Source organism: Liolophura sinensis, chromosome 13 (assembly GCF_032854445.1).
Source record: "Liolophura sinensis isolate JHLJ2023 chromosome 13, CUHK_Ljap_v2, whole genome shotgun sequence".
Taxonomy (NCBI): Eukaryota; Metazoa; Mollusca; class Polyplacophora; order Chitonida; family Chitonidae; genus Liolophura; species Liolophura sinensis.
Genome location: NC_088307.1, coordinates 6,315 through 67,303, shown reverse-complemented (window position 1 = coordinate 67,303; position 60,989 = coordinate 6,315). Strand labels below are relative to the sequence as shown.

Sequence of the window (60,989 nt, the reverse complement as noted above, 5' to 3'; positions counted from 1 at the left end):
TTTCATTTCTGTTGTAACTGGTTATTTATTTGGTTGGTGCTTACTGCGGGAATTGGTGATTTTAGTTTAAGTTCGATGGTGTCCTCTTAAGCTGATACAGTTTCATTATAACAACACTCTTCCGTTTTTATTATTTTTGTCCAATATTTGCAGCAGACGGGAATACTGAATGTTTACATTATTATTTCAAGAATGAAACAACAAACAATTGATATTCTACTATATAATGTTTGCAAATAAATCATTTCTGTTTTTGAAGATAATTTTAGGTTGTTTAAAAGAACAGAAATATCATTGTGTATTAATATATTTAAATAACGAAACGAAAACTAATAGTTTCAAATTCCATTCAGTAATCTTTGGCTGTCAAGAAAAATCGACATTTCAGATTCTGTTAACACAAATTAAAGCCGGTGAAACGTGGTAGTGAAGATACTATGCCATCAGCGTGAGGGCCTTTATTGCTCTATTTAGGGTGCATTTATGCCGCCAAAGTGCTGCAGTCACTGAAGCATCATGCCGAAAACACCAGTCATGACACCTTACCCATTCACATTATTATGACACCAGGCCAACCAGCCCTGTTTCCTTGTTTTAACTTCTCCGTGCTAAGCCCGAAACGAGGCAACAATAAGTACATTTTTTTGTACTTTCTTATGACCCCGTCCGGGTTTGATCCCGAGTCTCCCGACTTTGAGGCTGACGATCTGACCACTTGTTGCCCAAAGTGGTCCCGATGACCTTGCTCAGCTTCAGAACAAACATATAAACCACATGACACGTGACGGCAAGACAGGAAAGGCTCTGTAACATACATAGGACCACTTCACTTTTCTGTATGTTTACACGTGCTCGCTCTTCAGAGTTCTATAATCCTGTTCAGGTACCCATTCCAATGAGACAAACTGAAAATCAAATAGGAACTATTCAGGAACCCATTCCAATTAGACAGACTGAAAATCAAATAGGACTTATTCAGGAACGCATTCCAATTAGACAGACTGAAAATCAAATAGGACTTATTCAGGAACCCATTCCAATTAGACAGACTGAAAATCAGATAGGAACTATTCATGAACCCATTCCAATTAGACAGACTGAAAATCAAATAGGACTTATTCAGGAACCCATTCCAATTAGACAGACTGAAAATCAAATAGGAACTATTCAGGAACCCATTCCAATTAGACAGACTGAAAATCAGATAGGAACTATTCATGAACCCATTCCAATTAGACAGACTGAAAATCAAATAGGACTTATTTAAGAACGCATTCCAATTAGACAGGCTGAAAATGAAATAGGACATTCAGGAACCCATTCCAATTAGACAGACTGAAAATCAAATAGGACTTATTCAAGAACGCATTCCAATTAGACAGGCTGAAAATGAAATAGGACATTCAGGAACCCATTACAATGAGGCAAACTGAAAATCAAATAGGAACTATTCAGGAACCCATTCCAATTAGACAGACTGAAAATCAAATAGGACTTATTCAAGAACGCATTCCAATTAGACGGACTGAAAATGAAATAGGACTTATTCAGGAACCCATTACAATTAGACAGACTGAAAATCAAATAGGACTTATTCAGGAACCCATTACAATGAGGCAAACTGAAAATCAAATAGGAAGACACACTCATATTATATTACCATTCATGTATATAACGGAAATCAGCATAGTCATTTCGTCGAGTATTGTCTTCGTCATTACAATAAAATAAGAAAATTCCGCGTATTACAAAACCTCGTGGCAAAAATGTCACGTGATCCATGTGCGTCATGCATCGCGTAAACTATTCCGTGAATACGTTTTCTGAGGTCGCCAATAACAAACAGGGGAGAAGACCCGTTATACAGGCATGAAAAAATGAGAAGAAATTTCGGGAAGTAGTTTCACCCAAATACTCAGTGTCAGTGCGAAATAGACAGTGTGTTACATTCAAATAATACCTTCCTTTCGTGATGTTTCCGTCATTGTTTGGTTGGGTTTTGTATGTAATGATTGTGCATTGAACGAAAATTGTGATTATGTTTGGAGTTGTGCTTTCATTTATTATTCTTTTAATATTACTTCGCGAAATGTTATCGAATGCGCTTGCGCTGTTTTGAGGATCGTAACGATAAATGCCACATACCGGTCCGCATAGCTAGATTGCCTGTAGAAGCGTAAGTAGCGAAAGGATTTACATGTGGTAAAATGGTCTGCATCCATGTATTTTACAGTTCCTAATTATATTTAGGCCTACCTTGTGGCTATCGAGCGCTTAGGTAGTCGCCAAAACGGTGGAAATAGCTGCGGTAATGGGGAAGTTATCAGACGGTCTTTCCAACTGGTCTCCTCCACCGCGTGAATGCCAACAACCTTATTGTATAAAGTTTGTCATGGAATTTTGTGAATTGGCCTAGCGATTATTAACAAGGAACGTCGGTTGACGGCTGGTATACGAATGTCATTTGTAATGTGATGAACATTTGGATACAATTCTGAAAAAGATCAGAAAAATGGCTAGTATATTAGCTAGTTGTGAGTGTGCGTGTTTTGTTTTTTTTTTTTGTTTTTTTTTTTTTAACTCATTTTGAAATTGCTCAACCCTTTTGTTTCGGAGCGTTGGCCAATCGGTGTGCAACCTGATTGTTGGACTTTGCGGGTATTCTGTCCAGTAGGCGATCTGCGTGATGGTCCCAAGTCATTATGCAATTGAAGTTTTACCAGTACCAACAGTTGCTAAAATGTACATGTACAATAAAAGTGTTGGGACGATTTGATAGTTAAAGCCTGGGAACTAATTTCCCTGAATTAATTCTTATCGCGAACTAGCATTGTTTGTAATAGGCTTATTCTTACTTCAAAAGCCTTTATTTTTTTACGCTTATGCGTGTGGCCATTATCTTGACAATCTCGCAGTTCGAAAGTGAAACAAACTTGTTCAAGATGGTGGATATCCCTGGAACTCGAGATGACTTGCACTTTTTACGTTTTCTCTGACAATGCTGTATCTGAATAAGATACACTTAAATGAATTATCACGGTGATAGATGATGATTTGTTTTAAAAACCGAGAAAAACTGCTGTGCTGTCTTCTTTTACGGGCCAGAGCGATGCGTGTCTCAGAATCAAGTTTCAAGATGGCGGACTGGGATGTTTTTTCATTTAGTTTGAAGCCAGGTTATTCTGTGGAGGACCAATATCTGTAATGTGATGGCTCACGTTCCTTTTTCACAACTATAGGTTTAGTATTCTGATGATTACCATTGTAAAAATATCAAATCTTGGTCTTCTACCAAGATTAATTCCTGGTAAACATTTTTTTTTGTTTCCCTTCCGAATCTTCTCTAGGAGTTATCTCCCTTGATGAAAGTGTGCGAACCACAGGTAGAAAGCGGTGAACCGTTGCTAAGAAACAAAAATCGTGAATGAGACTTAGACTAACAAACTAAAACATTCTACGTTTTTATTCATAGAGCCTCTTTAAATACTCAACATTTTTATTTCAGCCTATCTTGATACGTTTTGGCATCTATAAATATAATTAGCCTTTTTTATGTTCTTGCTTACACAAATTTTTTTCTTACTGTTGTAGGGTTGGAGAATTATTAATCTATTGCCCGGCCCTCCATTGCCCGGCCCTCCATTGCCCGGTCCTCCATTGCCCGGCCCTCCATTGCCCCGCCCTCCATTGGCCGGCCCTCCATTGCCCGGCCCTCCATTGCCCGATCCTCCATTGCCCGGTCCCCCATTGTCCGATCCTCCATTGCACGGCCCTCCATTGCCCGGGACTCCATTGCCCGGCCCTCCATAGGCCAGTCCTCCTTTGCCCGGCGCAAAAATCGTGAATGAGACTTAGACTAACAAACTAAAAAATTCTACGTTTTTATTCATAGAGCCTCTTTAAATAATCAACATTTTTATTTCAGCCTATCTTATTACGTTTTGGCGTCTATAAATATAATTAGCCTTTTTTATGTTCTTGCTTAAACAAATTTTTTTCTTACTGTTGTAGGGTTGGAGAATTATTAATGTATTGCCCAGTCCTATATTGCCCGGTCCTCCATTGCCCGGTCCTCCATTGCCCGGTCCTCCATTGCCCGGCCCTCCATTGCCCGATCCTCCATTGCCCGGCCCTCCATTGCCCGATCCTCCATTGCCCGGTCCCCCATTGTCCGATCCTCCATTGCACGGCCCTCCATTGCCCGGGACTCCATTGCCCGGCCCTCCATAGCCCAGTCCTCCATTGCCCGGTCCTCCATTGCCCGGCCCTCCATTGCCCCGCCCTCCATTGCCCCGCTCTCCATTGCCCGATCCTCCATTGCCCGGTCCTCCATTGCCCGGTCCCCCATTGCCCGATCCTCCATTGCACGGTCCTCCATTGCCCGGCCCTCCATTGGTCAGTCCTCCATTGCCCGGCCCTCCATTGCCCGGTCCTCCATTGCCCGACCCTCCATTGCTCGGTCTTCCATTGCCCGGCCCTCCATTGCCCGGCCCTCCATTGGCCAGTCCTCTATTGCCCGGCGCAAAAATCGTGAATGAGACTTAGACTAACAAACTAAAACATTCTACGTTTTTATTCATAGAGCCTCTTTAAATAGTAAATATTTTTATTTCAGCCTATCTTATTACGTTTTGGCATCTATAAATGTAATTAGCCTTTTTTATGTTCTTGCCTACACAAATTTTTTCTTACTGTTGTAGGGTTGTAGAATTATTAATATAGTGCCCGGTCCTCCATTGCCCGGCCCTCCATTGCCCGGTCCTCCATTGCCCGGCCCTCCATTGCCCGGTCCTCCATTGGCCGGTCCTCCATTGCCCGGCCTTCCACTGCCCGGGACCCCATTGCCCTGCCCTCCATTGCCCGGTCCTCCATTGCCCGGCCCTCCATTGGCCAGTCCTCCGTTGCCCGGCCCTCCGTTGCCTGGTCCTCCATTGCCCGGTCCTCCATTTCCCGATCCTCCATTGGCTAGTCCTCCATTGCCCGGTCCTCCATTACCCGGCTCTCCATATTCTTCATGATCTCCATTTCGAAATCAACAGCTCTATACATGTCAATTGTATTTATTTGCTTAGAGCACGCCTGGAGACATATAATAACTGTGTTCGTGTGGTGGTCAAAGCGCAGATGAAAGAGCGTCAAACTCCTAATCTGCGCAGAAGTTGAGTGACTCAGTGCTGCTCTGACATTAGGTGCGACTTGCTCGTGCAAGCCATTGGGTTCTGATCCTTCACTAAGGATGAACTCTGGGATATATTTTGTGGTGGTAGCGATTACTAGTACCGGTATCAGACTTTATTAATGCGTCGGCCTTTGCATGTGTTTAGCTATGTCTGTCACTACGTCAGCTCTGGCATCTCTTCCTGGCAGGGATAAATCGACCATCGGCCAACAAGAGTGCACCGAATAGCTTCAGGAAGAATTTTTGCCAGGAACTAGGTCGAATTTGTAGTTAAAAGGCCAGATCAGGCCGGATCTAGAAATACCCACAGCTGAGCGCTCCAACATAGTACAATAGTGGAGAACAGCACAGCACAACTCTGCTTCGGTGGCATTGTACGGATCTTCATCCTAAACGTTGCGCGGCGTGAACGGCGGTTATTGCCCCATAGTTATTTGCTGATTTCATTCCGTCTGCTTCACCGAAGACTGAGTATGGTCATGGAGAAGTTCATTGGCACATGGGTGGAGGAAGGAAAAGAGGGCTTTGAAGAGTTCGCCAGTGCATTAAGTGAGTACGGACTTATTGTTTTGGTCATGGCGGCACTTGCATTTTCAGATTCATATATCCACCTTCGTTTAATTTTTGTTGAGTTATTGTGAAAATACCATTTCTATTAAAAGAAATATCTAAATCACCAAAAGTAGGTATCAATTCTAGAATCAACTGCTGAATTTCATCATTGTCTACATTACCGCCTCATTTAATGATCACCTCTGGAAGATACTCTGGATTTTGCTCCAGTCTCTTCTGCACTTCGCCTGGCATGAGTTTAGGTATTTTCTTTGTCTATCGTTTTTGACAGTTACAGTTAGCTTCTCCGATGCTAGCTTTAGGGATGAAGGATAATCGAAGGCTCAGATAGTCGCATACCGTTTTAAGGTATATATGTAGAAGTCGATGGTAAGTCCCGTAACACTTTGTTTACATGTAAAAGTCAGGGTCAGCGGACTGATGGTGAGTCAAGTGACGCTTTGTTTACATGTAGTAGTCAGGGTCAGCAGACCCATGGTGAGTCAGCACCAATGGTGGGACCGATGATGAATCAAAAGCACTTTATATGTTTATATGTCGAAATCAGTCAGCAATCCGATGGTGAGTCTAGTAACACTTTATTTACATGTAGAAATCAGAGTCAGATGACCCATGGTGAGTCAAGTAACACAGTGTATACCTGTAGAAGTCAGTGAGCAAACCGATGGTGAGTCAAATTAAACTTTGTTTACATGTAGAAGTCACAGTCATCAGACTGGTGAGTCAAGTTACACATTGTTTACATGTACAAGTCAGAGTCAACAGACCGATGGTGAATCGAGTGACACTTTGTTCACATGTACACGTCAGTAAGTAGACTGATGGTGAGTCAAGTAGCACTTTGTTTTTAAATGTTAATGTCAAAGTAAGCAGGCCGATGGTGAGTCATATGACACTTTGTTTTACATGGAGAAGTCAGAGTCAGCAGACCGATGGTGATTCAAGTAACACATTACTTACATGTAGAAGTCAGAGTCAGCAGGCCCATGGAGAGTCAAGTAACACTTTGTTTACATGTAGAAGTCAGAGGCCGTAGCACAATGGTGAGTCAAAAAGCATTTTGTTTACATGCAGAAGTCAGAGTCAGCAGACCGATGGTGAGTTAACGGTAGTATATCTTTGTTTTCATGTCAGAATCAGAGTCAGCAGGCTGGTGGTGAGTCAAGTAGCACTTAATCTCTTTGTAGAAGTCAGTCAGCAGACCAGTGGTGAGTCAAGTAACACTTTGTTTACATTTAGAAGTCAGATTCAGCAGACCGATGGCGAGTTAACGGTAGCAGCAGTGTGTGTGTACGTGTAGAAGTCAGAATCCGTAGACGGATTATCAGTCAATTTAAGAAACACTTTTTTTAGCGTAGAAGTTAGAGGCAGTAAACCGATGATGAGTCAATGGTAGTAACGGTTTGTTTATAATTAGAAGATATGGACTGTAGATCGATGGTTAGTTAATGATAGTAGCAATTGGTTTAAGATACCGATATATCATTGATTGTAAAGGCTACAAATATCGTCTACGTTGCTGTGGCTGGCATTCAGAAAGCAACTTTGTTTATTAATGGTCTGACACTGCCATGGAGCTACCGGTGACAGCACCTGGTGCCTACTAATGCTAACTCAGCAAAAGTTAACTACGCTTCACGGTGGGCACATACCAAACTACGTTCCCAGAACACGGAGAGTACCATTACTGTTGCAAACTGAGCTCACAACTACAGAAGCACGAAAGTGTCCACCCAAAACTGAGCTCACAACTACAGAAACACGAAATAGTCCACCCAAAACTGAGCTCACAACTACAGAAACACGAAAGTGTGCACCCAAAACTGAGCTCAAAACTTTAGTCAGATGTTGCCTGAAATGTTATTAAAAACATGTTGATTTTCACAGGCACAAAATCGACGTAGGGAAGTTACGTTGTAGGATGTAGGAAAGTTACGTTGTCGGACGTAGTGAAGTTACATTGTAGGGCGTAATTATGAGCTACTGCAGCTTACATTGATCAGCTGTTATGTTCCTTTAGAATAACGCCTGGTATCATCATTGGACACTCTATGGGGATTCGTCTAACGGTTACAGCCTCTTATCTTCCTATCGCTATCTAGGACATACTACGTGTGGGTTAAAACCCGAACTAGAACAGGGAATTAGTTGATTTACCCGTTCTCACTGCTTGTGGCTCTGTGGTGATATAAGTAGAGTAAAATAAGTAGATTTGTCCGTTCTCACTGCTTGTGGCTCTATGGTGAAAGTAAGTAGAGTAAAACAAGTAGATTTGCCCGTTCTCACTGCTTGTGGCTCTGTGGTGAAAATAAGTAGAGTAAAATAAGTAGATTTGCCCGTTCTCACTGCTTGTGGCTCTGTGGTGAAAGTAAGTAGAGTAAAATAAGTAGATTTGCCCGTTCTCACTGCTTGTGGCTCTATGGTGAAAGTAAGTAGAGTAAAATAAGTAGATTTGCCCGTTCCCACTGCTTGTGGCCCCATGGTGAAAATAAGTAGAGTAAAATAAGTAGATTTGCCCGTTCTCACTGCTTGTGGCTCTATGGTGAAAGCAAGTAGAGTAAAATAAGTAGATTTGCCCGTTCTCACTGCTTCTGGCTCTCGTGAAAATAAGTAGAGTAAAATAAGTAGATTTGCCCGTTCTCACTGCTTGTGGCTCTATGGTGAAAGTAAGTAGAGTAAAATAAGTAGATTTGCCCGTTCTCACTGCTTCTGGCTCTCGTGAAAATAAGTAGAGTAAAATAAGTAGATCTTCCCGTTCTCACTGCTTGTAGCTCCATGGTGAAAATAAGCGGTCGACGATGCTTGTGTGGCCGGTTAAGCATTACAACATTTTTGGAAGACCACCCCTCCACGTGCATAGCTGCATTCCACATACGAAGAAAGTAACGACAGTAGCTTGTCAAAAGCCTGTGGTATACGCCGGTCACTCCTATTTCCGCCACTCGTAAAGCTGAACGCCATCGTATAAGTGAAATATTCGTGGGTATACCGTTAAGCAACAATCAAATTATATAGTAATTAAAATTGGCGACACCAGGATTAGGCACACCGTCACTGGGCACACCGTCATTGGGCACACCGTCATTGGGCACACTGTCATTGGGCACACCGTCATTAGGCACACCGTCATTAGGCACACCGTCATTGGGCACACCGTCATTGGGCACACCGTCATTAGGCACACCGTCATTAGGCACACCGTCATTGGGCACACTGTCATTGGGCACACCGTCATTAGGCACACCGTCATTAGGCACTCCGTCACTAGGCACACCGTCATTGGGCACACCGCAAGTCGACTGACCGCTTCATATTTAAAATGTAAATGACAAAGAAATTAACACAATAAACCATCACTCAAAATGCAGCATACAGAATGGTTGCATATTTCATCGACGTGTTATTTTCTCTCTGAATACTACAGGAAAATTGAATTGTTGAACATTGCCCCTCAACAAGTATCTTCTAAGGAAACTCTAATGTGTCTCTAACACAATTTTTTCTGAATTCAAGCGCAATTCTATTCTGTGGTCCGTTCAGAAATAATATTTCTGCAGTATTGGCCCTTGTCAAACGTTGCTTCTAATCGTATTAGCTTTCACATGTATTAACGGTATGACTAACTTGTAGAGTTATGTCTAATGCTTTACATTTAAGTAATATTTAATGTGTCTTTGTTTTTGGTCGTTAGTTAATTTTCAATATCCATAAATAATAACTAAACTAAGAATCTGTTGAGCGAACATGTTATTCAGGTCGGTGTCTTTCGAAACAAATGCAGAAACTTTCCTTATTCTTTTAACATCAACCATCAGTCATACTGTAGTCATAAACGTTTACATTATATATCCACATTAGCCACTGATTACGGCCGATGGCCTTAGTAAAAGACAATGCACTGATGTTCACAACAATTTATTAGACGTTAGTGATCTAGAATAACTGAGAATGCTGTTTTGTAGTCATATTAAGGAACAATAACATGAAAACAATAATGAACAGGCCTCGCTGATGTTTTATCCATCATCAGAATTGACGGAAATCGAACAGGCCTACCCAGAGTTATATGCAAGGAGCATTATTAACACCCACGCTTTCCATGGCCATTAAAACTTTCTCAACTCGCATGTTAACGTTACCTGGGTTTGTTCTAAGAAGTGTGCTTAAGGCAAGAATGGGGCGTCATCCGAAAACCTCGAATCTGATTCGTCAGTCAGTGGTGGTTATAATTTTGCTTCGTGGAGAACTGAACTGCGAAACAAGTAACAGATTAAACGTGACCCTTGGCAACAATGACTAAATGAGCCTCATTGTCGCTATATTTGTGACGGTGGTGCCATCCAATGCCGGAACTTTCGTCCTCACCAGGACTGACAGGGGATATATTTGTGGAGTTCATGACTATCATTTCCTCTACTACTTCCTTCCACATCACAGGAACGCACAGAGCTTCCAGCATTATCGAGTCCTGTTCCACAGTTCCTACAACACTGTGTTCCGGGGCAATTTAGTGCACTTCAGTCAACAAAATTCTAGGCTGCAGTCTCAGTCCATTCAGAACAGCTACACGTCAACGCACACATAATGTACCCGATAACTCCCCTTAACTCCTGCTACTTATTTCTGTCGAATGCTATCGAAATGGTAGCATTTTTGATCGTAAAGAGCGGCTGTGACATTAATCTGATGAAGGGTTCAAGTACTGTACCATTTAATATCGCCTTTAACAAGCCATCAGCGATCACTTGTCTAAAACAATGTTTGGGCGGACTAAACCGTTTCTTATCATTTCTCTACTATCTGATATGCTTTGTAAACTATTCTAGCACATACACTGGCTAATTAGAATTTCCTTGATAGAAACAACATTTCTCGCAAATCTACAGTTACCTTTAGCAGACTAAGAGGGTAGAATAAGACTGAACAAGTCAGTTCTTTGGCCCTGGCCTTGCGGAGATCCAGTCTATGGGGGATATCCAGGTCGTCAATCACGAAGTCTGGATACTCATGCCTTGTTTAAGTGGATGCATGTGTAGCCGCAAACGTCACATACCATTACTTCCCATATCGAGAAGCAGGTAGAAGCAAGATATCTTTGTAGTCTTTGGCAGTTCAGACGTGTGGTCTTGCTGTTTATTTGTTTCTTTACTAACCCGTACTTCTGTGCCAAGCATATCTGTAAAGTATAAAAGTTTGGAATAAAAAAAGAAATAATATGAGATTATTGCATCAAGAATGAGATTCCTGTATCAAAAAAAAAAACCTGAGAAATATGAAACTGTTGCATTAAGCATGTCTGGAAAATATGAAAGTTCTCTATGAAGGATACCTTGGTAGTATGAAAGTTTTGTATGAAAACTACTTGGGAAATTTGAAAGCTTTGTGTCAAGAATGCCTGGTCAGTGTGAACCTTTTGTACCAAAAAGCATGTGAAGAATTTCTTTCATTTGGAATTGTACGGTACCTACCCCTTCTCTCTCGGGAAAAATAATTTGACATCAAAAAATTACATCAGTAAATATTTTATAATCAGGCTGTAATGCATAGGAATTTCTTAGCATCTCATGTATTCGGTTGATGCTGTGTAAGGGAGTATATTGATTAAAAATGCAGAGATACATGTACGTATCAATGTTTGTCTGACAGAAGCCATATCTGAATTCCACAATCATCAGTCGTGCACATCGCTCTCGCTTCCTGAACGCCTGTTCTGTTCGCTTACGTGAATTCACTGTTATCAGTCGGTCAGACAGATGAGAATGATGGTAAATAGCGGTTACGTAATGTAGCTAACGCTGACTGGCGCTGAGTCATAAATTCCAGGTACCGACGAGACGGTATGCGTAAACCAGCAATTCCCAGGGCGAAGTCTATCCGGCATGCCACAAATTAAAACAATATCAACCACAACAGACAGCGTGACACATAACCATGACCTTGTGTAATACACAGTGACTTCAGCTTATTATTCCCATGTCGGGCCTCCCCAATACGTGACGGTGATGAGAATTTCAGTGACTTCAATAACTGGAACTGCTGTCAGTTGTTCCCATTTGAGATTTCACGTGTATTCTGACTCTCTTTGTAATACTCTTAGATTAGCTTCTGTTATTGCAAGCATGCCCACTATTTGCTGGTAGCCATTCTAAAAATGGCAGCATTGCATTATTCGACAAACTGCATTTTTTAATAAAAGGTCTGAAGACTGTAATACTGCCTTACTACTATTCCACCGTACTCTCACACTGCTGCACTGCCATACTGCCTTGACGCCAAACTTACTCTCATATTGGCGTACTGACTTACTGCCGCGCCGCCATTTTACGGTACTGCCATATTGCCACGCTGTGGTATTACGGTGTACTAAGTAATTGACGTGCTGTCATACTATCATACTGTCCTACCACCATACTGCCGCACTACAAAATTGCATTATCACCATTCTGCCTGTCTGATGTACTTTCATATTGCCATACTGCCCTACCACCTTACTACCCTGCTCCAGTACTGCCTTACTGCCTTACTGCTGTACATTCATACAGGCTAAACTGCCTTTCTGACGTTCTGCTGTATCGCCTCACTGACTTACTGTAATACTGCCATACTGTCATGCTGACATATTGCCCTACCGCTATACTGCCATACCGCTATACTCCTATTCTGCTGTACTACCAAACTGCTATACGGCTATACTGCCATGCTATTCTACTGCCATACTGTCAAATTACCATAATGAAATTACTGTCATGCCGCTGCACTGAAATTTGGTCATACTGCTATACTGCCACACTACTATACTGCTATACCGCTATACTTCATATTACTAAACTGTCATACCGCTACACTGCCACACCGCTATACTGCTATGCTCCTATACTACCATACTGCCATACCGCTATACTACCATGCTGCTATACTGCCATACCGCTATACTGCCATACCACTATACTGCCATACGGCCATACTGCCATACAGCTATTCTGCCATGCTCCTATACTGCCATACTGCCATACCGCTATATTGCCATTCTACCAAACTGCCATACCGCTATACTGCCATGCTGCTATACTGACATACCGCTATACTGCCATACCACTATACTGCCATACGGCCATACCGTTATACTGCCATACTACCATACTGCCATACCGCTATACTGCCATACCGCTATACTGCCATACTACTAAACTGCTACACCGCTATACTGCTTTGCTGCCATACTGCCATACCGCTATACTGCTATGCTACCAAACTGCTACACTACCAAACTGCTATACCGCTATACTCCCATACAGCTATTCTGCCATACTCCTATACTGCCATACTACCAAACTGTCATACCGCTATACCACCGTGCTGACATATCTCTATACTCCCATACGACGATAGCATAATACTGCCTTAATGCTACACCGATATGCTGTCATACCGCTATACTGCCATACTGCCATACGACCATACCGCCATACTGTCATACTGCCATACCGCTGCAATATTGTGATACTGCCTTACTGCTATGCTATCATACCGCTATACCGTCATACTGCCATATTGTCATACCGCTACGTAGCCTTGCTCTTATATTGTGATACTGCCTTACTGCTACACCGATATGCTGTCATACCGCTATACCGTAATACCGTCGTACTGCCATGCCGCTATACTACCATACTGCCATACCGCTACAGAGCCTTGCTGTCATATTGTGCTACTGGCGCAGTGTCATTCCAAAGAGTGCATATAGTCTGGTGTCACTGTACTCCTATGAAAACAGTCAACAGGGCTGTAGATCATCGCCACCATCTCACTGATTGCTATTGATAATCTCGTGATTATCGTGGGATGAGTCACAGCTGTTTCAACAACTCGGTCACACTATAGCTAGCAGGATTCTGGCCCAAAGTGGCCCTCTAATTCTGCTTGCTCGGAGAAAGTTTGAGAAGTAAGGAGGAAATCAGAGATGAAGAAGGCTGTAGATTACATGCCGCAGCCCTCCAGTCCTCACACAGGATCAATAAATCTAGTCGTGCTCTCTCCTAATTTCTGCTCTGACCAGAAAGTATCACTGTTTTTCTTTTACTCGTAGGGACTATTAATAATAAACAGCAATTGGGATGTTGAAGACGTATAACTAGCGTTGAAGTCCTTCCCAGTGATCCACAGCCTCCCACACAAAAGCTGCCAAATAGCGTGTAAATTAGCGGAGACTTTCGCAGACTGAGAAAGTTTCTAACAAGAAGGTGTTTTATTGCCAGTAATTCTTCCTCTGGGAAATCAGCTTCTTCCGAGTCAAACTGAGAAGTTCACTCGGCCAGCATGGGTTTGTACAGCCACATGAATGACCTGCTAATGCTCTCAGCATTACTGTCTTCCCGGAGCAGGTCCTACCACAGTTCACTGTGGATTTTATTGTTTGGATGCAAATTATCTTGTAAATCCACTTGGGGGAACACATTGCGGTACATTTGTATAGATTTGACTAGATTAGTAGTGGTCTTCCAACAGTGCACATAACCAACATTATCCGTCAACAATATAGCAAAATAAGTAAATATGAACAGACCTGGTAGTCTGCTTCATAATTGTCTAATTCTGTCTAACACGGATCTAGGGGCCATATGTTCATCTGTCTAACCCGGATCTAGGGGCCATATGTTCATCTGTCTAACCCGGATCTAGGGGCCATATGTTCATCTGTCTAACCCGGATCTAGGGGTCATATGTTCATCGTTTTGAAATAAATTGCCATGGTGGACACATGAACAGACGCGATCAAAACGAAAGTGAAAGGCATGTTTTGATAACAGATAGCATTTGCACTACCCAATTTGGAAACTGATGTATTTCATTCGAAACATTACTTTCTTTCCATTATGTACTAAAAACTGTTGATTGCTTCCCTTTGCATAGGTTCGTCCTAATTTCTTATACGGTCTTAGTTGGTGGTTTGACTGAGGTTAACTGATAACCGATTTCACCAGTTACGTGTGTCCATTTGGCAAATATCACACTTAAAATATTAAAACTGTAGTTTATTATATTAAACGTAGTGTCGTGAATTGCATGTAGCTTGTGATTGTTCACCCGGAACGTTCATTTGGGTTTACGACTGTTGTACGAATGCTTGTTTTGAGGTATATATCCTCACGATCACCAATCTTATAACGATCACAATACGCAGCTGTAACAACAATCCTCAGAATGATATTGCTTCTCATTTCACGATTTACTGTGTTGGTTCTTATTTGTGATCTACATTAAGCAAATGTAAAACAAGAAACATTAATATTATTTCAGAATTTTTTTAATATCTGGTACCTTGGACACATATACTGTCATTCAACTAATGTTTCCAAAGCCATTCACCTTATATTTATGTAACCAATTAACACATGTTTATACGTCTATTTATATGACGCTTATACGCCTGTCAATTATCCCGTGTTAATTAAGCCATTTCCTGGCTCTTCCCACAATAAGGCTGGCCATAAATAATAATGTCATAAAAGTGAAATATTCTTGAGTATGGCGAAAAACAGCGATCAGGTAAATCATTAAATATTTCGCCGTTTCACTGATGTTTAGACACCCATTTACATTATTTTATACGACTATTTACCTGGCGTTTCAAAGGCCATTTACAATATACCAGGTATTTATACGGCCGAATCCCCGATATTTATATGGCTATTTACCTGGTGTTTCCTCGATATTAGGCCGTTTACCTTGGCCTTTTCCTCGATATTTATACGGTCGTTTCCCTGATGCCTTTACGGCTGTTTACCTGATGTTCATACGAATTTTTACCTCATGGTTACATAACCTGTTAACTGTTGTTTATATGGCCTTTTAGTTGATATTTATACATCTGTGTTCTTGCAGTTTTCTTAGCAATGGCCAGAATAAATGGGTATTCTGTATATGTTGTTCGCTCTGCCTGCTAGCTGACGTTTATACAGCCCTGCATCATAGATTCCTGACTAATGTTCTCGCGTGTTCGAATCCAGCTCTCGCTGTTTCTGCTTTATAGCAAACTCTTTTTCAGGTACCTGACAAACGTCAGTGGAATTATTAGAAGCAGTTTGGTTTCCTTCCCCAAAAGCCTGACCGTCGGTATATAAGCGAAAACTTCTCGGTTTTAAACCTCAAACAATCAATCAAACACTCAATCATTCAAACAATCGCAGAAGTGCAATATTTCTGTTTAACATTAGCACAAAATCTTAACAGGTAAATAAATTGAGTTACCGGTAAGGGATCCAAATTAATTTAATTCAAGGCCTATTTTGATATGTTTTAGAAGCTAAAATTTGAGACTTGTATGTATAAAAACATGTTCCCAATCATTCAGTAGTAAACGAGTGTATGCTACATTATGAACACGCTACATGCTTGAACAATAGCAGCTTACTATATTATTATACTACAGATAAATGACCAAATAGTTCAAATCAATGCTTCGAAACAGACATCCGCACACCAGCCACCAGCCCATATGCATGTTCCAGGGCAGTAATTGCAAGACTAATTCCCAAAACAACGTTTAACACAAACTACCAAAGAACTAAGAAAGTATATAAAGTACGATATTGGGACGGAATCGCGCAAAAAGAATTAGCAGTTAACAGTTTTCAGTGATGTTAGAAAGACGCATGTTTTAAACGAATGAGTGAAATCAGTATTCAAATTGCGTACCAAAGCCTTGAAAAATCTCCATCTGAGACTGTTGTTTAGATGTCAAGTGGTTTATGAGGTATTGTTCATTTTGATATTTGATATTTCTAAAAGTACCGGAAAATTTCACTCTTTTGAGCTCTGAAAATAAAATCTATAAGAGGCCCTTCTACCAGTAACACCGTATGCAAAAATATTTAAGTTTTTTTAAGTTCGATCTTTTAGATCTTTCAATCATTACAATTTATTAGGAGGTATATTCATGACAAATAATAATAAATAATTTCCGTATATCCGATTCGGCGAAAGAAATCTATCCACATCCGCTGGATAACAGATATACCTAAAAGAACATTTTTAGTACTTTTACAAGGATGGCGAACGTCTCCTCTCTCGTCGTCTGTATGACAAAGAGGTTTCAGTCACAAAAAAAATGTCCAGGATACTTCATCAAACGCCTCCACTCTAAAGTTTTTAAAATCTGAAATAACACCTTTGTTTCCAGATATGGACAACACCTTCATGCACAGTCTCTGCTGTCGGTAATTGTAATTGCACTTTACCCTGGACCAGGGGCATGTGTCCGTGGACTAGGGGCATATAACACTGGACTGGGAGCATATAACCCTGGACTAGGGGCACGTAACTTGGACTAGGAGCATATAACCCTGGATTAGGTGCATATAACCCTGGATTAGGTGCATATAATCCTAGACTAGGGGCATATAGCCTTGGACTAGGGGCTTATAACCCTGAATTAGGTGTATATAACTAGGGGCATACAACCCTGGACTAGGAGCATATAGCCTTGGACTAGGGGTATATAGCCTTGGACTTGGGGCATATGTCCTTGGAACAGGGGTATATAACGTTGGACTTGGGGCATATAACCATGGAGTAAGGGCTAAGGCTATAACCTTGGACTAGGGCCAGATTAGGGGCATATAACCTAGGATTACGAGCTTATAGCGCTCCACTAGGGTTATAACCCTGGACGAGGAGCTTATAACCTTGGACTAAGGGCATAAAACCTTGGACTAGGGGCATATAACCTTGGATTAGGGCATATAGCTATGGACTAGGAGAATAAAACCTTCGACTAGGGGCATATAACCTTGGAACAGGGGCATATTACCCTGGTATGTGGGCATATAACCTTGGACTTGGGCATACAACCTTGGAGTGAGGGCATAGGCTATATCATTGGACTATTGAACTTGGTCATTGCCATAACCTTGGACTAGCGGCACATGACCTAAGGAATCCTGGCATATAGCTTGGACTAGGGGCATATAACCTCGGACTAGGGATATATAGCCTTGGACTAGGGGCATACAGTCTTGCACTAGGGGCTTATAACCCTTGACTAGGGGGCATATAGCCTTGCGCTAGGGGCATATAGCCTTGGACTAGGGGCATTTAACCTTGGGCTAGGGACATGTAGCCTTGGACTAGGGCCATTTAACCCTGAACTAGGGGCATATAACCGTGAACTAGAGGCTTATAACCTTGGACTAGGGGCATATCACCCTGGACTAGGGGCTTATAACACTGGAATAGGGGCATATAACCCTGAACTAGAGGCTTATAACCCTGGACTGGTGGCATATAACCCTGGATTAGGGTCATATAACCCTGAGCTAAAGGCTTATTGTCGGTTAGCGCGCTAGCTCACCTTAATGACCCAGGAGTCTCTCACCAATGCGGTCGCTGTGAGTGCAGCTCATGCTGACTTCCTCTCCGGCCGTACGTAGGAAGGTCTTGCAACAACCTGCGGATGGTCGTGAGTTTCCCCCGGGCTCTGTCCGGTTTCCTCCCACCATAATGCTGGCCGCCATCGTATAAGTGAGATATTCTTGAGCATGGCGTAAAACACCAATTAAATAAATAAATTGATAAATAAATAAAGGCTTATAACCCCAGACTAGGAGCTTATAACCCTGAACTAGGGACATATAACCTTGGACTAGGAGCATAAAGCTTTGGACTAGGGGCACATAGCCTTGGGATAGGGGCATGCAGTCTTGAACTAGGGGCATATAACCTTGGACTAGAGGCATATGACCTTGGAGTAGGGGCATACAGTATTGGACTAGAGGCATATGACCTTGGAGTAGGGGCATACAGTATTGGACTACGGGCATACAACCTTGGACTAGAGGCATATGACCTTGGTATAGCCTTGGACTAGGCGCATATCACCATGGACTAGAGGCATATGACCTTGGACTAGCGGCATATAGCCTGTGGACTAGGGGCTTATAACCCTGGACTAAGGTCATATAACCCTGAGCTAAAGGCTTATGACCTCAGACAAAGAGCTTATAACCCTAGACTAGGGCATATAGTCGTGGGCTAGGAGCATATAACCCTGAATTAGGGGCATATAACCCTGAACTAGAGGCTTATAACCTTGGACTAGAGGCATATGACCTTGGTACAGTGGCATATAGCCTTGGACTAGGCGCATATCACCATGGACTAGGGACATATAGCCTTGGACTAGGGGATTATAACCCATGACTAGGGGCATATAGCTTTGGACTAGGGGCTTATAACCCTGGACTAGGGTCTTATAACCCTGGATTGGGGGCATATATTCGTGGACAAGGGGCATATAACCCTGGACTAGGGGCTTATAACCTTGGAATTGAGACATATAACCCTGGACTAGGGGCATATAACCTTTGAATTGAGACATATAGCCGTGGACTAGGGGCTTATAACCTTGGACTAGGTGCATATAGCCGTGGACTAGGGGCTTATAACCTTGGACTAGGGGCATTTAGCCGTGGACCAGGGCATATAACCTGAAAAAGGGATGTATAACCCTGGACTTGGGACATATATCCGTGAACTAAAGGCATATAGCCGTGGACTAGATTCTTATAACCTTAGACTAGGGGCATATAACATTGGACTAGAGGCGTATAACCCTGGATTAAGGGCTTATAAGGATCAATGGTTGTTGCATGGACATAGAACAGTTGCAATCAAAGCGCGACTAAGATGCCATTATTTGTATTCAGCCTGAAAATTATACACGGACTATAGGTTTGAAATTTGAATTGGATGTCATGCCTAGAATAAAATGGTAGACGGGCTTTCCGGGAACATTGAAAACCGATAATATATACACTGTTAGACGGATCTGATCAATTCGACCCAAAAATATTGGTAAAGACGCGTCCGACCAAATGACGGGGCGACCAACCATTGAAGGATCGAAATGATCTGGTATAGCGATGCGATGATTACAGTGAACTGCACATAACGTCAGAGGAACATATAGAATTTTTTAATGAACAAAATGGCAAATTTTTGGCAAACGATTCATGGTCTAGTTACATTGTGTTCAGTGTATTCTTTATTAACTGGGAAAGTTTTTATTTTACTAACCTGATGCCTGATAGTTTGCTTTAACCATCAGTGGCTATTTCTGCTTAAATCAGAGTGCGTGACGTGTAATTTACTAGACTATTTAGCAAGTATTTACAATATCAGCAATTTCTAAATTAGGCTAAATTGATATAAATTGACAGTAGGTCGGATTTCATCAGTGTGGAGTGATGACTTGCCAACTATCACACTGTCTTCTGGTTTTACGTTCGGTGCTGTAGTTTTTTTATTCAAGATTAATGACATCCGGACATTTGCCGTTTTACTCGCGCCAACACCCTCACTCGATCGCTCATACACGGCTGTGAAAACATTGAATAACATGGAAGTATAACAAAATACAAAACTGCTTCGCGGTCTCATAAGTCCAAAACCAGGTTTTGTTGATTTAAACATATATGCTGTGCACTTTGTTCTGTTGTCTTTTGTGCTATAATTTCCAGTTATTATCACCTATCAGGTACTTCTCTGATGATCGCCCAGTGTTTCTTCATTTCCCTGTAAACCCCAACACACACACACACACACACACACACACACACACACACACACACACACACACACACACACACACACACACACACACACACACACACACACACACACGCACACACACACACACACACACACACACACACACACACACACACACACACACACACACACACGTCAACCCTCACAATTTCTATCCACAAACTTTCGCTCGGTACCATGCATTACCATCACATAGAGTTTGCACCTCTGCAACTCATCAAAACTCAGCCTAGCACAACCACCATTTGTTCGCTGTTGCTGCTGGAAGTGAAACCATAACAGTCAAAATTGTCATATACTATATTGACATGTAAAATAATATTTCAGAACTGCATACTGCATCAACAGCCTAGTTTGTGGCAGTATTGTCTAATCAGTGCCCCCGCACTGTTAAATTTACGGGGAAAATCTTGGGTCTAATTGCACAAATTGCGCATGTGTAACGTAAATATTTCCCCTTAGGCGGAGATAGAGGCATGCAGTCTGACGGTTTAACACACAGCTTGTCGGGGACGGAGGGAGATGGGGGGAGGGATAGGTGGATATACTTGGGTAAGATAAGCAAACCTTAAGGTCAGTCCTGCTCCATATACACCCATTCTTACAGCGTACCAACATCTGGTTTGAATTGCCACGGCCCAAGAAGATGTAATACTAGTAGACTAAACTGGATAAGCTGAGCGCTGCAGCCGCGAACACCAGATTCCAGCACAAAGGGTGTGCTTATAATTGGCTATGATAAACTGTTCCGGTATTCAGTACAGACATAATTATAGCGTGTAACCATTGCAAATGTGACTATTGTGAATGACAAAATACAAAGAGATTATGCCGTGCAACCAATACCAAAGATAATATAACGTGTAATCAATAAACAGATATTATACTGGTTAACCAATACAAAAGATAACTACTGTGTAACCAATGCAAAAGATAATTACTGTGTAACTATTAGTATAAATAATTACTGTGTAACGAATGAAAAATATAACTATCGTGTAACCAATACAACAGATATTATACTATGTAACCAACAAAAAAGATAGTATATACTGGGTAAGCAATCCATAAGATAACTACTACTCAACCAACCCAAAGGGCAATTACTGTGCTACTGTTTACACTTAATTATACAACGTTATGTACACTGGACTATTTTTGTTTACTAAAAACATTCACCACTTTGCTATGTGAAAATGTCATGTGTGCGCGGTAATAAGCACGTGTATTTGTACACAGACAAAAAACGGTTTTCAGTCCAGCAGACTTTACTTCCAGGGATATTTTCAATTTTCATAATATACTTTGAAAAACTGTACTTACCTAGATAGGAATATTCTGAAGCATCCTGCATGTGGCGTGTGAATATCTCGCCTTGTAGCATTTGCCAGATCCTTGGTGCTATGTAATGATTTCAATCAACGTCACAAAATATTGCTGCAAACACCAGTGTGTCAATGTTACTCCACCAACTTAAAACGTCATCAATTTCTGCGTAGCCCATGGTGCTAGAGTCGTGTTTTTGCTACTGTTTAACAGTTGTAATCAATGCATAACTGAGATCAATATTTTGTTATCGACTAACATGCTATTTAAATATTGATTTCACTCGGATCATTCGCCTGGAACACTCTTTGTGTCTCTCGAACATTTTTTATTACACAACTGGTTTGAAAATTAATAATGGCATAAGACGGAAATTTGTTATTACGTAACTCGGAGACTGGTTTATTACATCACATGGCACGTTTCATTACGTTATATGACTGGGCAATTTTATTGCATTACACGGAGGGTGTTACATTGCTCGTGCATTATTACATAATTCCCATCGTTACATGTAACACCCCTCCTCTTACAACCACTGTTGCTTTTGTGCGATATGCTGATAGACATACACCCAGTCTGAAAGGAACTTGTGCTTCTACTCGCACAGACTTGTCGAATAAAATGGGTTAGGCAGTTTTAACAAATCCAGAAAACTGTCCAGAGTAAGATTAGTGGAGCTAGTGTCGGAGGTTAAGAGAAATTTTATAACTTCACATGGAGGGGACAAGACGGGGAAAAGTAGTGCAGTCCGAACAGTGTACACAAGAATATGAGTTTGGAGGACTGAAACGATGGATGTTTCTTTTCGTGAAGACAGCAATGATGACGTGCTTCAGGCGCTATATTCGGCCAGCTGATTCTTGTGACAAGATTATCCTTGACAAACTGGGAATGGAATATAATCTGGTAGAGTGAGGCCCCTCACAACTAAAACAATAAGCCTTTTTTATTCATTTATTTAATGAATTTAGTTTTACATATGGAATTAACACCATTGCTATTTAATTTGCGTGTCTGTCAAACGTTGTTAAAATTTCTCCGCAGAACTTCTAAAAAAGAGAAACCAGCATTGTTAGTATTAGTTTACTTATGTGTTAGAGAAAAAGGTTGTAAGCCTATCTACCATATGCCTGTTAGTTAGAAGAAGTATAGACCAAATGCGTAAATAACACGGGAAGAAACAATAAATAACCTTAATTGGAAAATCTCCCCATTATCTCCCTGTTATTTGTACAAGAAACAGTCAACTTTCGTTTCCAATTTCCGAACCGCGTTTAGTTTACAAATAGTTTCCTTTTAAAGATACTTGTGAGAGGGTTAGCTCTGTGCGATCTATACATAGGAAAGACAGAAACTCTAGTACATTTATATTTTAATGTAACAAACGTAAAGAATTCTGAGAAGATATGAATGAGTGGTTCAAAATTCCCTCGCATGGCCCAGTGAAATAAGCGAAACGTGTAGTTCTTTATTAAATTGATGGCACAGATACGGTCTTTGATACTCTGATACCTTTGGCTAAACTGTATATCTATCAATGTAAATTTAGAAAACAAATACCAAAAGTTTTAGCTTCACACATGCTCTTAGACAATACTGGGAGATTAAAAGGCTATGTCATTTATGTACAAGAAGAGCACTCGCTCCTGACAGATGATGAAAACAGCACACAATCTCAACCGCCATGAGATTGAACATTGGTGGAATATTGTACTGTACTTTACTGTATTGTACTGTAAACATCTCTACATTGTATATAGGCTTGTACTTTAATACGTCACCGATAGGCAAAGACGGTAGTTAATAAAAAATATTAAAAATAAAACATTCTTGAACATTCCAGGGATGACGTCTCAAGGCACGGAGATTTGTTACAACAACATCCCATACGCGTTCGATGAGATTGACATTAGTTAACCTGCATGGTCTCAATACCTTCATTTTGCGGGAAATTTCTTATCAAAATATTTTTGTGTGAAGTTGCATTGTCATGTTGTAATTGGAGATCTGGACCCAGTCAAGAACGGCATCAGCTCCGGGATAAGGATCTGGTCACGATATCCCGCTGCATTTATTTATTTATTTATTTATTTGATTGGTGTTTTGCGCCGTACTCAAGAATATTTCACTTATACGACGGCGGCCAGCATTATGGTGGGTGGAAACCGGGCACAGCCCGGGGGAAACCCACGACCATCCGCAGGTTGCTGACAGACCTTCCCACATACGGCCGGAGAGGAAGCCAGCATGAGCTGGACTTGAACTCACAGCGACCGCATTGGTGAGAGACTCCCGGGTCATTACGCTGCGCTAGCGCGCTAACCAACTGAGCCACGGAGGCCCCCGCTGCATTGAGGTTCCTACGACATACCCGCAGAAAAGTCCCCAATCCATTTGGCTACCACCACGAAATCGATCAACTTCCTGTGCGCAGCACCGGGTGTAATGTTCGCTCTTCCGTCCGCAGCGTAAAACGCGATTCGTCGGTAAACAGGCGTATCCCAGTGTCACTTGTTTAGCGCAGGTGGAATTATGTCCAGCGTAGACGTTCATTACTGTTTACCCCTGTCAGGATCAGCCCAACATAAGGACGCCGGGCTCGAAGTTGCGCAGAAAAAAGCGGTGTCGTTTGACGGTTGATGTTGCGGCCGTGAACGATTACCCAAATAATGTCGTCACAAGTGGCCGCCCTGCCCTGGGGCGATCAGATGTGGTAGCTGTCAGTTGTCAGTTGAGATGCAATGAGATGCAGTATATGGACAGTCGTAGTAGACCGGTCAGCTTGGAACATGCCCGGCTGCACACTCACGTTCAACAATTGTAAGGCGTGGCATCTCTCAAGGATTGTTAGCGTGTTTTCTCTCATCATCATCAATTCTGCACACCGTGCACAAGTGCGTTTTCACAAAAGAACGGGCTAGATGCACTGAGGGTGGTTCATCAAAAAAAAAAACATACCGGACCAATGCGTCAGGTTAAAGCTAGCTAATATAGTATTCGCCAGTATTACCCTTAGTCTTACAACTATTATAACCTGATAAAAGTTGGCGTATGCAACCCAAAGACAGTAAAAAAGGAGTGTGGTCTTACAGTTACCCGAGAAAAGGTCAGATATACAACCCAATGACAGTAATGACGGATAGCAGTCCATGGTGTATACCAGGAAAACTTGTGCGCGGCTGTAAACATTATTGACTCTACTCTAGTTGAACTCACCTTCAGCCTGTCGACAAAAAATTTACACACGACCCTTTCCGTGGAATGGCGGAATCTTCCATCGGAAGACCGAATAAGAAGATTATTTTTTATTCCTGTTATTAATTTCTATTGGAGTGAATTTTGGATAATAATTAAGCTTTACAGGCAGAACTGCGTCACAAGTCACGTTTATGCGGTGGTGATGGAGGGCCAAGGTATTTGAGTGTTCATTGATTTTTGTCTGCTATCCATTTTATCAACTTTATCACTGATATGATAGGTACTCTTATCGTATATCATCAATTATCGTATAACAAAATCGTCTTTGGTCCCTGCGAAATCAAAAAGTGGCCCACCATGCTACTGTTGACTGCGCAGGGGGCATCAAGTAACATAAAGTAACACTTGTGAAGTTTTTTTGTTTTTGTCCAGTGTACATATGGAGTTTTGGTATAAAATGTAATAGATATAGTAACACGTGCACTACCAAAGATTATCATACAGAAATCTACTTACATATATTCACTAAACACACGAAAATCATAAATTACTAAATCAACACATAAACAAGAGAACACACACAAATATTTGACATGAATGGCGTCTCATAGACAAGCACAAATACTCATTGCACAAAAACTCAGCTCACAATAAGTAGATATTGCACCGCAATTAACTGAAGAACATCACAAACATACACTCACAATACACCGTGAGAGAAATAAATCGGATAAGTGTATATCAAACATTCTGTAATTGTTTCATAAACCTCAACATATGTACAGTCTCGGCCACAATGGTTGGTGCATGGGTAATTTGCTTGAATCTTGACGAATAAACTTAAAATAAAACTTGTTTTGTACGACCCATAACTAGTTATAAAGAATTTTTGTCATCTGTATGGACTTTGACATTTATCAAATCTACTACCGATATCCCAGAGCAATTCGTAGACAGTTAGTGAATTAATTTAGATGGGACTACTCAGAATAAAGGAAATTCACTGAAAACCATGAGACAAATCAAAGCCTAAATCATTTCAAATCCAGCCGGTCTTTTACGATACAACTGATTGGCTACAATGTCAATGGTTATCTTTGCCAGCTCCAGCATCTCAGTATTTGGTGTGACCACCTCTGACGTCCATTATGGCCTGTAGACAACGTGGCATACTCGCAACAAGGTTCTCCAGCCGAACATCAGGGATATTGTCCCACTCTTCTAAAAGTGCTGTTTCCAACTGCCTTTGGAGGCTGCACATCCCTTGACCTTACTGCGCGGTCTAACTCCTCCCACATGTGCTCCATCGGGTTCAGATCCGGGGATTTAGAAGGCTGGGGTCTGACATTATGATTTTATGATTTTGCAAGAAATCGCGAACTACGCGGGCCCTATGTGGAGTGGCATTGTCGTCTTGGAACGCATAATTGTCTTGGAACTCTGCCCGAGCCCACGGTATCATGTTACCCTCAAGGATATCCCTGTAGCGCACCCCATTTACGTTTTCTCTCAACACGATAAGAGCTGATTTCCCTCTGGAGTGCATTCCTCCCCACACGTGGACGGGCCCGCCTCCTCGTGCCACTGTTTCCTGCACACAGTCATCATTGAACCTTTCTCATACCAGTCGACGAACTCACACCCTCCCATCACATTTATGGATGAGATAATTTGATACATGTCGCCAGTGACCGACTGTCAAATGTCGCCATTGTCTTGCCCATGCTAGACGTTAGAGGCGATGGCGTCGTGTTAGAAGGGGCTTCCTGAGAAGTCGTCTTGCCCTGTAGCCACGTTCAATCAACCTCCGTCGCGTCGTTCTACGGAAACTGGCACATTGGTCGCCTGGACCCATTGATCGCGTAGCCATGTCGCCGGTTTTTTCCGGTTCCGTCTAGTTATTTGCAGCAAATGACGGTCGTCACGTGCAGTCGTTCTGCGCTGCGGACCTGTACTTTTGCCCCTTGACCAGTCGTTCGGTACAAGGCTAACACTCTGGTAACAGTGTTACGCCCTACCCTGGCTCTTCTGGCAATGTCCAATTTAGAATGACCCTCTTCGTCCAAGGTCACTATCTACCATCTTGTTTTTGCACTGCAGGGACCCGGCATGCTTATAACATACCGAGAATACCGAATGACGTTTTTTGTTGTCTGGCTGTATCAAACAAACCCGTCTGCAATGCCAACTTATCTGGTCTACGAATGATAGCTCAATGGTATAGTCCCGCCAGCAGTAGACGGAACGTGTTTAATTGGGTTTGCCGCTCCTTTCAGATACAACTTATAGTGATTTGGAAAGACGACATCCAAATTAGGTTGTAGTGGATACCATTATTATGCAAATGCCATTATATTATAGGTCAACGCAATGCACCAACCATTATGGCCGAGACTGTATATCAAACACAGACTTTACACGCAAAGTGGACTTACATGCAAGTTGCATGCCAAACGCACATGGGATTCTTTTGCCAAAATCAACATCTGACTACACAGCAAGCGCACATGTCATCCTTAGATATTAAAGTGTACCCAACAAAAACCTCGTCAAAAGATCACCTACACATGATACATCAATGGACTTTGGGGATCACTTAAAGGACAAGACGTTTCCAAACCGGACTACCAATGCTTGCAGTAAACTTTAATCCAGGCTTAATTTGGAAGCTTTTCCTGGCGGACTGGGTGTTACAAAACCAAGCCAACATGGATTCGAACTCACGTTGTCACAGACAGGAAATAAGCACTGACGAGAAGAGACGCGTCCGTTTTACATGACGAAACTGGCTTGACCCAATCAATTTTCTTCATTATACCATGTTTAAAACATATTAATGTGGTTTTCGATTGGTATAGGAATTGTCTGCTTTAACATAGATTTACAAACATTATGAATAATTTTCTGAATGAAGAAATTCTATTTTCACATGGGCGATTGACGATATACGCTACATCAATGTAAAAGTGTCTCCCTACAGATCAGGTAAAAAGGAGATACGAGCTCACCTCCAGCGTCATATCGCCAGAGTCATATCGCCAGTCATACTAACATCTGTCATAATGTCGTGCTGGTGTTGAATTATATTTAGCATGTTATTACTAACAACGTATACCTCACTTAATAGCCCATAAGAAACAATCTCCATGGTAGCCTTGCTTATCACACCATATACGTGACTGCTATTTCTGAAGTTTGATAGTATTAAAACAACCGAATGAAGATGCGAAGAAGGGCCATAGTTTCAGCAGAATATGAAGTCACAAAAGGAAATTAAGGTTTGAAACGCATGTATCCTTTTGTTTGTCCGTTTTATAATAACCATATTAGCAGTTAGAAGAAACACTTTGAGCTTGTAAACTTCCAAATATTTTTTCTTAATTCCAAGCCCCGGTTCAGGGGTATGTAATATGCTAGTGTCTAAGCATTCAGCGAACAGTTGGAGTAAATCCGTTATTGACAAGACACAAGAGATAAATTGACAAATGACCGTATTTCCTGGTTATGTGTGACCATTTGCTAACTGAGCCACTGGGGTAACTAGACTGTGTTTCGCCGGTTATGTGTGGCTATTTGCTAACTACCCCACTGGCGTGACGAGACCGTATTTCCCCGGTTAAGCGTGACCATTTGTCAACTGCGCCACTGGCGTGACGAGACCGTATTTCCCCGGTTATGCCTGACCATTTGCAAACTACCCCACTGTTGTGACGAGATCGTATTTCCCAGGTAATGTGTGGCCATTTGCCAACTGCGCCACTGGCGTGACGAGACCGTAATTCCCCGGTTATGCGTGACCACCTGCCGGCTGTACCACTGGTGTGAAGAGACCGTATTTCCCCAGTTAGGTGTGACTATTTGCCAACTGCGCCACTGGCGTGACAAGACTGTATTTTCCCGGTTATGCCTGACCACTTGCAAACTACCCCACTGTTGTGACGAGATCGTATTTCCCAGGTAATGTGTGGCCATTTGCCAACTGCGCCACTGGCGTGACGAGACCGTAATTCCCCGGATATGCGAGACCACCTGCCGACTGTACCACTGGTGTGAAGAGACTGTATTTCCCCAGTTAGGTGTGACCATTTGCCAACAGCGCCACTGGCGTGACGAGACCGTATTTTCCCGGTCATGTGTGACCATTTGCCAACTGCGCCTCTGGCGTGACGAGACCGTATTTCCCCGGTTATGTGTGACCATTTATCAACTGCCACACTTCGTCTCTGCGCTGGCAATTTGTATGAGCGGCTTCTACGGAGCTTATATATGGCAATTATATGAGTAACTTCTACTGCGCTATACATGGAAATTATATAACCAACTTCAGCTGAGCTTTACATGAGCATGAAATTACATGAGCAACTTCTTCTGAGCTATACATGGAAATTATATAACCAACTTCTACTGCGTTATATATGGAAATTATGTAACCAACTTCAGCTGAGCTATACATGGAAATTACATGAGCAACTTCTACTGAATTATACATGGAAATTATATAACCAACTTCGGCTGAGCTATACATGGAAATTATATAAGCAACTTCTACTGCGCTATATATGGAAATTATATAAACAACTTCTACTGCGCTATATATGGAAATTATATAAACAACTTCAGCTGAGCTATACATGGAAATTACATAAGCAACTTCTTCTGAGCTATACATGGAAATTATATAAGCAACTTCTACTGCACTATATATGTAAATTATATAAACAACTTCAGCTGAGCTATACATGGAAATTACATGAGCAACTTCTTCTGAGCTATACATGGAAATTATATAAGCAACTTCTACTGCGCTATACATGGAAATTATATAAACAACTTCAGCTGAGCTATACATGGAAATTACATGAGCAACTTCTTCTGAGCTATACATGGAAATTATATAAGCAACTTCTACTGCGCTATACATGGAAATTATATAAACAACTTCTTCTGAGCTATACATGGAAATTACACGAGCAACTTCTTCTGAGCTATGCATTAAAATTACATGAGCAACATGAACTGGGGGCCTCCGTGACTCAGTTGGTTAGCGCGGCAACGCAGTGTAATGACCAAGAAGCCTCTCGCCAATGCCGTCGCTGTGAGTTCAGGTTCAGGTCATGTTCGCTTCCTCTCCAGCCTTACGTGGGAAGGTCCTCCAGCAACCTGCGGATTGTCGTGGGTTCACCCCCCACCCAGTTCGGGCTCTGTCCGGTTTACTACCACCATCATGCTGGCCGCCGTCGTATAAGTGAAATATTCTTGAGTACGGCGTAAAACACCAATCAAATAAATAAATAAATAAAATAAATAGATATCTAATGAACTGAACACGGCAATTATTTGAGCTACTTCTACTGAGCTATACGTGAAAGGTATATGAGCAACATCCACTGAGCTATACATGGAAATTGTTTGAGCAACAACCACTGGGCTATACATGGAAATTGTTTGAGCAACTTCTGCTGAGTTATGCAGGGAAATTTTATGAGCAACTTCTACTGCGCTATACATTGATGTTACATAAGCAGCTTCTACTGAAATGTACAGGGAAATTATTTCAGCAACTTCTACTGACCTATACATTGAAGTTATATAAGCAACATGCACAGAGCTGTACAGGGAAATTACATGAGCAACTTCCACTGAGCTATGCAGGACAATTGTTTGAGCCAATTGTAATGAGTTATACCGAGTAATTATGTGAGCAATAGATTGTACATCTTTTCGGTTTTCTTTGCAAATGATGAAAAAAATTTGGAGGGACATTATGACAGACATTGCAACACTTAGAAAGCATTATATTACATTGATTGTCAACTCTTGTCGTTTCTCCGACCCTATGATACCTTCGTCATCGAGGTGCCAATCTGGAAATCCCTTTAAACTTAAAACCTTAAACTTTAAACTAAACCTAACAAATTAAATGGAAGTGTATACCGTTACCTTCCATACAGCCCTATATGCAAGCAATGACTTACCCTGCACTCCTCGGATTTGACCCAGTGCACATTTAGAAGGTGAAGCATATCACTAAATTGACACCGGACAAGAACAGTATCTTGAGGATAGAACACTGAGTAAGGTAATGCTTACACTTTGGGCTATGTTTCTGCATAACCATAACTCCATAGAGCTCGGCTCGAGTATGTATTATGTAAAAGCTTAAAAGATTTTATAAAGGAAATGGGCATTCTCCTCCAAATAAATTATATAAGACCTTGCCTAAAATTTTCCCGTCAGTCACTTTAGGCCCGGCTTAAAGTTTTCCCCGTAAAATATTAAGCCCTTCCTGAAGTATTTCCGTAAAATTTGTCAGACCCTGCCTAATGTGTGTCCGTGAAATATATAAAAACTTGCCTAAACTTTGCCCGTAAAATATATAAACCCTGGCCAGAAGTGTTCGCGTCAGTTACATCGGGCCTGGCCACAAGTTTTCCCTTAAGTTATATCAGGTCTAGCCTAAAGTTTTCCCCTAAGTTATATCAGGCCTAGCCTAAAATTTTCCCCTAAGTTATATCAGGCCTGGCTTAAAGTTTTCCCCTAAGTTTTATCAGACCTGGCCTCAAGTTTTCCCTAAAGTTTTACAAGGCCATGCAAGCATGTTGGCCATAATTTTCATCATGTCCTGCAAACTGTTTCCCGTATAATTAAACAGAATTGCGGTATGCTCCTTCAAGTTTTTCTGTTTCAGTACTGTAGCTTTTAATGCGCTATAGTCAATGATATGGGTACATTTTCAAAAGCCAGCGTCTTGATTACATTACAGACCTGTCCCAGGAGAAACGTCAGATGTATAACACCAAAACGAGACTGCAGTACAGCAAAGACGGCAACAGCTGGTTCCTAACGGTCGGTGTGGAAGGGGCCAGTCAGGAACGTACATACAACTTCACTCCAGGCCAAGAATACGCTGCCGCAGATATTGATGGCTCCTCGATGACTGTAAGTAATAGGATGTCCTGAATAGACGGGACGCTGGTTTAGGGAGCCGCCATTATTTCATGTCTATCATAATCAACATAGCACATGTCGGTCAATACCATAAAATGTCCTGAACAGACGGGAGGCTGGTTTAGGGAACCGCCATTATTTCATGTCTATCATAATCAATATAGCACATGTCGGTCAATACCATAAAATGTCCTGAATTAAATAGTTCGGTTCTTCGCGTGATAAGGCTAAGCATAAACAAATCTACGTGTCACAGGCTCCAAAGGTCAATCTTCTTTGGTGGTGGGAGTGACGTAAGGCGAAAGGTAGAGAGCGGCGAATGCGCTGCAAGCAGTATAGATCAATGCAAGAGCCACTGCAGATAGTGCGCACCAGATGAGACGGTGAACTGGAATCCGGATGTCCGAAATACCCCCATTCCATTCCCCTACATTTCCAAAAATAAAAGAAGAGACTTGCAAGTTCGTGTCCGTGAAAATGAGTCCGGGTGTGCGCACCTGCATGTTTTGTTCAGGGTGACCTGTCCGAGTGTCAGTGGACTACTTGATTCTCTTGTTGATGTACGCATAGTGCAAAGTTTGAATTTTCCAAAAATTACGCCAGTCTACACCAGGGTATGGAAGCTGGATGAGGACCTCTCGCCCCGGACGGTGGAAATCGTGGGCGAATGGTACCGTATTCGTGCCGTGACAGCGTGATGTAGGCCTTCGTGTTAGATGAGTAGTAATCCGGAACGGAGCCGGCTGACAGAAATTGACGTGTTTGCCGGGATCATTCTTAAGCCTTAGATTATACCTTTGAAATGGGTGAACTTGTAAACTTGTAGAGATTGCCAATAAAAATTATACATGTGCAGATTTCTTAAATATTGTCTGAAAATGCTTGGAAACTTTGTATAAATGTTTTATAACATCACCGATCGAACATGCATATATAGCTTGGAACAATATCAATGAAGGTCAGAAAAATACCATAGAAAATATACATAACACTCTGAGTGTTATCCCTTGTTTAACCAGAAACGTTGTTTCTAACTTATCTATTCTAATCAGGTTTCATACAAATGCGTAAACGATGCTACACACATCGCAATGTATATGAAAATATACTACCATCACCATATGAGCGTAGCCAGCACCAAATCAAAACAAAACACTAGCAAGTTTCCAAGATGAACAGCCAGCTTTAGTAATTCTTCTTTTCAACAAACTGTGCGGGGGAAGAAAGAGTTACCATGTTCAATTAGCGCAATCAAGAATTTACCAGGAATTTAAAGTACCTCTAGAAAAATGTTTTGGAGTAAGCAGTGTTGAAGCAGTGGTTGAAATTACGCAATGAAACGTCGTTTGGTACCTCGTAAAGCGTTTACGTCAATATCAGGTTTGTTTCAATCCCTCAGTTCAGTAAGAACTTTTCATGTACTTTTAATATTTTGATTTGTGTCATTAAATTTGATTTCATAGTATGTTTTTCGAGATAGGAATTTGTTAAGTTTATTACGGTAAGTTCTATATTTATTTGCAGTATTAGCGACATTTGATTGGAATTCCAATCTATACGGTTTATGTTTTGATAAATCGACTAAGTTCATACCTGATACTTGGATTTATTATGCCACGTGCCTTTGGTTGGTATCTAGCAAGAGGAAATGATTTATCATATATTTCATGAAACGTTATGTTAAATGCATCAAGTTGTTCCTCGGCATATATAACGGATATAGGCTTCCGATGGTATAGTCCGTCAAGCCCATGCCTCCAGGCTTTGGTATCCCGATTCCTTGGCCTTGAGCAACTGTCCCGTTTACAATTAAAATATTTGACTTCTTGCAAAGCTCAATCAGCTTGTGACCCCAGTTGTTTACTGACGTGTAGATGGAAGATCGTTTAGTTTTTTATCAACTGAGCACCTAGTGTGAATTTTGCAACGTCACGGTTTCATTGTGCAAGGCTTGAAAGAATCTCGTCAATTTCGGAGATATCTTGAATACATCTCGAGGTAGAATTCCAATCACCCAATCAGAAAACAGTTACTGTCAACATACACACATCCCCGCAACAAATCTTGCCCAAATAACTCACGTGACCCATGTGACCAAAATCCAAAATCTGAAGACAGGAGTTTCGATTTTAATCCGCAAACATTGTGGATCACATTGTGGGTCCTCGTACCACCCTCGTCCTCTGTTATCAATAGCCCCCATTGTCTGCCTCGTCTGTTTCCCTGCGGTCAGTGCTTGTGCCTCACGTTGATGGTGATCATTTCTCAGTGATCAAAGTGTACTTGCGGTATACGACGCTTTTGCAGAGGAACAAACAATTCTGTTGAATAGCAGAAGGCAAAGTCACTAGGTGGTTGTGGTGACGAGAGTCGATGGAATCTTTCTTCGTAAAATATATTGTTAATGTTAAGCTTGTCTACTACCTCTTTAGTGTAGTCTTGCCTTGATTACCGCATTATTGGTGCCAGTCGACGGCTAGTATCCGCATTTTCCTGAATTCAGTCTTGTATAACATCCCTCGTGTTCCTTGTCTTTATAATTTATCTGGCGCGTATTGGTTTGGCCGTGCAGAGGTTCGTTCCAGTTCAGCTTCGTTTTCACAGTCGAGTTTTTTAGGAATAAAGTATTGATTACTGCTTCTGCTGCTTCATTTTCAGTTTTTGGGATTTCATGTAACAAAGGTTTTTAGGGCATGGAACGAGCCTCGGAATGAAGCTGATTTTGGTTGGTTCTTCATTGTTTGCAATTTTGTTCCATTATAGCACTCCCTTCTTACTTGGTGGACGGAGTCATTTATAACATTTGTGCTTGTTTCTAGTTGCTTTACGGTCAGGTCTAAAGCCTTCACACCGGTCAGGTCCAAAGCCTTCGCACCGGTCAGGTCCAAAGCCTTAACACCGGTCAGGTCCAAAGCTTTCACAAAGGTCAGGTCCAAAGCCTTCACACCTGTCAGGTCCAAAGTCTTCACACCGGTCAGATCCAAAGACTTCACACCGGTCAGGTCCAAAGCCTTCACACCGGTCTGGTCCAAAGACTTCACACTGGTTAGGTTAAAGGCCTTCATACTGGTGAGGTCCAAAGCCTACGCATCCGGTCAAGTCCAACGCCTTCACACCGGTCAGTCCGAAGCCTTCATACCAGTAAGTTGCAAAGCTTTCACAAAGGCCAGGTCCAAAGTCTTCACACCGGCCAGTCCAAAGTCTTATATACGAACTTTCGTCATATTGAAATCCCCTTTGGCGTAGAGAACGCTGGGATCCCTAATACTGCCCGCATCCTCTCCTGGAAGGAAGGTAGTGTCGAGAACACTGGGTTCTGTAATACAGCTCACGTGCTGAAAGTGGTGTAGAGTACACCGTGGTATGTAATACCGTCAACGTGTTCCCCTAGAAAGAAGGTTGTACAAAAGTCCTCGTAGTGTTCTGGGGAGAAAGTGGTTAGGGAACACTGGGATATGTAATACCTTCCACGTGCTCTTCTAGAAGGAAGGTGGTGTAGAAAACACAAGGTTATGCTATGTAGCCCTCGTGCTATCTTAGAAGGATGTTTGTGATACAGAGAACTCGTGCTGTCTTAGAAAGAAGGTGGTGTAAAAAACACTGTGTGATACAACAGTCCCCACGCTGTCAAAGAAGAAGGGTTGTGGAACGAATGCTTAGTTATTTATCCTCTGCCTTTTAAAATTTACAAAGATGAAAAAGGAGGTGAGTTTTGGCATTTATTGCTCACTTCTTCTTTGATGATGAATATTGTTCCTTGTATCTCTATGATTGATAAGACAATACATTTGAAGCAGATTTTACAGTGAAGTTTCCATCCGACCGTTTTTCAGAGTCTGATAAACATTGAAGATGATAAATTTGTGGAGAAGCATACATTCTCTAGTCTGGCCGGAGCAGAAATGGCGATTACACGAGAGGTGAAAGGGGATTACATGACCGTGGTAAGCTGTACAAGAACAATACTTACAGCCTGTAGGCTTTCGCTTAGGGAACTTACATTGTACTCAACAACTTTCTAGTAATATGACGTTACAGTGGCACCAAGCCAACCAGCACTGTTGGCTTGCTATAACATCTCCGAGCTGAGCGCTAAGCAAGGCAGTGACAAGCACCATTTTTAAAGTCTTTTGTTTGAGGCGACGCGGTATACAGCTTGTAAATGTGCCTTGTCCACTCCACGGCTGATAATGCGCGCGCTGCGGAAAGCGTCTGGAAGAATGGCGTCATTCATAAGTGAGGGACAGGCGCTGGATTTGAAGTGGTCAGCGATGAGGAAAATTCTTTTACACTCTTGTGTTGAATACATCTACAAATATCATGCGATAAAATTAAGGTTTGGATGCTCAATATATACACAAAGAACTTAATTATGCACCCACCTGGTTTACATTGTGGTGATTTTGCACACATGCGATTAAAGTTCTTCTGTATCAAACAAGTGTAAAATGTGGCTGGCTGTGAACTGTTGTGAACAAAATGATTGGAATCGTTGTGTTTTGGTGATACCACACATGCATTTCCATCATTACTGGCTTTGATATGAAACAATTGCTTGATAAGTATTGATATGGGATGAGCAGTGGTTGAAATTACTCAATAAAAGCGTTACTTGGTATCTCGTAGTCTGGATTGCATACTAAACTAAGAGATTTTATAATTATTGTAGAGCCATCCATTTAGAGCTTACTAACGCCAGTTTCATGCAGATAACTTCTGCCGTTCTGAAAAAGAACACCTTTAAAATTCAAAATGGCTAATAAATCACGTGACAGCACAAAACGTCAAATGTTGCTTCATATTTTTGTTATTAAAACTTTGGTTTGCAGTTTTAATTGCATTTTTTCGAACTGACTAAGAATAATGATCCGAACGACAGGGGGGCGGGGGTGCTCCATGGCTCAGTCCGTGGAAGGTCTTCCAGCAACCTGCGGATGATCGTGGGCGTGGGTTTCCTCCGGGCTCTGTCCAGTTTTCTCCAACCATAATCCTGGCCACCGTCGGATAAGTGAAATATTCTTGAGTAGGGCATCAAATAAATAAATAAATAAACCTAAAGATTTCAATAAACCTCCCTCTAGGATAGCGTCTACCTCTAATTAGGTATGTCATATGAAATGTATCGAGTAAAACTTTTTGGGTGTCTCCCAAAGGTTAATTCAGATGGAACAGACAAAATGTTAATGTTTCGGAAATGACGTCATCGAGACAAGCTTATCGCCCCTCTATTAGTACTCGCCCCCTTCCTGTCTAACCAAAGTTGAGAGGCTTTCGGGTACTTTTATGTGATAGAAACAACCTAATCTACATATTAAAATAGAAACCAAGCATTTCGTGTATCATTTCACGAATTCTTTACTCACATGTATACATGTGGGTGTATGGATATACTGAATGGAACGGATATACGTCACAAAGTTGGTGTGTAGGTGGAAGCGTTCGTTCATGTGGATGGGCGAAGGTGTAGTTGCGTGTGTGAGGGTGTAGATGCATGTATGCGGGTGTGTGTGTGAGGATGTAGGTGTGTGTTTGAAATTACTCAAAGTTGCGAGCGCGGGTGTGTGCCATTAATAGATACACATGTCCCTCGATAGTTTTCTATGGTATAACTTCATCAGTAATAAGTAATATTTGCGTCTAAAATATTCTAAATATTGTTTATTTTCGTTTTTCTTTTATTTTATTTAATTATAATAAACTAAACTGTTATTGTACACGGATTTGGATCGTGACTATATTGTATATATTCATTACGTTCTACGCTGTTCAAAAGAACCAATTGCTATCATACATAGTACGATTAATTCACACATATTGTTACCGAAGTCTAAATTATTTCTGTCTCTATTCTTGTATTCCAGACGTCAAACGTTGGGGGAAATGTCCTTGTTACAAGGTATAAGAGAGTTTAAACCAGTGCACTAAGGAATTTGTCAGTGTCCAGTCGTCAGCTGGGACTGTCGTTTGGAACCTCCTTTCCAAGTTGTTTGTGTCAATGAGCGCTTGACCTGTGACGTTCTTATACCAGCATGCTTAAGTGTAAGTTTTCAGTAACAACAAAATCTCTGAAGTGTCCTTGAATTTGTGTCCGAACAACTCTTCGTCCGATCTTTACATTTCCTTCAACTGAGCTAGACACATGTACGTTCTTAGACGAAGGACGGCGTTTTACTCTGCGCAATCCGGTTTCCTCTATCTATAGTCCTGACCAACGTTACCTTCGGAAAAATATGGTCTCGGGTCAATAGTCACATTTGTATTATGCATGGCTTTAAAGGTACAATTGCTCAAAGCCTCAGTTTATATCATTTAAGTAGATATGTTTAAAATAAGATCTCTCATAACAAGAATTTCGTTTCTTTGACAGTTATTGCTCCAATAACAATAGTGATGGCGTGGTCTGCTTTCTAAATGGCAAACTGAAATGGTTTTTAGATGGTGTTAATTATGTAAACAATTTTGCACATGTATTATCAGGACACCGAGTACAAATCCTGACAGTCTGTAGCATTTACAAAGCACCGATAATTGCCTCTCCTAGATTATGTAATGTCACCATCCTGTAGGTTTCCTGACCCAGTCAACTGCTTAGAGGGACTTCACATCACATTTTGTGAAGCGTGACTAAAGGAGGCCACCAGAACGTCATAACGTTCTAAAAACAAAAGGGAGAAATAAATTATTTTCACAAGAAAAGCCGTCACAGATTTATACTATAGCAGGACAGTGCTTCAAAAGCCGTTTGACAAAATGTATATTTGATAGGTCATTACGGTGTCAATCATTAGTCATCCGTACAACAGATATGTGAACGTCTTTTAGCTCCTTTTTAACTGTTTTTAACTGATGGTCAAATTTTTGGGCAGTCTGCTTGTAACTATATTTGTCTAGATGTGGAAATTTAAGGCAAATTTTACCCTTGTTAAAATTGTTAGTACCTACAATCTCCGCGAATGAATGTCATCTAATGTTAGAAAAGCAGTAACACCTCGGTTTGGAACAGACTACCATGCTACATTATTGTTGTGTCCAATGTTTGTATAAACTCATTGCGAAATAGATGTAGGTATACATGTCGTTACATATCTCAAGTCTAAGACATAATGTAATGTTTACATAAATATGCCTAAATGTGTTGTGATACGATGGTCGATGGGACCATATAGATCTATGTGTTTGGAACCTTGGCTACCTGGTGACCAATACTTGCGAGTTAATAACAGTAATGATTCATATGTAAAGCCTATATGATTAACTGCCAATAAAGAATTCAACTGTGTGTTGGTCTTCTGTGGCTTATCCTTGTTATCAACTGGACAAGTTTGCTACCAAAACATCCAAGAGAAAAGACTTGCTACACAAATACTGAAGAAAATAATATTACTACAAGCACAACCAAAAAAGACCTACGAAACTGATAACCAATAGCGAATAGAACAGAATCTCGTACATACAGTCATATAACCATGATGACACACACGCTACACCCACGAACAACAGAAAAAATGTGCCACACACAGAAACAAAAAGAAAACACTTGCAGGAAGGACTTTCTAATGACGAAGAACTTAAAGTACATGCAAAACCAAATTTAGGCAGAAACAAAAACACTTTAAACAAAGTTGATGAATTCAACCATAAACTTCGAAAAAAAAACAGCCAAAAAGACCTTGTCACATCGTAGAAAATCGTTCTACCGCGCAGAATATAAATTAAACGCAGATAAACGTAGAAAGTGAGAAAAAGACAAAAAATGAAAATGTTTTTGGTTTTGTCTTTTGTAGATAGCCAAAAGCAACTTACATCTTTAATGTTTTCATCAATGGTAAGGTTTCGGAAAAGAACTTTCACTTCTCATCGTTGGATATGTGTTGAGGAGTATGTAAAAATGAATGGTCCATTATCTGTTAAGTTCAAAATCAAAAGTATTTGTTCATACAAAGAGACACCTGGGGTCAACATGGGTAGTAAACCTGCTTCCCCTTTAAAGAGCTGGTTTGGTCCTTTTATGTGCCGATATCCCAAGTTCTAAAGAATACAAACACTAAAATATATGGCACAAAGCAGAAACCTGTTTTATTGAAAACTCAATAACAACTTTAGCACGAATTTTAAGTCTATAAATAGCTTTCTCTCTAGAAATGAGAAAAACAACAACACAAGGGCTTTGTCATCATTGAAGTCTTTATCTGCTGTAAGGGTAACACTATCGGAGAGTAAAGATGAGAAACATCCGGCTTGTTCAACTCTCAGATCAGCGATACACCTTGCACAAGATGAAACAAAAAAACACGAAGATCTGAATACTTTCAACACATATATTTGAACAAAATAGACAGAGAATACAACTGACAGTAATATACAAAAGAATACCAATAATCACAACATTATAGTCTCTTACTGATGACGGCGTCCAAATTCTGATCGAACGTTCTGGCTTCCAACGGCGAGTTAGTCCAAGTAAATATAGAATCCACATTTAGGACGATGGCAGTCCGATGAGTGACAAACTGTAGTGGGCACGGCACACTGACATCGACCATGGCATCAAGGTTTTATTGGCTATGTAACGGGAAGCAACTAATGTTGTCTTCTGTGGCCTACCCAGCTTCGTAAGTTAGGGCCCCAAGTGTCGCGAATCAGCCAAAATGCCAGGCGGCCAACTCTCCAAAAGCGGGACTCAAACATAGGTTAACAAAACAATACTGAAATTTATTAAATTAAGGTAAAGACAAGTATTCAAACATGAGGCACTATAAAAAGAACTCATGGCATTCCTCTCTACATATGTCCCTACTTCAACTTATTCATTGGAGAAAGGGGTCGTGGGATGTTGCTGTTTGCCATAAATGTCAGTTTGAGGCTATCCCCAGTCAGTTCGCCCAGGCAAGCATGGTACCTTATGTGGAGACCTGGTCAGAGGAAGCGGATTTGGACGCTATTCCCATTCACTATAGCTGAAACAATCCCTGTCCCACGTGTATAACTTGTGTATGATCACAGGTTTTATAAATTATGAAACACATTGGTCCAGTTCACTTCAGCTTCGGAGGTTCGAACCATTCCACTAACCTTAGTTACACAACGTTTCTAGTCACATTACTTAGGCACTAAACGCTGTTCCTGTCTACGAGGTACCACCAGGAGGATATCCGGGCATTCAATGGGGCTTTACTTGAACCTTCATACCGAAAGATCCATCCGGCCCTTTCAAGATCACTACTTGCTCGTCCCTGCATATGTATTCAGCGGATCCAGACGATTCTCGTTTCGGAATGTTGAGACGGCGTCGTTTCTCAGCCTCTCTTTCCTCGTCATGTATACGCACCTTACGTTTATGGCACCGCGTAGATCCCGGATTCTGGAATCTCGCATTATGTGATGCTTCACTTGATTTCTCCTTGGGTACCCGAAACCACACAGAGGACACTGAAACAGTCTGGTAGTCTTCCGGTGAACCAGTTTCCAGTGATGGAAGATGTCATTCTTTGACGTATAGAAGTGATCCCCACAGACAGGCACTGAACACACCATACCTCTCTCTTGCCATTCAGGTCTAAGATCCTGATCTAAGGTATCCAGTTCCTTTTCAGAAACTTTTATGTCTATGACATCGGCCATTTCAATTTCTGTAAGAAGATAAAAGATAGGTTCAATGAGGGCATCCACCGGCATATAGTCTTATCGACTATGGAGAATACTTGGCAGGGCTTCTAATAGCCCTATTACATCGGGCTCTACGAGTTGGGCTCACTTGCTCTCTGTTAGGAGTTAAAGGTGGTGAGCTGAAATTAATACGGTCCGATGATTCGGTGTCTTCTTGTCTACCTACTGTATCAGTTTCCATGTCCATATGACCATTAACCACTTGGAGGAGCAATACCTGAATAAGGCCTAAGATGATCTACATGGAAAACTCGATGATTTATGCCGTCCCTCGGCTTTACGACATATGTCACTGCTGTCAACTTTTCATAATTTGATACGGACCTGTCCACCCAAGACCAAATTTATCTCGGGCAGCTGGCAAGTACCAGCGCCACACAAGATCGCCTTCTTTGTACTCCCTAGCCTTAACACCTCTATCATAATACTTTTTTGATGAACTGATGCTTTCTTAAGACTTTCACCAACAAACTGTGCAGTACCTTGTTGCACATGCTGCTACCAACGAACATGCTGCACAGAACACATCTCTGTGTTGGTATTAGGTGGGTTCCCTAACATCCAATCGACGGGAAAATTCAATTCCCTCCCAAACATGAGGAAATTTGGGGAACACCCCGTGCTTTCATGTTCAGTGGCTCTGTACGTCATGAGAACGAAGGGTAAGCTATACTTACCAAATAACTGTTATTTGACCTGGAACTCATTCATGGACTACGAATTTGAGCTTTGATATAGAATTCATGCCTGCAATATCCACTGTCTGCCCGGCATCATTGAAAACTGATGACCCCTTCTCTCTTGTGTGTTACCGGCTTTATTTCCTATTTGTATAATTTCTTACATACTAACGTTGTTTTGCAAATGGATCTTGCGATTATCGACTTGGAACGCCCATTACGGACTACAAATGGTATATGAACGTCGGACATGACGCTTAGCTGGTCCTGTGCGACGTAGTATATGGTTTCTAAGTGCCTGCACACTTCACCAATAAGGTTAGATTCAAAATTCCCGCCCTTGATCTGTGTGTATTTGCTTAGGAACACCATAGCGAATGTTGAACTCTGTGACCAGTTTATCCCCTACTATAAGTGCAGTATGCTCAGACATAGGGTATGCTTCTACCCATTTCGTATATTAATCTCCAACGACCAAGACATACTGATGTCCTGCCTCTCTTAGGGCATTCAAGGATATCTAATGAAATTCTATCAAGCGATACCCTCACTTTAGATTGCTGTGGAGCAGACCGACCAGCACCTGGTCCTCTTTTTCTACGAGCACATTAATCACAGGCATGCACCGTGTGGGCTATGTCCGCTGTCATACCCGGCCAGTATAACCTCTGACGAATTGACCGAAGAGTTGGTTCTACCTAAGTGACTAGGTGTGAGGTTACAGTGTAATTCGTAAAACACTTTCGACCGTACATCAAGAGGAGCAACCGGGAGTTACCTACTTTGAGCGTACATCTTGTCGTACCAACCATAATAGAGGACACCTCTCTTTACTTCTAAAACCTCCCACAATGCCCGAAGGGTTACCATATCTCGTGGTTCTCCAGCTATCACGGACTTGGGTGGCTTCTCTACATGTTTACTCTTCAGTTGCAGAATCTTTTTCAGGCAAGGATCGTTCTCGTTCTGGATCCAACAGTTTGGTTAATAGCATCGTACGCCGCTTTGCCGTCAGATTGTGAAACTACAGGAACGTGACTGACATCTGCCTCATCCTTGAAAGGTAACTTGTCAGTACCAACACCAGACTGAATAATCTTCACAGTCTACCCTTTTTGCATTTCCTATGTGGTTGACGAGAGAGCCCATCTGTGTTAGCATGCCTGTTACCTTTACGATGTTCGATGTCGAAATCATAAGTGTCCAGGACAGAAATCCACCTAGCCACCATGCCTTCCGTCTCCTTAAAATTCCTCAGCCACCTCAAGGAGGCAAGATCAGTTCTTAGTAAGAAACTCCTACCATAAAAATAATGGCTTAAATGTTTTATAAATGTGATCACTGCCAAGAGCTCCTTGTTTGTAGTACAATACATTCGCTGATGTTTATTTAATGTTTTACTAGCGTAGGCGATTACGCCTTCCTGACCATTCTGAACCTGCGATAATACCGCCCCGATTCCTGTCGCACAAGTATCTGTATCTAGGATAAATTTTGCCTCCAGCATAGGGTAAGCCGGAATGAGGGAAGATGTTACTAATTCCGTCAAAGTTTCCAATGCCAACTGACAATCTTTGCCCCAACGAAACTTCGTCCATAATACCCCACAAGACCAAGGAAACCTCTGACTTTAGATACATTTTCTGGGACTGGCCAGTTGATCACTGCATCTACTTTAGCAGGATAGCAACTTATGCCAGACTCAGAAACCACATGACCCAAATATGCCACTTCCTTCTGAAATAGGGAACATTTTGACGGCTTTAGCTTAAGACAAGCCCCTCGAATCCTGTTAAATATCAGCGTCAATGGTATTCCTATACCATTCGTAATCCGTAAAGGGCGTTCCAAGTCGATAATCGCAAGATGCATTTGCAAAACAACGTCTAACACTACCTCCCAAAGACAAGGTGTAAGAAATTATACAAATAGGAAATAAAGCCGGTAACACACAAGAGAGCAGCGGTCATCAGTTTTCAATGATGCCGGGCAGACAGTGGATATTGCAGGCATGAATTCTATATCAAAGCTCAAATTCGTAGTCCATGAATGAGTTCCTGAAGCTGCTCAGCAACATTTCCTACCATTAGTTCAGTACTCACAGCTCTGACATATCCCACGCCAGTTTCCGGACAAAACTGTGGTTTGTACACAGGCTTATTCAGCCCTTTCACAGTTTTATACTCAACAGCATGAGCGACAACAGCTTCAAGGGCCTGTGGGTGATTAAACTTAATGTGTTCTTTCATTTCCGTACTTCCAACACCCATTATATATTGCTCCAATATATTAACCTCTCTGTACTCCAAGGGCATACTAAGGAATACTAAACAGTCTAAGCGACGCAAAGTATACCCATAATCAGTGTGTGACTCGTGACCTAAATGCACATAAGATGGGTCATTTCCCTTTCCTTGGGGTCAAACCGTTTAACCAATACGGACTTCAGTTCCTGATAATTCTCTACACATTCTTTGGACAAGTCACCCAGGAGTTTTTGAGCATCTCCTCTTAGACACATGGCCAACTGCTGTGTCATTTCATTGGATTCCCATCCATTCCACCTTGCAACCTTCTCAAAATGCATAATGTAATCCTTCGACGCCACCGACTGGCCATCAAATTTAGCAGGCTCTTTCTCCCGTCTTTGCAGTTTAAAGAAGGAACTAGGAAGTTGTAAATTAGGGTGCGGCGTACTGCTCTTTGGGGCCAACTTAACCCCTAACGGACTATCCTCTGACTTAAGGCCCTCATGCCTAGTTGCCGTGTCACGTCGTTTTGCCATTAAACAGGGAATTACCCCCTCTAGCCTGCATATTTCCGCTGTTAAACTCATGTCTACCTCATCCAATGCCTGGCTAGCATTTCTCCCAGGTAACCCTACCCTACAGCGAATTTTACCGTATTTTTACATCACCACAGTAACGAATTTTCTATAAATTACAGATGTCAATTTACAACAAATTTCAAGGCAAGTTTTCGACCAGCATATTTACTCTATTTTTACATCACTGCTGTTCCGAAAAATTACTGAACAGTGGTAAATTTACATTAGTTAGACCTGTACATTAACGAGCCAGTCTGAAAGATTTTACGAATAAATTAAATGTTTAATTACATCTTTATTTGTGAAATTACCATGAAACATGCAGTTTATTGACACGTAATGGCACGGGATTTTTAACAATAAAATGGCATGTAGTTATTCCATTTGTATAAGTTTACTGTAATAAGCATGGTGAATTTTTACCATCCGTTTCCCTGTATATTCACATACATCCTGACGTCAGGCTTCCGTGAAGCCCACGATAAATTTAACTTCTAATCGTAAGGTATTTTATCAATTAAACAGCGAATTCTTCTACAGTCAGTGTAATTTTACTGAATGGTTTATGTAATTTCATGAAACCATTCGGTGCTTTCTTACATAGAAAAATGAGCCCTTTTTAACAGAAATTTGATGTTATTTATAATATAGGGATTGCGGAGGTAATATCGGTGATTTTCACAGTTTGTGGCTGGGCGGTTATAATGACTTCGACTCTGTTTTACAGACATTTAAAATACTTCACCGTTAACTGAAAACAACTGCATGATTTAGACATCGTCATAAAAGGCCTAACAGTTCAGTCAACTGGTAAAAACTTTAGACAGCCCTGTTCCATACAAATTGTCCAAAATACAACCTTTAAAGCAGTACTACAAAGGAAAGAACACGTTTTTCTAAATTATGATCGAGCCTTCAGCAGGATCCACTTTTGTCCAGTTTATTTTCTGTTTTTGAAACATTAGACCTTTTACCCTTAACTAAATTCATAGAATCTTTGAATGGTCTCACAAAACATAAATTGAGCCGAGACATACGTTTACTGAATCAACCAAATATGAAAAACCATATTATTTCAACAATCATATGGTTAGTCTCTGAAACACTGTGGTGTTGAAAAACCTGTTGCTAATAAGATATAAATTTACATGTACTTCTTGTTTAACAGGGACGACCACAATATCACAAAGCCAACTAATATTACCGCTGCAACTACTTTTATTACCATAGAGTCGTTTACCCTTTCCTTAATTTCACAAAAACATAGAACTTAATTACTGCAATCAGTAGATAATTCAATCATGTTACAGTAAGTTACCATGTTCTCCATCATATCAAGAGTATAAATAATTAAAACATTTGCCCATTCAGCACAAAAACCTAAGTTGAAGTTGTAAAAGGGAATGGACAAACAATCAAACCTACAGTGCTTGCTTAATGTGAATTTATCTTTGCCCAGTGTAACCGTCTATCTTGTAGACAGCTTTTATACAGACCAGCATGTCATGTGTAACATCATAGATGGCGCCTCTTATAGTATGAGATCTTTACATATTAACGGGAAAGACGTAATCGTCCGTTACTTTTGAATCACAATCTGATCGGTTAAGGTCTGTAACGCTCGTCATTTTCGAACTGTATCTAATACCGCTTAACCTGGGGCTAGGGGCCATAAAGGTAGCCATGCTAATTACATCAGTATGATGCATTTATGAACAGTTGCAATCAAAGCGCGACTGAGATACTTGTTTAATTATTATTTGACCTGGAACTCATTCATGGTCTACGAATTTAAACTTTGATATAGAATTCATGCCTGGAATATCCACTGTCTGCCTCGTATCATTGAAAACTGATGACCGCTTCTCTCTCGTGTGTTACCAGCTTGTATAATTTCTTACATACCTTTGTCTTTGGGAGCTAGTGTTAAACGTTGTTTTGCAAATGGATCTTGCGGATCGACTATCGACTTGGAACGCCTTTTACGGACTACGAATGGTATATGAATGTCGGACATGACGCTTATATTTTGGTTAAACAAAAAATAACATAGAAACAATTGTATACACAAAAGGTATAATTGTCTTCAGACAGAATTCACAAGTCATATCCCATGACGAGTATCACAATATTTATGATAATAAGACTATCTAGTTTTCACTAGACACAAGGTTTTGAGACAGACACCAACTTTGTGTCTCCCGTGCAACGCAACAGCATCAGCATGTCATTTCAATAATGCATTTTAACATCACAGCAAACTAAAACAATGATAATTATTTTCGATAACAAAGTTTTGTGAAGAAAACTCAGATATACGCATTTACTTTATCACTTATTAGATCAAACCATAACTGCGCAGACAAGTTTCAAAGTCCATGTATTTGCAGCTGTCCATCGCACACCTCCACACACTGTTGTGATAAATTGATATGTGCAATGCACTCTCAATGCATAAAACCGAAGACTTAGTAACAATAACCATAATGACCAGAAAGATTGGAGTTTTGTCTCGCACCTGACCAGACAACTACCAGGGGCCAGATCACCTGTAGGAAGTGCATATGAAAGTACAGGTGTACAATAAATGAAATTGGATAGCATTTCATGGAATAACTGTCTTTCACACTAACTTGCCAGGAACACGGCAAAGTCAATCAAGATTCCATTCAAATTGTTGGAAAGAATTCAGCCGGCTTACAACCTTGTTACTTACAACCCCCGTCTTCTTTGACTTTGTGCCCTTTGCAGGGTTTAGCTGAACAAAGCACCTTTAGCTTAGCAAACAAACCAAACAAACAAGACTTGGATGAACTCGGTATATAGATACAATTAGGCTAATATTGAAAATAGTTACATATAGCCATCGTTTAAGGAACAAAATTTAGCCTTGAGCAAGAGAAAAAAAGTTTGTACCATAATATAGTCAACTTGAGATTAAAAGTTTTATTTGTGAAAATTGTGACCTCGACTAGCCTGTCACATTCTGTGTCAGAGTCCATACCTGAGTTTTAGCACCCAGAACAGCTGCTTTTAGCCAGGAGAGATAATTGCAATTTGAAATGGTGATTACTTCCCCTGGCAAACATACATTCTTACGGGTTTAACGTTGTAATCAACAATTTTTCAGTCATATGACGACGAAGGAATCCTTAGGATGCATGTACGTGTAATGTGCCTCCTTGTAGCAGGACGGATTTCCACCGCTCTTTTATCTAGTGCTGCTTCACTGAGAGGACTTACCAAAGGCAAGTAAACGAAACCGCCCGGCCCGAGCCATTATACTGATACGGGTCAACCAGTTATTGCACTATCCCCTTCATGCTGAACGCCAAGCGAGGAAGTTACAGCTTCCTCTTTTAAAGTCTTAGGTGTGACTCGATCAAGCATTGATCCTGGATATACCGGTCCCGAAGCGGACGCTCTAACAACTGTGCTATCCGGGCGGTCAATACATTCTTGTATACCTGTACTTTTTACCTGGTTCATATTCAGTTAACTACAGACTTCTTGCTAGTTGTTACTTTCGTAGAAGATCTACCCTTTAGAAGTCAAATCTCCCAACCCGTGCCTTTGGTTACAAAGATTACTTGTTGTACCATCATTCTAACTTTAAGGCTTCAGCTTTGGACAACTTAAACATCACGTAGTTTTGTAGAGGGCCCTATTCGGATGGTAAATGACTGTGAAATTTCTACAAATGCAAGGACTGGTAGTGTATATTATATACCTAGATTATTAAAACCTTTTTTGATTCTCTTCTCTTGCCGGAAACGAAATGCTTGTCCTTCCAAAGTGTGCGACCCTAATTTTTTGTATTTCCCTTTCACATATGGATTAACTAAAGTGCATGATTGACCAGGCCCAAGGATCACAAAGTCATCTTTGACTTAAGTGAAACTTAAGCCGATAAAAACTCTATTAAAACACTTGTCAAATGCAGTGACTTTGTTGGATTAAGAGTTAGTTCTGGGACATGTTTTCAGAATATATATTTAAGAGGCAAAATAAAATGTCGGCACAACCGGACAGATGGAACAAATTTTGTCTTAGGTCTAAGATTACTTTGTCAGGAGATCAGGAGTTTAACCACAGCCTTTGGCCTATATCACAGCATCTCACTTATTCATTTGGATGGAAGAAAGTTTCTCAAATTCTTGAAAGAGAAGCACCATAGAAGATACGTAGTCCTTACTTCCAAGGCTCAGAAAATCTATGTGTATAAGAGGTTACATGCTTACTTTTGAATTAATTCAAGGGTGGAGGAATGTTGCTGCTCGTACTGTAGATTAAAGATGTTGTAGGAAGCAAACATTAATTGCCACAGCCTAATCCAGAGATCTGGTTCTGCTGACAACCTGTCTTTCCACTAGGAACAAAAAGTGAAACAGATCAAAAAATAGGGTTATAATTAATTTAATTATCAGGACAACAATTTTTTAACATGTTTTACTAATAAAAAAATAACAGTTACATGTTTAGTTGTATAAATTTTTAAAATGATGCAAATGAGAAGTGAAAAGAGAAGACCAAAGAACTTTTGGGTTAATTTATTGATGTTACCAATTTAAATTTATGCTTTAACATATGCGTAGCCAATCTTAACAAATTAAAAAATAAAATTAAAACAAAATTTTTAATCATGACTGATTTTTGAAGCACCCATGGAAAACCAGCATTTTGGGCTTTATTTTTAGAGAGCTTTCTGAGTTTGTGACCACTTGGTATGTGTCACCTGACAACTACACGTGTATTGGATTTGAAATGGTTACACCCTGAGATTGAAACGTAATACATTACTTGTCAAAGATGTGTACTCAAAGATGTATGTACTGTATCTCCAAGGAAAACAGTGTGAGGACTCATAACCTAGGTTTTTCTCTCCATCTCCGAAGCATTAGTTGTTCCCTTCATACATAACAAGGACATGCATATTTAAAAGATTTTATTTTCATTAAATGTGAGGGCCTTTCTGTTCTGATGTCAAACTGAAGTCTGAGACAGGCAAATCACTTGGATTTTTTTTCATACACTTTCAAAAAACTGTGAAATGTTCACGACTCTTCATGACAATATTTGAAATAAAACAAGATAAAAAGTGAAATTGGGACCTGGGTTTTATGGGTGAATTACGTGTAAAGGGTCACAGGTTGGGATACACTATAGTACTGCTGACTTTAACATCAAATGAGCATTGAAAATTGAGACAACGGATTAACCGTAGTCTATAAAACTGTAACAAACTATGACCCACATGCAAGACATTCTAATTAGTTTGAAAAAGGAAAACCAACTGTTACAATTTTCTAACCTCAAAGACTTGAATTAATAGGCCTGGATCCTCCTCTAAAGCATCTGCCAACACCGGGATGACGAACGAGATAGACTCATCCGAAAGTCCACCTGCAGCTTCAATCCTTGCTAACCACTCTTTCACTCCCTTTGTTTTCCCCCTTCTCTCTCCAAGAAATTCAAGCAGTCTTTTTGCCTTATCAGACAAACTTTCGCGAAGGCGTTGGACAAGGTCAATGCCGGTCAGTTCTCTGAAATGGCCAAGCATAAAATCAGGCTGAAATAACAGTGGCCATTCTCTATGTATTTCTTGAATAGCAATTTCCTGATTGATCATCCTTCTCTGTAATATGCAAGTTAGGTATATATAGCGTTGTTCACGAAGTGTCTCTTTGTTTGGGTAATTTTAAGTGTTCAGCGGCCAGGAACTTCTTCATCAGTCTCTGATTCTGCTAATGCAGTTGGTGAAAAATTTATACAGCCGTATGAATCAGACTGCTTTTTTGGCACAGGACTCTCAGGATTACTTTCAGCTGATGGAAGCAGTCTTTTGGGAGTCTTACCCCTGCCATAGGCATTGATCATTCTGTCTAACATCTGGCTAACAAGGCCGGCATGTCCCGTGCCTAATACTTCACCTCCAACTAGGTCAGTGAAGGAGTTTGGGTAGCTCACAACGAGTTGAGCAGCAATATTTACAACATTTTTTCCTGGCAAGCGCAAGCGTGTAAATTGGCTTATTTCGGCACACAAAGCCCTGATCATTTTCCGTCTAAGAGAATTGTTAGGCCGTCTGCCTTCATCACATGCTTGGAGGAGCTCTGGTGGAAATTTCGTGTAAGGGATTTGAAACGACGACCTCAAGTTTTGGGATAAATTCATTGGAGGGCTGGGACTAGCAGACACGTTAGACGTAACGTTGGCGGAAGTAGCTGATCTGGAGGATGAAGAGCTGTGGGACACACTATCAACAGCCAGGCAGGGAGTGGGAGAAATGCCCCTCGAGAAACTCTCTGATATGCCAACATCTGAAATTAAAAACCAGAGGAGGAAATTGTGATTTTCAAAAAGATGGATTTCCCACACATAGACTTGAGCCATTTACATGTACATGGATCACGAAAAGAAAGTTTAGATTTGGTGAAATCTCCGACCACTGTGCAGCATCATGTATTTTAAGTACCACCGGCTTGTGCCCGTTCAAAGGGAGGTAACCTGTCTGCCAGTTATTTTCTCGAACTAGTGGACAAACGTTTCGTTGTTTGTTCCAAAGTGACGCGTTTCACGACGACGTCGAACTGCAACTATCGTGAAGGAATACTGATGTCATTAAACCTTTTTATGTACGTCACCAGACCTGTTAGGGAAATTGGGATATCTTGCTATCACGTGTGGTGTCTATTAACACATAGTCAACTGGAGTTTCATTAATCAACACCAGTTTAGGTGAAATTTTAAAAAAACCCTAACCCTAAACCCTAAATGACCTGTTCCGGAAATTGGGATATCTTGCTATCACGTGTGGTGTCTATTAACACATAGTCAACTGGAGTTTCATTAATCAACACCAGTTTAGGTGAAATTTTTAAAAACCCTAACCCTAAACCCTAACTGACCTGTTAGGGAAATTGGGACATCTTGCTATCACGTGTGGTGCCTATTAACACATAGTCAACTGGAGTTTCATTAATCAACACCAGTTTAGGTGAAATTTTTAAAAACCCTAACCCTAAACCCTAACTGACCTGTTAGGGAAATTGGGATATCTTGCTATCACGTGTTGTGCCTATTAACACATAGTCAACTGGAGTTTCATTAATCAACACCAGTTTAGGTGAAATCAATATACAAGGGTTTTTCTAGTCACCAAAGGAAAATTGAGTTTTTGGCAAATATTCTATTGAATTTTAATGGATTTATATTTTAGGTCTAAACTGGCTGTAATATATAGATTTTTGGTCCAAATTAGCAGATATTTGGGATATTTTCATGTTATTTTCATGAGTTTCTGAAAGAAAATTGGCTAGAGAAACCCGATATATTTCCGCAAAAATATGTCCGTGTGAAAGGCATTGACAGGAATTAGGTGCTGTATTCTCAACAAATAACAACATACCATTAGTCTGAGATTGCAACCCATACTGCACAACGTACTGTGTTACATTAGCCCACATAGGGGTCACCGACTATTGTGCAAGACAAGAATATGTGCTTTAACAGTGAAATATGTTTAAAGTTTAAACAATGTTGCATACAGAGTTCAACACGGTGCGCACAGTATATCAACACAGTGTGAAGACGATGTTCAGATTTCATTAGGCTATTTCTTTGTTGTACTGTAGCTCAGATACGAATCCATGTACATGCCCATTAGCAGACTAGATAGTGGAAATATGGTTATCTGGTAACCACAGATGTGAAACATAACGCATCACCAACTCTGTGTCTAAGCAGCCACCAAAAATTAAAACTGTACAAGCAGAACAAATAAGTTTATAGCCTGGACACGAAAAACAGACAAACAAAACCGCTGTGCAATAATACCCTTGGCAGACTAAGCTATATGAACTTACCACAGGTACTGGCCAGGTCTTTAATTCCTGCAGCAATGCGTCGAGCTTGCTTAGGTGTCAGCAATTTTGCGATTCCGTTTCTGGTTTAAGGAACTGAATGTATCATTTTCGATTCCCAATTCTGTCATTCTCTTACACATGCTTGCTGTTCTGGTGGAAAGTCCTTCAATACGCCCTTTAAGGTCAGTGTGTTCACCAATGTCAAGGACACTTGGTCACCATCAGCCATCTGAATAAAAATCATGTGCACAGACACTTCTATCAACAATTTGTACTTCCGCAGAATACCTTTATAGCAATGTATATAAGCTCAGTCCATATGTATAAAGTCAGCATACTTGTACTGTACATGTACTTTGGCACTAAAAGAGACCCTAGTAAAGAGGTCATGACGTAGTTATGTTTTCAGGACGTATACATGAAAGCATGAATGATAATTTTTAGAACAGTTAAAGCATCAAGGTCAAGCTGTACTATCACTATCAGCCCAGGAGTTAAACACTAAACTAGTATACTATAGCATTGTGAAACATTAGCTGAATGGCAGATTGTACAATATTAAGGCCAGTACCCGAAAAATGTCAGACAGAAAACTTGAGCATGATTACACTTTTAGGCCCACTTCTGTATATCTGGAGACAGCTGTGGCAAGCAAGAGAATCGAATGGAACACAGTCAGGCATACTGCTAGTTCGTAGTAGTTCATATCAGAGACAAGTTCAGCCTTGATTTTTTTTCACCGCAAAGTACACATTCAGATCCACTGCAGAAACTATGATCATTGTTGATTTTTCCCACCACAAAATTGCATTCACAATAACAACTGTGTCACATCTTTACTCCGTCCCACATACATTTATCTGTGAGTTGTTGAAAACCCATTTTGACCAGATATCTTGGGTATGAATGAAAGGCTGTATTTCTCGGCTGTAGAAGTCAACATGAAATGGACTGCCTACTGAGAAACGCTGTCTTTTCTTCAAACAGATTACCTGCACTATAGTATGCTTGTAACAACTGATGCCTGTGAGATAAAGTTTTGGTCAGGGTTTTAAAATGTTGTGTATGACGAACACATTGTTTAAAATAGTTGTTTTGACTCAAACCGCATAGTCCAGGCACGAATTAGAGAGCCAAAGTGGAGAATAAGTTCGGTATAATGGCGTATGTAATGATGATTCCGCTTCAGTCGAATGTCTGGAAAGCAGTCAATCCTGGTTTCTATGTACTCGTCTATGTAAACAAACATTGTAGCAACTTGATCCTTACTGATTCTGCGGTTAAGTATCAGCCGAACAATCCTTGTAGCAAGATAAGGTTTTGCCAAACTGTATCTTCAGTATCCGCAATTTTGTCGCCCAGCACAAGAGGTACAAATCTCAAGACAAACCACGTTGGAAATGCCAACTTTGGACCTTTTTTAAGTCACTGACATTTGGCTTATCTCTAACCTCATAAGCAGGTAATTGAAAACCCTGGAATTTTCCCCAGGTATTCCCATGTAAACCAGTGTTTGGTGGCGATAAAGTATTCCAAATACAGAGCCAAATCGAACTGAAGTACACCTTCAAACAAGTCATGAGCTAAGGGGGTAAGCGTGGGGAACAAACATTAAACGAGTCTAGCTCATTGAATACAGATTTAAACTTCACACCCTGAAAATTGTCTACTTGGTCTTCATGTTATACGTTATTTACTGCCGCTGTGTAGTTGTCAACATCACGATCTCTCCAAAACAACAAGTTTTTGAGAAATGAAATGTATCAGTTTTAACGAGGCAGTATCTGCATATATACTGAGCTTTACTAAAGTTTTCCACAAATCCACCGATGCAGTGACTTCCAAAACAATCCCCAGAAATAAAAACAACACTTCCTTTCACGAGAGTGCAGGACACCTCAGCTGGTAGCGCTATCCCTTCTTTTTCAAGAATTCTGAGGTCCCGAATCAAGGGTGAAAATAATGTCTGGTGTCCAAAGAACTTAAAATCTTTCTATCGACAAAGAAAAGCATGTTGAACAATGTCTATTTTTGAGCGATTGCACTTATGAAGATTTCCCAGTACGTAATAAACAGCCAGGAGCTAGTACTTTTTCTTCGCACTTCCCAGGGGGTGGAACACTTCCAATGAATCTAGATATAGCATTAATTTCAAAGCCGAAGGGTTATCTGTGACAAATTGGTTACTTGTATACACAGTCCCATCAAAGAAATCCTCTAACTCATCATTTCCTGGCCTACTCTTAGGATTCAAATACTGATATCTTACAGTGCTGTCCTCAAAAAGTGTTTGAATTGATTTCGAAATTGGTACAAAATGATAAACACTTTGCTGCTTGTTTTCATCAAACCCAAGATAAACAGAATCAGGAGAAACATATCTGAAGTGTTTTTTTAAAGCATCTTGTTCGAACAAAGTTACTTCTCAGAATGCCAGGTTCAGTTTTAATTTTTCTTGACTGAGAGAATGCACATTGGAGAGTCCATCAATGAATGTTTGAATCACAGAGTCTGGAACATGGTGCTTAGCCCGAAGCCTTAGATACAACAATGCTATATTTTTCTCTTGTATTCAGGCAATTTTGGCTCGTATACACAAGGACTCGTAGCACTGGATTCATTTTCTAGTTCTAATATGGCAGAGTCACTATCTGTTAAAGAGAATCCACTCACTTCAGCACCTTCATAAACCGCTGTACAGCTTTCTCCCATGCTAGAAACGGAACGGTTTTTATGGTATCTAGAGATATGGCTTCCGAATGTTCCTTCTTTTGTAGAGCGCTTTTGTTCTCTGAAAAAGGACATTGTATCTGAATATTTTGACAAAGATGACCCTTCAGATGAGACAACAAAAGCTTCAGATTATCGACAGGCTTTTCACACTCGGCTAATCCACATTTAATTTCTCGAACAGTTCTCTGCGCGAATTGTCTCTCCTGCTGGTGATCACATCGAATGTGTTTTAGTATTGGCGAGTACGAACTGAAAGTTCTGTGACAGTTCCTTTTCACGCCTCGAATCCTTGCATTTGGAACGTTGGAATGCACCCTAAAATGTCTCACATATCTCCGTAATGACCCTAACGACGCCTTACATAAATGGCAGCTATACATGAATCCAACTACGTCCTCGGGCACAAAACACCGTAAGAAAAAGAGCGCGATATAATACATTACCTCTCAATTTCGTCTTGATACCGCCCAAATCCTCCAGAGTACTCAGTCGGAGTGTTGACCAGCAGCTTGGGCTGAAACTCGTACATAGCCGTATTCTCTACGCAGAGGTGGCACATAAACGTTGTAACCTTGGACAGTAAAATGTCCCCCAGCCAGGAGAGTTGCCAATCAAACTGCGCACAGCGCTACGACTCAGCGTGACGACATGACATAACAGATGCGTCTTCAGTGTATCGTGGGTAGTGCTGTCGAGTGGCCTGTATTATTGCAGGGTACACATTCATCCTTCAGAGGACCGCGGCGCTACAACAGTGGAGGAATTTTTATTTCAAAATGTTTTGTCTTAATAAATGGAAATTTAAACCTTGGACCATTATATAAAACATTATACAACATCATATAGCCCCAGCTTAAACCACTATTTTTTTTTTGCATCTGCCGTAATCCACCCAGCATATTTCCACGGGGATCGGATTTCCATTATGACTCCCGTAAACCAAAACAAGTGGGCCCCTGCATGCTTCGATTCCCGTAAAATATTCACAAATATTTTTTTAAAGAAACCAGCTGATGTTCTCAAATTTATGCATTTCCCAACATCCTCATTTGGATATGAATGGAACATGTTATTCAAGCTTGAACACATCTCGTTTTGAGGGGTCTTGTCATTCAAGAGAGAAGACTCCCCATCTGTGTTCAACTCGGAAGGGTGTCAGATTACATGGCGGGTGTGTCATTCATCCTTTCATCGGGATTAACTTCGTTTGCAACCCATTAAACATTGATTTCATTCTGAGTTTGGTTCACTTCTCCATACAGCATTCAGGTAAGGAAATTAATGCCCACTATAGACTAGTCTGCAGGAGTCACTCTTATTTGATTATTGTGTTACTCTTTTGTACTGCTCGCCCGGTCAGTATAGGGCCTACTAGATTTGAAGAAAAAATTACACAGAACCTATTTAAGACACCGACAAATGCTGACATATGCTTTAAACTGATGTAATATCCCCAGTTGACGACAAATTGACTTGTTCACACACAGGTGTTTTGATCACCAGTTTGGACAGAGTAAATAAATTCAAGCTGCCATGCTTATGGGATAAAATTCTTTGAATTGTTCTTTGATTATTAAAACTTTATTGAAAGTAAACTTGGTTTTGACACCAAATACCTGAGAAAAGTAGTCGAAATTATTTAAGTTATACCAGAAGTAGAAATATAAGTAGAAATCAGTACACTTTTATTCTACTTTATGTATATATATACAAATGAAACGTTGTTCTATACTACTGGAATAAAGTAACTGTGCATCATCTGCAGTTATGCCATGCTCTAATGAATTAAGATAAGAATATGATATTTGGTATTCTGTTTAATCACTGTTTAACTGTTGACAGGATAATCTCGAAATCTTTATGATTTGACACTAGGCATCATGATACGCCCTCGAAGAGATGTGGTGTCAAAAGTCAGTTCACAAACTCAATATCGTGTGTGTCCACCACTGGCGCTGATGCAGGCTTGACAACGACGACGCATAGACGACACTAAGCGAGTGAAGAAAGCTTGGTGAATGTTGTTCCATGTCTGAAGCAACATTTGTCCCAAATCAGCTAACGTCAATGGCTGATTCGGGCCCTGACGCAATCGCCGTTCCATTTCATCCCATGCGTGCTCGATAGGGGACAGGTCAGGAGAAACTGCTGGCCAAGAGAGTACCGGAATGTTGTGCTGTCTCAAGAAATCCGTCACAACACGAGCGACATGTGGACAGGCATTATCTTGCTGAAGTGTGATGTTACGTCCATGTCCTTGAATGAACGCTTGCACATGAGGCAGAATGATCTCGTCCCTGTATCGCAGGCCTGTCAGATTGCCATTCACACTGACAAGTTGGGTCCGCCCATGAGATGTGATGCCTCCCCATACCATAACGCTGCCGCCACCAAACGCTCGACGTTGAACAACGCACGCGTCAGCATACTGTTCACCAGGACGTCTGTACACCCTTGCCCTGCCATCTGAGCCGTCCAGATGAAATCTCGACTCGTCAGTGAACAGAACACCATCCCAATCTTGTCTCCTGTACCGTAGATGTTGTCTGCACCAGACAAGACGTGCCTGTCGGTGACGTTGGAGCAAAATCGGACGTATGGCAGGACGTCTGGGCCGGATGTTGCGCTCCCGCAGTCGGTTCCGTACAGTCCTGGAACTGATTGGGCGTAAGTCAGGAATGGTCCGAGCAGTCAAACTGGAACTCTGGAATCGATTCCTTAGATGGGTCAGCCGAATATGGTTGTCTTGCTGACGTGACGTCACACGTGGACGGCCGGACCGGGGCAAATCTCTCGTGTTCCCATTCTGTTGAAAACGTCGCCATAGAGAGGATATCGTGTTTCGATGGACACCAAAATGTCTGGCAACTTCATTCTGGGCCATTCCAGTCTCCAGCATACCCACGGCGCGGAGACGCTGATTTTCTGTAAGCCGTGGCATGTTGTACGCACAATTTATGTTGAAGTTAACGTGTTTTCCACAACATTTAGAGGCTAAAGAATAATCAACAGTTCTTCAATTTTCGAAATCAGGTGTGTGAACTTCATGTGTCAAACATCATGCAGGATGTGAGTCATGTCATTATACACGAAGTGCACGTGCCACGCGCGATACGTGACATGACATTTCATGAAAAATGCTTGGCTAAATGTTTATTGACGGTTAGGTTTATAACTTTTCAAACATCTTTTGTTTTGTCCCATTTTCTGTGATGCACAGTTACTTTTTTCCATTAGTATATGTATGCGGGAGTGAATGGTCAATATCTATAAGTGTAACAAACTTCTCATTTTATTGTGTAGGGCGATACACACAAAGTGGTATACACACAAAGGTTTAGGTGAAATAGGGCCTACCAATCTAACATCAGTACCGGTATTTAAAAAAATCCGCCCTCCTTAGCCGAAATTTTATGAAACACTGATGACAAACAGGAAATTTAAGCCGACCTTATGCACAGCCTACCTGGTCATATAAGCCTCGCAGATATTTTGGTAGACGGGTCTTCCTACATACATACCACCGTTATCAAACCTAAGATAGGAGCGGGTTGTGGCGACGTGGTTAAGAAGCGCTCACTTTTCGATCACTGGTCACAAGAAAAGATGATTCAACCTTATTCTCAGTCATCGTATACGTGGAATATTCTCGAGTATGACGTTAAGCATCAACCAAAAATCTAACTGGTTTAGTTACAGTGTTATATCGATACTGAAACGTCACCATGCAGTTAATAAAAATCCGAATCCATTATAAGAAATGCGCCTGTAAGAAATTATAGTATACTAGTATATAGGGCTAATAGTCCTAGACTGAATATATGTTTATGGTTCAAAAGCATAGCCCCTATTAACTTATATCTGCACTTAAATGTACATTATGTTCTTGTTATACCATTAATGTTATCGTAATACTCTTCTGGGGGTAGGCCTGTACATACAACAAGTGATCTGTTAATTTACATGACCTCCTGCAATTGTACATGGGTGATGAGGTAAATATTGTACTAACATTATTGCTGTTCTGATAGACGCATATTTTAACTGTATAATATAACAATATATACTATCCAAAAAAAGAAACGCATAGGTGTTTTGTTTTATTTTAAAATGAAATAAATACATTTTGTCTTCATTTCATGAGCAAAATGTGTTTTAATATTGTTAATAGTCACAGTTAGCACACATTTTATTCCTCAAAACATTTCAGACTTCAAGCTGGAGAGTCCCAATCGTCCATTTCTAGGCATCTACACGTCAGCCAGAGCACGATTTCACGGCTTGCTGCCCGCTACAACAATACTGGGACAACAAATGACCGTCGGCGTTCAGGTCGACCACGTGTCACTACAGCAGCCCAAGATCGCTACATAAGGGTCCTCCATTTGCGTGACCGTTGTGCTACAGCTGAAAGCACAGCAACCAGCATACCGGGACTGAGGAGGATATCGGGTCAGACAGTGCGGAACAGGCTGAGGGAACATGGACTGAGAGCCAGGAGGCCCTATGTTGGGATCGTGCTGCGTCCCCACTATCGCGCCAATCGCCTCCAATGGTGTAACAACGCGACTGTATGGAATCTACGCAACTGGCGACGCATTTGGTTCAGTGATGAGTCCAGATTCCTATTGCAGAGACGTGATGGTAGAAACCGGGTTTACAGACGTGCTCACGAACGTTATGCCCCTAACTGCGTACGCCAAGTGGACAGATTTGGTGGAGGGAGTGTGATGATGTGGGCAGCAATATCGTATACTGGTCGTACAAATCTTGTCCACGTTCAGGGAAATCTTACGGCCGTACGCTACCGAGACACCATCCTGCAGCCACACCTCTTACCTGTCATTGACGTTCAGCGGGAGTTGTTCCAGCAGGACAACGCCAGACCGCACACGGCACGTGTCACAATGGACTTCCTCGCCGAAAACAATGTAAATGTGCTACCCTGACCGTCCCGTTCCCCGGATCTTAACCCAATTGAGCATCTGTGGGATGAACTTGATCGACGTCTACGCCAACGTCAACCTCAACCCCAAACGCTTCAAGAGCAAGTTGCATGTTTGCAGGAGGAGTGGCAGAACATTCCCCAGGCCTCTATCCAGCGTCTCATCCAGTCCATGACAAGGCGTGTCAGAACTGTTATTCGTGCCCGTGGTGGTCACAACACATACTGACATTCCACTCAAGTGGGAGACTCATTGTGAGTGTCTTACCTCAAGTTGATGGCCTTGTTGTCTAGATATGGACCCTTCCTTAATCTGTGTAAAAAAATATTTGCAGAATAGCAATTCTTATTTAGTTATGCATAATTGAAAAGACTGCATCACCTCCGCAAAAAACCGGGTTATGCGTTTCTTTTTTTGGATAGTATATATGTACATTTA

The 60,989-nt window shown here is 41.1% G+C and overlaps 3 protein-coding genes across 3 annotated transcripts; 1 reads left to right on the top strand and 2 right to left on the bottom strand.

The window, feature by feature from the left end:
- Positions 1 to 842: 842 nt before the first annotated feature.
- LOC135480350 (S-antigen protein-like) lies at positions 843 to 5,505 on the bottom strand. Its single transcript, XM_064760178.1, has 5 exons — positions 5,484 to 5,505; positions 4,677 to 5,019; positions 4,004 to 4,509; positions 3,567 to 3,820; positions 843 to 905 (listed from the first exon to the last, which is right to left on the bottom strand). The coding sequence occupies exons 1-5, from the start codon at positions 5,503 to 5,505 to the stop codon at positions 843 to 845; spliced, it is 1,188 nt and encodes a 395-aa protein (XP_064616248.1).
- LOC135480604 (fatty acid-binding protein, liver-like) lies at positions 5,335 to 39,107 on the top strand. The gene is made up of 4 exons (XM_064760484.1): positions 5,335 to 5,728; positions 31,650 to 31,825; positions 35,668 to 35,778; positions 37,696 to 39,107. The coding sequence occupies exons 1-4, from the start codon at positions 5,653 to 5,655 to the stop codon at positions 37,744 to 37,746; spliced, it is 414 nt and encodes a 137-aa protein (XP_064616554.1). The 5' UTR covers positions 5,335 to 5,652; the 3' UTR covers positions 37,747 to 39,107.
- Positions 39,108 to 55,297: 16,190 nt separating this feature from the next.
- LOC135480349 (uncharacterized) lies at positions 55,298 to 55,985 on the bottom strand. The gene is given in 3 exon segments (XM_064760177.1): positions 55,298 to 55,435; positions 55,468 to 55,661; positions 55,664 to 55,985. Coding segments are annotated over 3 exon segments (654 nt in total).
- Between the last annotated feature and the right edge of the window lie 5,004 nt (positions 55,986 to 60,989).

Coding starts and splice junctions, on each gene's coding strand:
- LOC135480350 (XM_064760178.1), bottom strand. CDS start 5,505: ATGTTGGAGCGCTCAGCTGTGG. Junction 4,510..4,676: donor AACAGTAAGAAAAAATTTGT/GTAGGCAAGAAC, acceptor GCCGGGCAATAG/AGGACTGGCCAATGGAGGGC. Junction 906..3,566: donor ACAGTAAGAAAAAAATTTGT/GTAAGCAAGAAC, acceptor TTTGATTTTCAG/TTTGTCTCATTGGAATGGGT.
- LOC135480604 (XM_064760484.1), top strand. CDS start 5,653: ATGGTCATGGAGAAGTTCATTGGCACATGGGTGGAGGAAGGAAAAGAG. Junction 5,729..31,649: donor AGAGTTCGCCAGTGCATTAA/GTGAGTACGGAC, acceptor ATTACATTACAG/ACCTGTCCCAGGAGAAACGT. Junction 35,779..37,695: donor AAGGGGATTACATGACCGTG/GTAAGCTGTACA, acceptor CTTGTATTCCAG/ACGTCAAACGTTGGGGGAAA.